This window comes from Salvelinus namaycush, chromosome 34, assembly GCF_016432855.1.
Source record: "Salvelinus namaycush isolate Seneca chromosome 34, SaNama_1.0, whole genome shotgun sequence".
In the NCBI taxonomy this organism is placed as follows: Eukaryota; Metazoa; Chordata; class Actinopteri; order Salmoniformes; family Salmonidae; genus Salvelinus; species Salvelinus namaycush.
The window spans coordinates 274,106-335,053 of record NC_052340.1 but is presented as its reverse complement, the minus strand read 5'-3'; the positions used below and the strand labels follow the sequence as shown (position 1 = coordinate 335,053).

The following is a 60,948-nucleotide window of genomic DNA, read 5'->3' as shown; positions in this document are numbered from 1 at the left end:
TATTTATATAGCCCTTCTTACATCAGCTGATATCTCAAAGCGCTGTACAGAAACCCAGCCTAAAACCCCAAACAGCAAGCAATGCAGGTGTAGAAGCACGGTGGCTAGGAAAAACTCCCTAGAAAGGCCAAAACCTAGGAAGGAACCTAGAGAGGAACCAGGCTATGAGGGGTGGCCAGTCCTCTTCTGGCTGTGCCGGGTGGAGATTATAATAGAACATTGCCAAGATGTTCAAATGGGGGGGGGGCGCGCCAACCCAGACAGGAAGATCACGTCAGTGACTCAACCCACTCAAGTGACGCACCCCTCCTAGGGACGGCATTAAAGAGCACCAGTAAGCCAGTGACTCAGCCCCTGTAATAGGGTTAGAGGCAGAGAATCCCAGTAGAGAGAGGGGAACCGGCCAGGCAGAGACAGCAAGGGCGGTTCGTTGCTCCAGAGCCTTTCCGTTCACCTTCACACTCCTGGGCCAGACTACACTCAATCATATGACCCACTGAGGAGATGAGTCTTCAGTAAAGACTTAAAGGTTGAGACCGAGTCTGGGTCTCTCACATGGGTAGGCAGACCATTCCATAAAAATGGAGCTCTATAGGAGAAAGCCCTGCCTCCAGCTGTTTGCTTAGAAATTCTAGGGACAATTAGGAGGCCTGTGTCTTGTGACCGTAGCGTACGTGTAGGTATGTACGGCAGGACCAAATCGGAAAGATAGGTAGGAGCAAGCCCATGTAATGCTTTGTAGGTTAGCAGTAAAACCTTGAAATCAGCCCTTGCCTTAACAGGAAGCCAGTGTAGGGAGGCTAGCACTGGAGTAATATGATGAAATATTTTGGTTCTAGTCAGGATTCTAGCAGCCGTATTTAGCACTAACTGACGTTTATTTAGTGCTTTATCCGGGTAGCCGGAAAGTAGAGCATTGCAGTAGTCTAACCTAGAAGTAACAAAAGCATGGATACATTTTTCTGCATCATTTTTGGACAGAAAGTTTCTGATTTTTGCAATGTTACGTAGATGGAAAAAAGCTGTCCTTGAAACAGTCTTGATATGTTCATCAAAAGAGAGATCAGGGTCCAGAGTAACGCCGAGGTCCTTCATAGTTGTACAGTCGTCTCAAATAAAACTATCAAGATTAATTGTCAGATTCAACAGAAGATCTCTTTGTTTCTTGGGACCTAGAACAAGCATCTCTGTTTTGTCCGAGTTTAAAAGTAGAAAGTCTGCAGCCATCCACTTCCTTATGTCTGAAACACAGGCTTCTAGCGAGGGCAATTTTGTGGCTTCACCATGTTTCATTGAAATGTACAGCTGTGTGTCATCCGCATAGCAGTGAAAGTTAACATTACAGTGGGGCAAAAAAGTATTTAGTCAGCCACCAATTGTGCAAGTTCTCCCACTTAAAAAGATGAGAGGCCTGTCATTTTCATCATAGGTACACTTCAACTGACAGACAAAATGTGGGAAAAAAATCCAGAAAATCACATTGTAGGATTTTTAATGAATTTATTTGCAAATTATGGTGGAAAATAAGTATTTGGTCACCTACAAACAAGCAAGATTTCTGGCTCTCACAGACCTGTAACTTCTTCTTTAAGAGGCTCCTCTGTCCTCCACTCGTTACCTGTATTAATGGCACCTGTTTGAACTTGTTATCAGTATAAAAGACACCTGTCCACAACCTCAAACAGTCACACTCCAAACTCCACTATGGCCAAGACCAAAGAGCTGTCAAAGGACACCAGAAACAAAATTGTAGACCTGCACCAGGCTGGGAAGACTGAATCTGCAATAGGTAAGCAGCTTGGTTTGAAGAAATCAACTGTGGGAGCAATTATTAGGAAATGGAAGACATACAAGACCACTGATAATCTCCCTCGATCTGGGGCTCCACGCAAGATCTCACCCCGTGGGGTCAAAATGATCACAAGAACGGTGAGCAAAAATCCCAGAACCACACGGGGGGACCTAGTGAATGACCTGCAGAGAGCTGGGACCAAAGTAACAAAGCCTACCATCAGTAACACACTACGCCGCCAGGGACTCAAATCCTGCAGTGCCAGACGTTTCCCCCTGCTTAAGCCAGTACATGTCCAGGCCCGTCTGAAGTTTGCTAGAGAGCATTTGGATGATCCAGATGAAGATTGGGAGAATGTCATATGGTCAGATGAAACCAAAATATAACTTTTTGGTAAAAACTCAACTCATCATGTTTGGAGGACAAAGAATGCTGAGTTGCATCCAAAGAACACCATACCTACTGTGAAGCATGGGGGTGGAAACATCATGCTTTGCGGCTGTTTTTCTGCAAAGGGACCAGGACGACTGATCCGTGTAAAGGAAAGAATGAATGGGGCCATGTATCGTGAGATTTTGAGTGAAAACCTCCTTCCATCAGCAAGGGCATTGAAGATGAAATGTGGCTGGGTCTTTCAGCATGACAATGATCCCAAACACACCGCCCGGGCAACGAAGGAGTGGCTTCGTAAGAAGCATTTCAAGGTCCTGGAGTGGCCTAGCCAGTCTCCAGATCTCAACCCCATAGAAAATCTTTGGAGGGAGTTGAAAGTCCGTGTTGCCCAGCAACAGCCCCAAAACATCACTGCTCTAGAGGAGATCTGCATGGAGGAATGGGCCAAAATACCAGCAACAGTGTGTGAACACCTTGTGAAGACTTACTGAAAACGTTTGACCTCTGTCATTGCCAACAAAGGGTATATAACGAAGTATTGAGGTAAACTTTTGTTATTGACCAAATACTTATTTTCCACCATAATATGCAAATAAATTCATTAACTTCTAGTTGCACACAATCCCGGATCCGGGAGCACCCTCATCAGTAAAAAAGCTGACTAGCATAGCCTAGCATAGCGCCACAAGTAAATACTAGCATCTAAATATCATGAAATCACAAGTCCAAGACACCAGATGAAAGATACACATCTTGTGAATCCAGCCATCATTTCTGATTTTTTAAATGTTTTACAGGGAAGACACAATATGTATTTCTATTAGCTAACCACGATAGCAAAAGACACAACTTTTTTTTCCCACCATTTTTTTACTGCATAGGTAGCTATCACAAATTCGACCAAATAAAGATATAAATAGTCACTAACCAAGAAACAACTTCATCAGATGACAGTCTGATAACATATTTATTGTATAGCATATGTTTTGTTCGAAAAATGTGCATATTTCAGGTATAAATCATAGTTTTACATTGCAGCCACCATCACAACTCTCACCAAAGCAACTAGAATAACTACAGAGAGCAACGTGAATTACCTAAATACTCATCATAAAACATTTATGAAAAATACACAGTGTACAGCAAATGAAAGACAAAGTTCTTGTGAATCCAGACAATATTTCAGATTTTTTAAGTGTTTTACAGCGAAAACACAATATAGCATTATATTAGCTTACTACAATAGCCAACCACACAACAGCATTGATTCAAGCCAACAGTAGCGATAACAAATAAACCAGCAAAAGATATAAATTTTTTCACTAACCTTCTCAAACTTCTTCAGATGACAGTCCTATAACATCAAATTACACAATACATATATGGTTTGTTCGAAAATGTGCATATTTAGCGGCACAAATCGTGGTTATACAATATGAATAGTAGCCAAAATGCAAACAAAATGTCGGGAGAAATCTTGGGAGAGGCACCTAATCTAATCAATAACTAATCATAAACTTGACTAAAAAATACAGGTTGGACAGCAAATGAAAGATACATTAGTTCTTAATGCAACCGCTGTGTTAGATTTTAAAAATTAACGTTACTACGACATACAGGTGCGTTAAAGCGAGACCGCACCGAAATTCATGGCGGAATAATAGTTTGACATTTTTCAACAGAACAACGAATTAACATCATAAATAGTTCTTACTATTTGATGAGCTTCCATCAGAATCTTGTGCAAGTTGTCCTTTGTCCAAAATAATCGTTGCTCGGTTGTAGATTGTCGTCTTCAACTTTGGAATTAGCAGCAAACATTAGCCATGTGGCGAAAACGTGTCCAACTCACCATAACGCAGCACAAACAAAATACCGAAAATCGCAATATACTGATATAAACTGATATAACTCGGTTTAAATTAACTACATTATGATGTTTTTAACACCTATATCGAATAAAATCAGAGCCGGATAAATCTAACTCCTATAACGAGAGCTTTTCAGAATGCATTCCTGAGGTCTGTCTTGCGTCATGACGAACGTTGAAAAGAGTGCACCCCCGGTTCCAAGAGCCTTTATACGGCCTCAGATCTACCTAGCAACCCCATTCCAATTCTCACTGCTTACTGATATCTAGGGGAAATCGTATGCAGTGCATGTCGACTCATAGATTACATGCAAATTAATAAACTGACCCTGGAACAGAGTGCCCGATTTCAGATTTCTCACTTCCTCACAGGAAGTTTGCTGCAACTTGAGTTCTGTTTTACTCACAGATATAATTCAAACGGTTTTAGAAACTAGAGAGTGTTTTCTATCCAATAGTAATAATAATATGCATATTGTACGAGCAAGAATTGAGTACGAGGCAGTTTAATTTGGGAACAAATTTTTACAAAGTGAAAACAGCGCCCCCCTATTGAGAAAAGGTTAAAAATCCTACAATGTGATTTTCTGGATTTTTTTTTCTAATTTTGTCTGTCATAGTTGAAGTGTACCTATGATGAAAATTATAGGCCTCTCTCATCTTTTTAAGTGGGAGAACTTGCACAATTGGTGGCTGACTAAATACTTTTTTGCCCCACTGTATGTATTCGAATGACATCCCCAAGAGGTAAAATGTATAGTGAAAACAATAGTGGTCCTAAAACGGAACCTTGAGGAACACCGAAGTTTACAGTTGATTTGTCAGAGGACAAACCCTTCACAGAGACAAAGTGATATCTTTCCGACAGATAAGATTTAAACCAGGCCAGAACTTGTTCGTGTAGACCAATATGGGTTTCCAATCTCTCCAAAAGAATGTGGTGATCGATGGTATCAAAAGCAGCACTAAGGTCTAGGAGCACGAGGACAGATGCAGAGCCTTGGTCTGACGCCATTAAAAGGTAATTTACCACCTTCACAAGTGCAGTCTCAGTGCTATGATGGGGTCTAAAACCAGACTGAAGCATTTCGTATACATTGTTTGTCTTCAGGAAGGCAGTGAGTTGCTGCGCAACTGCTTTTTCTAACATTTTTGAGAGGAATGGAAGATTCGAAATAGGCAGATAGTTTTTTATATTTTCTGGATCAAGGTTTGGCTTTTTCAAGAGAGGCTTTATTACTGCCACTTTTAGTGAGTTTGGTACACATCCGGTGGATAGAGAGCCGTTTATTATGTTCAACATAGGAGGGCCAAGCACAGGAAGCAGCTCTTTCGGTAGTTTAGTTGGAATAGGGTCCAGTATGCAGCTTGAAGGTTTAGAGGCCATGATTATTTTCATCATTGTGCCAAGAGATATAGTACTAAAACACTTACGTGTCTCTCTTGATCCTAGGTCCTGGCAGAGTTGTGCAGACTCAGGACAACTGAGCTTTGGAGGAATACACAGATTTAAAGAGGAGTCCGTAATTTGCTTTCTAATGATCATGATCTTTTCCTCAAAGAAGTTCATGAATGTATTACTGCTGAAGTGAAAGCCATCCTCACTTGCGGGAATGCTGCTTTTTAGTGAGCTTTGCGACAGTATCAAAAATACATTTCGGATTGTTCTTATTTTCCTCAATTAAGTTGGAAAAATAGGATGATCGAGCAAGCAGTGAGTGTTGCATTTATATTTTTGTTCAGTATAAAACAAAACACTTCAATGTTTCAAGTGGAAGTATAACACTGTACAGGTCCTGGTCAGCTTTCAAAGATTTCACACGGACTCTTTTCAAAGCAAGTTTAATTGTCTAATTTAGCACAATTGTTTTATTGGGTTACAAAATGATCCATGTGCTGTAAGGGATGAGGCACATATTTTCCTTGTTGCATTCACAAGTCCTTTGATAACAATGACTCGTCATACAGGGGTACTCCTATAGATCATGTTTAACAATAATATTTCATTATGTTCTGCAGCTGCAGAACTCCAGTGACTGGTTAGGTCATTCACTTAGAGGGGGGTGGTGACAGAAGTCTAACGTTTCCTTTTATACCCTTGGCGATCCTGTTGTGCTGAATGAATTTGAAAGATATAAGGGCATTATTATCACTTCTGGCTCTGTGAAAGATTTCACCGTATATAGTGTCCCACTGTGGTGCTGCCTACAACATTCCACTCCACTTGTGACATGTACACCCCCTTCCTCCCTGTTCATCATCCTGGCTCTCCCCTGATGAACACAGCAGGACTGTCTCTTCACGTTGAACCCTTAGACTGGGACTGGTCAGAACGTCACACGGGGGCATCGAGTCGTCCATGGAGACGCATACGGCCATGAAATGGCCGTGGAAACAGAGCGGGTCACCTGCAAGAAAGAGGCTAAAGAGATTCATAGAAAGACTGACACGTGATCATAGGTTCTGTTTTGTAGAGAATGATGGGCTTCCCAAGATCGGACAAAAAAAAGCCACTGGCAAACTACTAGAATCATGCACTGAGCTGAGCTCAATCATATTTGAACAATTAATCATAAATCAATGTGATTGAAGTATGGAGCTCACCTGGGTACACCAGGGTAGTCTCCCCCAAACTTCCCAGCCGAGGTGGAAGCCCTGGCGAGCTCCAGTACCCTCTAAGAGAAAATATAGTGCTGTCAGTGCCAGTGTTACGCACGCCTCTATGAAGAGGGAACGCAACACCCTGCTACAACTCCATGTGAAGTGAAAGAGGTATGGGACTGTAGGTGTGAGAAAGGACGACAAAAGGCTGAATTGACCGTTTACTAGGACTTTATTCCTTTACACGGTAATATGGGGAAAAGGGGCTGGACGGAACCAAAGCAAAGAAAGTAAATATCAAAGCTCCCTCTCCTACCTTACCTGCCTACCCACTACTTATCTAACTTAGCACCACCTGGTGCCCTAACCAAAATACAGGGGGTGGTCCACCCAGGTCTTACCTAGTGTGCCTAGACAGTGAATATACTACGGGTATATGTATGCCCGCGGGCCTCTTGCCTAAGCACTCCCAAAGTGCCTTCCCCTTCCCCCCTGGCAACAAATGAAACAGAATATCAAACAATACTCAAACAAACTAATAAACAAAGGACATCAAATAAACTCTAGCTGAGCAACAATCTCACACGGAACATACCAACTGCTCCCAGCAACAACTAACACAGTACATACCAACGCTTTCTGATAAACAACCAACACTATATCACAATCAAATTCTCCAGCAATGATCTCAGCCTGCCTATGATCTCTCTCTCCAATCATCTCTGCCTGCCTATGATCTCTCTCTCCAATCATGTCTCTCCTGAACAACAGAAGACTGGCTTTTATAGCTTCAGAAGGCATTGTTAATTGGAGACAGCTGCGTCTTGACGAGGGGGCGGGGTCAGCTCTCCAATTATCAATTGGGGCCGACCAATCAGCTGCTTGGGGAGAATTTCAGGAAGCCATCTCCTGAAACACACACACTCAAATACAAACTACAACACAGAAACTGGGGAACGTAACACGCCCACCACAAAAATTGCAAACATACAGTTTGTAATAACAAAAACCAACGCATCCCCAGTTAGTAAACCTGTGATAGAGCGTCAGCAACCACATTCGCCGAGCCCTTCACATAAGCTATCTGTACATTATATCCTTGTACAATCAGAGCCCACCGCATAAGGCGGCGGTTCTGATTGTACATTTGTTTCAAGAACACCAATGGATTATGGTCCGTGAAGACCATTACAGGCAAGGCACTGGATCCCACATATACTTCAAAGAACTGTAAGGCTAGCAATAAAGCCAGCGTCTCTTGTTCAATTTGTGGAGTACCTTGACTGACACGAGTTGAACTTACGGGAGAAGAAACTGACGGGCCGATCCACTCCGTCTTCATCTTCCTGTAAGAGAACCGCACCCACCCCCACTATACTAGCGTCAACCTCCAACTTAAAAGGTTTGTCAAAGTTGGGGGCGGCAAGCACTGGGGCACTACAAAGTAGCGCTTTAGCGGACTCAAAAGCATAGTTACAGTCCTTGGACCACCTAAATGGTACCTTTGGACTAAGCAGAGATGAAAGGGGAGCTACTACCGTCGAGAAATTCTTACAGAATGTACGATAGTACCCTACCATCCCTAGGAATCTGCACAACTGGCGTCGAGTCGTGGGAACAGGAAAAGCAACAATTGCCTCCACCTTGGGCGCACTTGACCTCGTCCCACTTGTTTCCCTAAGTAAGTCACCGTAGCCTTCCCAAATTCACACTTGGCCAAATTGAGGGTTAAAGCAGCATTCTCCAACCGCTGAAACACATTTTTCAAAGTGGAGAGATGATCAGACCAAGTAGACGAATGTATCACCACATCGTCAAGGTATGCAGTACAATTTGACACTTGATTAAGTCATGTGAATGGCCATGTCCCGTACAAATGCCTGTATTCGGCCTACTACTAGTCATCTGATGTGAGTAAGGGGCCCCCACACCATTATGTTTCTCAGTCATAACTCTCAGCAATGTCGTCTTCCTGTCCTCCAAAGCACTCTGCTCCTTAAATCTATTCTCCAGTCCCGCATGGTACTGCTCCACTTGCTCTGGATTCACCTCGGGATTCTGTAAGGATCAATTAAACCAAACTGAGCGTGTAGGGCTTGAGGGGGAAGAAACTGGGTGTTCTGCCTAGGTTGTCGGGCCAGAGACCCCCGCCAGGGTCCCTATGATGCCCAATTCACGGGCTGCATTCAAGTCGTCCACACGCAACATCAGAGGCGTGGACCCACAGAAGTTTATTCCGATCACCTGGCGGCGTTTCGCCATGCTTTCTTCACTCGCATCCTCTTTGGACAGTTTTCCTTTTCTTTGGCGAATCCATCGGACTGTGACATACCCGACCATGGGATACTTTTGAGGTCGATATTGAATTAAATGTTCATGCACTGAACTGTCGCATACACCGGGTGGTGTCCACATGAGTTCTGATCTGGATGCGTATTGGCACATGCTGAAAAGCACAATAATCTAATGATTCCTTGGGTTGAAACAGCTATTTGGAACAGTAAAATCAAGAGAAATGACGACAGTCAAACACACAAACATCCCTAAAATATTGAGCATGCGTGATGTGCAGTGAAAGTGTGGGAGAGCTCTGGCATTTCCTTGTGGGTGGGAACAATATCACCGGTGTGTCGTGTGGTAGCCAATGGCAAGGAAGAACTGTGATTGAATTGGGTCAAGAGTATTTCCAATCAAGTGATATCACACAAACTATTTTAAAAACATTTGGGTGACGATTAATGAAATTAGCAACCTTTTATTGGAACCATGAAGAAGAATAACTGTTTTTCTTATTACATCTCAATGAACTGAAACGAGTTCATTCAACTTAAAGTAAATACCAACAATTTCTAGCTGTTGAAACCTTTAAGTGTTTATTAGGTATCATCAATGGATTTAATAACCTGTACATACAACAGTGCATTCGGAAAGTATTCAGACCCCTTCAGTTTACACATTGTTACGTTACAGCCTTATTCTAAAATTCTAAATCCCCCCCCTCAATGTACATACAATACCCCATAATGACAGAAAACAAATTTTTAGCAAATTTATCAAAATAAAACATAGCTTATTTGCATAAGTATTCAGACCCTTTGCTATGACTCGAAATTGAGGTCCGGTGCATCCTGTTTCCATTGATCATCCTTGATGTTTCAAGAACTTTATTGGAGTCCACCTGTGGTAAAGTCGATTGGACATGATTTAGAAAGGCACACACCTGTCTATATAAAGGTCACACAGTTGACAGTGCATATCAGAGCAAAAACCAAGCCATGAGGTCGAAGGAATTGTCTGTAGAGCTCCGAGACAGGATTGTGTCGAGACACAGATCTGGGAAAGTGTACCAAAAAATGTCTGCAGCATTGAATGTCCCCAAGAACACAGTGGCCTCCATCATTCTTAAATGGAAGAAGTTTGGACAATTCCTAGAGATGGCCGCCCGGCCAAACTGAGCAATCGGGGAGAAGGACCTTGGTCAGGGAGGTGACCAAGTACCCGATGATCACTTTGACAGAGCTCCAGAGTTCCTCTGTGGGGAAGGTAGAACCTTCCAGAAGGACAACCATCTTTGCAGCACTCTACCAATCAGGCCTTTATTGTAGGGTGGCCAGGCGGAAGCCACTCCTCAGTAAAAGGCACATGACAGTTTGCCAAAAGGCACCTAAAGGACTCTCAGACCATGAGAAACTAGATTCTCTGGTCTGATGAAACCAAGACTCTTTGGCCTGAATGCCAAGCATCACATCTGGAGGAAACCAGGCACTGCTCATCACCTGGCCAATACCATCCCTACGGTGAAGCATGGTGGTGGCAGCATCATGCTGTGGGGATGTTTTTCAGCATCAGGGATTGGGAGATTAGTCAGGATCGAGGGAAAGATGAACTGAGCAAAGAAAGATCCCGGATGAAAACCTGCTCCAGAGCGCTCAGGACTTCAGACTGGGGGCGAAGGTTCACCTTCCAACAGGACAACAACCCTAAGCAAGACAATGCAGGAGTTGAGTGGCCCAGCCAGAGCCCAGACTTGAACCCAATCGAACATCTCTGGAGAGACCTGAAAATAGCTGTGCAGACGCTCCCCATCTAACCTGACAGAGCTTGAGAGTGTTTGCAGAGAAGAACGGAAGAAACTCCCAAAATACAGGTGTGCCAAGCTGGTAGCGTCATACCCAAGAAGACTCAAGGCTGTAATCGATGCCAAAAGTGTTTCAACAAAGAACTGAGTAAAGGGTCTGAATACTTATGTAAATGTGGTTTATTTTTTTTTATACATTTACAAAAATGTCAAACCTGTTTTTGCTTTGTCATTATGGGGTATTGTGTGTAGATTGAGGGGGTGTCCATTATAGATAGCTTTGGGTATGCTCTTGATCATATGGTAAGGATGTTGTGTTTCATTAACAAATTGAATATTTTCTTTTATACTACTAGTTGAAGATCCTCAAGCTCTTTCATGAGTTGAGCCTCCTTTTCCATCTTTTCAAGCTAAAAGAGAAACGACAAGGGACAAAAATAAAACACATTTTTAGCAACAATTCTTTATTTTCAAGTTGAATACACAGATGTATAAACTGGATATTTATTGAATGTGTGCGTGACAGTAGTTTGCCAGAATAATACCTGGTTCTTTTGAATGGGTTTCCCAGTTGCTTGCAGCGCTTTCAGCTCGTCTATAGCTTTCAGTTTCTAGGGGTCAGTTTGAAATGAACAGAATTAACGTACAAGCCAAGCCACTCAACACCAAGGGCAACACTTGACGTGAAACTTACTCAAGGCTCATTTGTCTACGGTATGCTTGTCATAAATCCTTTTCATAGCAGTGAAAATTAAAAGGTCAATTACATTATGAAGTAAAACCTGCTTCCCCAAAGACGTATATTGAATCTGTAAAAATACTGTAAGGTAAATTAGGAAGAAACACAAACCGCTTACTACAGGTACTTCAGCGACCAATTGATACAGTTACTACTGACTATTAAACAGTGACCATATTGTTTCACCTTCTTTACGTTCTTGATCTTCTTGTCCGTCTCTGGGTCGCCACAGGAGAGTTCAGGCTGAGCACTGCTGGCTGGAGAGGGATCTGACTGGGGCTCAAGGGCATCTGAGTTTATCTCCTACACAAGCAGAAAACACAACTTGTTCAACCCTAGAAGGCTTTAAAACGTCACAAAAATCACACACAGCTTGATCGCTTACCTAACCACCTCCCACTCCCCCCCATCTGATAACTTAGACAAGAGCAATTCTCCACTTCAGTCATACATTCCAGCACATTAGGAGAAGATCGTGCAAAGCATCTGTACCTGTTTGGCTGCTTTCTTTGCCTCTCGTTTTTTCTGGTTCTTCAGAGCCGTCTTGGACAGCTGCTTGTCCCCGGTGGCGCCAGGCCTCATGTTCTGTGGAGGCTCCTCTTCATGCTGACAGAGAAAAGAGTGGATATTTACGGACCTTTTTCATCACTATTAGGTCTTCCTCCTCAGGGGTGGATTTAATACAATACAACTTTATTTGGCCCTTTAAAAAGGATAGTTCACCCAAATTCTATATTGGTTTGCTTACTCTGTAAGCAGTCTATTGATAAGGTAAGACAGCAATCTATGCTTTGGTTTGTTTACCTGGTCACTGTCTCCAAATGCTAACTTTTCAGCATTTACAGCACACAACCAAAGCTTGGTATCACTAATATTAACATTTTATGTCCAAATACTCCCAAAGTGTCTAAAATCGATTGTGGACTTCAATAAAATTACTTAAAATATGATTTGGACATGAAACAAGAAATATGCTAATTGGTATTTGAGGAACTCTCTCTTTAAATGCTCATTTGAATGCCTACTGAAAACAACCAAAACCTGAACCCCCTCTACTCACTAGTTTGGAGCTGGCTGTGACTGGTTTATTCCGTAGGGCAGGAGGGCGGTAGGCCTGAGCTGGCTTGGCCTCTGTGCTGCCCAGCTCGCTGGGTGCTGCCTGGTACTTCACCGGCCTCTCAGGGAACGTCCCATCTGGGAAGGGCTGCCACACAGTCTCCCAGAGCTCTGTGCCCGTCGGCGTGTCCTGCTTGTACAGAACCGTGCCGGTGTAGTGCCAGATCTTGTAGCCGTTGCTGACACGTAGCCGGGGGGCACAGGTCGACGTGACGACGTGTTCACCGTCCGGGCACCAGGCGAAGTGGGTGGAGTCGGGCGCCTGGGGCTTGGACACCTGCTTCCACTTCTTGACATCCCACACCTCCATCTGGCCCCGCAGGTTCCCGAAGCCAGCCAAGACAAGGATGTGGCCCTGGGGGCTGTAGTAGACAGCATTGCGGGGACCCGTGCCGAAGTCGAAGACAGGGTCGCACTTGAGGTTGTAGACAGTAGCCTTGGCGGGCATGAAGCCATAGACCACGCAGAACTCTGTGGAGCTTGGGCTCCATGCCACATCGTAGATGGGCCCGTTCTTCTCTGTTCACAACACAGATAGATACCATACGTTTATGAACCACAGAGCATCAGCTAAATTCATTTAAAATTAATCCTGGGTGTAAGCAGCGAGGCTCGAACTGCTCAGTGTACAATTGCGCTCTGGTTCTATTTTTTAAAGAATGACACGCTTCTCACGCCCGAGAACACTTGATAATGTGGCTCGCGCACACGCCGGCAAAAGCTACAAGTCCAGTGTAACAGGCTGACTACACCGCTCGCGTCACGTGCGTTGCAAAATACATTTTGAAATATATATTATTAAATTATTGCATCTACATTGCTCGCGCGCGCCAACGAGCATCTGTGTTGTCAAGGGCTAAAATAGAAGTCAGTTTTATTTGTGACGCAGATCACGCTGCAAGTCCTGCCTCTACCATCTCCTCATTGGTTTATAGAAGCAGATAACCAATGAGGAGATGGCACGTGGGTATACCCACATGGGTGACTGAAAGACAAACAAGGTCAGTGGCGGTAATGCACCTAATTTATGAAAGTTGCCAATTGCAATATAAAGTCAAGAGGACCTTGTGTATTTCAGGTCAAATAACAACTCAATGTTTATATCCCAGGACAAATTAGCTAGCAACAGCAAGGTAGCTAAACAGTACAAATTAGCTAGCAAGTGCAAGCTAGCTAGCTAAATTGCCATAAATGTTTAATGCTTTTCGACCTGCCCCCAAATTAATGTAATTGGTTCAGTTTGTTCTGATATTTTAACATGCGTGTCGTGATCGCGTTTAGTGTGGGGGGACAAAATACATTTATGCATGATGGCGCACGCACGCAGCTGGTTTGGGTTCCGTGTTACAGATAAAAACATACCGAATGACCATCGCACCAGTGTAGCTCCACTGGTATTTTATATATCTTTGCCTTCAGACGTACAAATAAGTAAAGTGGAGTAAAAACACACTATATAAAAAATTATGCAGACTCACGTAGCTGCACCGCAGAAGTCTCCCCGTTGGTGGCCAAGTAGTGTAAAGTCTGTTCTCCGTAGTATGAGGCCCCCGTTTTATCCACCTCTACGCTGGCCTGCACCAGAACCGCAGTGGCTGATTGAAAAAAAGAATAATAAAGCCGTCATGGCATTTATCTTCTACAACAACAAATTATTAGGATAACGCAAACCACACATTCTCCATAACATTTACATAACATAGTTCTATTATAAACTTTGACCAACCTTTTTTGTTCCACAGCATGGTCACCCTGTCGGCCTTGAAGAAGCTCTTGTTGGCCAGAGCACAGGTCGGGCCACCAAAGTTAGGGTACTGGTATAGCCGGACAAACGAGGGGGCACCTTTGCTCCCAGGGACATAAACAGCCACCTTCAGCAGAAACAGTGGCAAATGTCAATACCCTCCTCTACAGTCAGCTAACCAAACAGATATATGAATTGTTAAGTTTATCGGCAGGAAACAAGATGAAACAGAGGCATACCTTACTAGGCTGACTTCCCGGGGATAGCACAAACTCGGACACCTTCTGCAAGTGAAGCTTATTGGCAATGGTGTCTGGAAAAAGAGACAATTAACTAATACAAATATTGTTACTTTTATAATAGAAAGTGCACAAGCGCTACCTAGTGCTCTCAATAAATGCTCGGTTCTGTGTGTCACATCAGTATGGAGCTGCCATCATGGCTAGTTATCCATTGTTAAGGAGATCTCTTGACCTCAATGGGAATTCCTGGTTGAATAAACGTTCAATAAATAAAATCTATGTGGACAAGAACGGGGAAAATAAAGATACTTACTAAAATCGTTGTTCTCAAAAAAGTGAAGTTCATTGTTAACACTCCTGACCGCAATCTTCTCGTCATCTGACCAGCTTGGACACCTGTACACATTGACAAGACAAAAACAATCTGTTCAGAAAGGTCATGATGCAAACGTATAACTAAAAACGATCATCATTTTCAGTTTCTATTCAAAGCAGTGAGGGGTGATAATGATAAAGTGGTGGCAGACATTATCTAGCCTTCCCAAGTGCATCATCTGTGTAACAGAGATGGTTCATTGAATCACACTCACATGATTGGTAATCTAGGGAACAACTCTTGGACACACATAGGGAACAACTCCTGGACACACACACAGGGAACAACTTTGTCATCATGGCGCAGACAGAGATGGTCGCCTCGCTTCAGGTCTTTAGGAAACTATGCAGTAATATATATATTTTTTTTATGTATTATTTCTTACATTGATAGCCCAGAAAATCTCAAGTGTTATTACATACAGCCGTGAAGAACTACTGGATATAAAAGCGACGTCAACTTACCAACATTACGACCAGGAATACGACTTTCCCGAAGCAGATCCTTTGTTCAGACCTCCACCCTGGACGTGGGATCTTATCCCAGAGGCCAACCCAAAACAACGCGGTCACCGCAGGAGAGGCAGACGGAGCGGCCTACTCGTCAGACTTAGAAGGCGAGCACACCATCCACTGCTTCCGAGCATATTACTCGCCAATGTCCAATCTCTAGATAACAAGGTGGACGAAATTAGGGCACGAGTTGCCTTCCAGAGAGACATCAGAGATTGTAACATTCTCTGTTTCATGGAAACATGGCTCACTTGGGATATGTTGTCAGTCGGTACAGCCACCTGGTTTCTTCACGCATCGCGCCGACAAACAAACATCTCTCTGGTAAGAAGAAGGGCGGGGGTGTATGCCTTATGATTAACGACTCATGGTGTAATCATAACAAAAAACAGGAACTCAAGTCCTTTTGTTCACCTGATCTAGAATTCCTTACAATCAAATGCCGACCGCATTATCTACCAAGAGAATTCTCTTCGATTATAGTTACAGCCGTATATCCCCCCCAAGCAGATACCTCGACAGCCCTGAAAGAACTTCACTGGACTCTATGTAAACTGGAAACCATATATCCTGAGGTTGCATTTATTGTAGCTGGGGATTATAACAAAGCTAATCTGAGAATAAGGCTTTCTAAATTCTGTCAGCATATGGAATGCGCGACACGAGCTGGTAACATTCTGGATCATTGCTACTCTAACTTCCGCGATGCATACAAAGCCCTCCCCCGCCCTCCCTTCGACAAACCAGACCATGACTCCATTTTGTTGCTCCCAGCCTATAGACAGAAAATAAAACAGGAAATGCCCGTGCTCAGGTCTATCCAATGCTGATCTGACCAATCGGATTCCACGCTTCAAGATTGCTTCGATCACGGGGACTGGGATATTTTTCTGGGTAGCTTCAGACAACAACATTGACGTATATGCTGACTCGGTGAGCGAGTTTATTAGCAAGTGCATTGGTGATGTTGTACCCACTGTGACTATTGAAACCTTCCCTAACCAGAAACCGTGGATTGAAATGAAAGCGGAACTGAAAGCGCGAACCACCGCTTTTAATCATGGAAAGGCAACTGGAAACATGACCGAATACAAACAGTGTAGCTATTCCCTCTGCAAGACAATCAAACAAGTGAAGCGTCAGTATAGAGACAAAGTAGAGTCGCAATTCAACAGCTCAAACACGAGATGTTTGTGGCAGGGTCTACAGTCAATCACGGATTACAAAAAGAAAACTAGCCCCGTCGCGGACATCAACGTCTTGCTCCCAGACAAATTAAACAACTTCTATGCTCGCTTTGAGGACAATTCAGTGCCACTGACACAGGCCGCTACCAAAGCCTGTGAGCTCTCCTTCACCGTGGCCAACGTGAGTGAAACATTTGAACGCGTTAACCCTCGCAAGGCTGCCGGCCCAGACGACATCCCTAGCCGCGTCCTCAGGGCATGCGCAGACCAGCTGGCTGGTGTGTTTACGTACATATTCAATCAATCCCTATCCCAGTCTGCTGTGCCCACATACTTCAAGATGGCCACCATTGTTCCTGTTCCCAAGAAAGCTAAGGTAACTGAACTAAATTACTATCGCCCCGTAGCACTCACTTCTGTCATCATGAAGTGCTTTGAGAGACTAGACAAGAATCATATCACCTCCACCCTACCTGATACCCTAGACCCACTCCAATTTGCTTACCGCCCCAATAGGTCCACAGACGACGCAATCACACTGCCCTGTCCTATCTGGACAAGAGGAATAACAACGTAAGAATGCTGTTTATTGACTACACCTCAACATTTAACACCATAGTACCCTCCAAACTTGTCATTAAGCTCGATACCCTGTGTCTCGACCCCGCCCTGTACAATTGGGTCCTGGACTTTCTGACGGGCCGCCCCGAGGTGGTGAGGGTAGGAAACAACATCTCCACCCCGTTGGGTCCGTTCTCAGCCCTCTCCTTTACTCCCTGTTCACCCATGACTGCGTGGCCATGCACACCTCCAACTCAATCATAAAGTTTGCAGACGACACTACAGTGGTCGGCTTGATTACCAACAACGACGAGACGGCCTACAGGGAAGAGGTTAGGGCCCTCGGAATGTAATGTCCGGAAAATAACCTCTCACTCAATTTCAACAAAACAAAGGATGAGGTCGTGGACTTCAGGAAACAGCAGTGGAAGCATCCCCCCATCCACATCAACGGGACAGTAGTGGAGGAGGTGGAAAGTTAAGTTCCTCGGCGTACACATCATGGACAAACTGAAATGGTCCAGCCACACAGACAGCGTGGTGAAGAAGGCGCAACAGCACCTGAAGGCTGAAGAAATTTGGCTTATCTTCTAAAACACTCACAAACTTTTACAGATGCACAATCGAGAGCATCCTGTCAGAATGTATCGCCGCCTGGTACGGTAACTGCTCCGCCCATAACTGTAAGGCTCTCCAGAGGGTAATGCGGTCAGCACGACGCATCACCAGGGGCAAACTACCTGCCCACCAGAACACCTACAGCACCCGATGTCACAGGAAGGCCAAAAAGATCATCAAGGACAACAACCACCCGAGCAACTGCCTGTTCACCCCGCTATCGTCCAGAAGGCGAGGTCAGTACAGGTGCATCAAAGCCGGGACAGCTGTTTTTCAGTCTCTCTATCTCAAGGCCATCACTAACAGAGTGGCTGCTGCCAACATACAGACTCAAATCTCTGGTCACTTTAATAACTGGATTTAATAAAAGGTATCACTAGTCACTTTAAATAACGACACTTTAATAATGTCTACATATCCTACAATTCTCATCTCATATGTACATACTGTATTCTATACCATCTACTGCATCGTGTCTATGCCGCACGGCCATCGCTCATCCATATGTACATATTGCTATTCATACCTTTACATTTGTGTGTATTAAGGCAGTTCTGGGGATTTTGTTAGATGACTTGTTAGATATTACTGCATTGTTGGAACTAGAAGCACAAGCATTTCGCTACACTTGCATTCACATCTGCTAACCCTGTGTATGTGACCAATACAATTTGATTTGATAACCCTGTCCAAGACTCGGGCCTAGGCATTAACTTAGCGGGCACACAGGAGACCCAGGTTCTAATTCAGTCATATTGTGATGGGCAACACATACTCATTTAGTTATTTACCCTTATTTTACCAGGTAAGTTGACTGAGAACATATTCTCTTTTACAGCAATGACCTGGGGAAGAGTTGCAGGGGGAAGGAAAGGAGATGAATGAGCCAATTGGAAGCTGGGGATGATTGAAAGGGGCCAGGTTGGGATTTTAACCAAGACACCACGGTTAACACCCCTACTTTTATGATATAGGTGCCATGGAATCTTTAGTGACCACATAGTCAAGACATCTGTTTGAATGTTCCACCTGGAAGACGGCACCTTACGCAGGGCAATGTCCCCTTCACTGTCCCGGGGTATTGGAATCTCCTTAGACCAGAGGGAAGAGTGCCCCCTACTGGACCTTCAACACCACTTCCAGCAGCATCTGATTTCCCATCCAGGGACCGAACAGGACCAACCCTACTTAGCTTCAGAGGCCAGCAGGGTGTTATGTTGCTGGCTAATCCTCTGTATTTCCTCAGATGGACAAACACACAATAATAGACAACAGTGCAAACTCACCATCCCTGTACCTTCTTATGGTAGAGAGCCTTGAGGCAGGTCCCAGTTTGCAAATCCCACAGCTGCAAGTTGGCATCTCCCTGTGGGTTTTCTTGTGTCTCTGACAATAGAAAGGGAAAATACCATTACATGACCTATTGTAAAGATAAGTGCTAGTGCAGCACAACCAACCACAAACGGACATGACATTTAAATGATATCTAGTTTAAAACATAATACATTTAGACTCCCGGCCTGTGTGCCTGCTTAAGTGTTCTACACACTATGCAAACAGTGACATACAGTCTGCTAAAGAAAATTCAGCTGGACAAAAATTCAAAGAAACGAAAGTACATAGAACTACTGTATGTAGAAAGTGATGCTCCGTCGCTCCATTTGCGTAGTGTGTAGAGCCCTTTAGTCATTAATAGATTCCAGAAAAAGGCTAAGGAGCACAATATCAAGAGTCAGTGCTTTCCCATTTTCATCATCTAATCAAACCTCGTGTTAGAATTTGTATTGCATTTCAATGTAGTTATGGAAACTTACTGCTATAAACCTGCCATGTAGCCAGTACAGTGTTCAGCGGAGAGAACCCCAACATTGAAGTCTTTGGAAGGTCAAATGACCTGACTTGTGAGCCATCTGCAACCTTCACAACAGTGACCCTGACAAACAAAACATGGGCATGACAACGACTGTGATCAGACCAGAGTCTCAATGCATGCAAAAGTTTCCAATGACTGAAGAGGTAGTCTACATGACTAATGTCTCTCATACTACAGCATGCAAGGGTTTTATACTACTTCTGCTTACTGATACATAGGGCACGGGGCAAGAGTGGTGTAATATATAGGGAATAGGGTGCCATTTGGGATGCAGATGTAGCTTTTCTTACTTCTCTCCATTGCACCATGCAAACAATGTCCCATCCTTGCTGAAAGCAACATATCTACTTTGCCGAGGGTCCCTGAAAATGAAAAGTTTAATCAATAAAATTGCATTTGCAACACATGCACAGTGATTGATTTGGCTAACAATGTAACATTATGTTAAGTCTGATAGAACGGGAATGACCTTTGAAAATCTGCATGCTTCTCGCAGTTTGGTGGTCCACGGAGCAGCACTGTCCCGTCAGATCCCCGGACTGTGAACACAATAACAGCAGCACTTAGTCTAAAATCACTGATGTAATAGCTATGTAAGATTAAAGAATTAGCTACATTATCATCAGCAGGAGGTACATCTGATTCGAACGGAACTGTGCTTGCAAGATATAATACTAGTGATGGGCTTGCATGCTACAGCATCTGGCGAAAATGTTTAGAAAGCATTTGGCAAGCGTGTAACATTACTCGGACAAGAGCAGGTCACAATCGACTTGAAAGTAAGGAAATGATTCAACATTCCAAATCGCATGACAGTTAAGAGTGGCCGTGGCGTATATTCTACAACCCACGTTAACATCTAAAACAATACGTAAAAAACAAATAAAGAATTTACTCTTCAATGAAATAACCCACCTGCTAAGAGAGGTGTGGGGGGCGCCATGATGTACCGGAAAGAGAATAATCCGCAAAAGGAAATGCCAAAGTCTCAAGAAAAAAGGGGCGTGTCATTGGAACGTTGGCCACATCATCAGAAAATGTGTGACTAATCACTTTTTTTCCCATAATAAATTCACTCCTACATTGAATGTTGTTTACTAACAAATACATGTTGATCTATAAAAATAAAATAAAAAATTAATCGCTTTTAGCCATGTTGTATTCTTTCTATGAACCGAAACAACATTGTGGAATGACACGACCAAGGAATTGCCCTTCCTGTGTGGGAGTGGTCTACTTTGTGTGTACGTAGCCAAACTCTAGACACGCTGCCCGGTGGATGCAGATTTCACTGAAGGACCAATGAAATGGTCGAAATTGAGTCAAATCCATTACGCCCGAACTCCAGCATTCACTCATCACTAAACGGCGACCGAGCTCTGGAAATTAGCCTATTGTCTATATTTGACAGCTACAACTTCATAAGTAATCGATAGCTAAAAGGCTACAATAAGCTTAAACAATGGTGGCAAAACAGAGAATACGCACGGCCAACGAGAAACACAGCAAAAACATCACGCTGAGAGGAAATGTGGCCAAATCCACGGCAAGTTTTGAGATACACTCAATCAATAGTCAGTGAAGTCTTCTAGATGCATTTCTATTTTGCTTGAAAATAATAGCCTAGCTACTTGTTTGAATGGTTTCAAAATATCTAAAAGTTTACTTTAACATTTTGATGTATCTTGATGTTGGTTTCTGATCTATTTCTGCAGAGAAATCCAGGTGATGACAAGGTGGCAGTGGGACCATGGCTTCTGGCGTTATTCATCTTTGTCGTCTGCGGATCAGGTAAATGCATATGTACAGTGTACACGAATTTTTCTTTTCCAATGATGTATACAAACACATGTTATACATTATTGGTTTATTCCCCCATGTTTTAGAACATTTTAAATGTCTCGAGGCCAAAGTCTCATAATAAACCAATTTGTGTTAGAGCGGCTAATATTACGTGATTCAGGTTAAGAGTACGCTGTTCATAGATGCTATAACTACCTTTAGCGCCTATTGATGAAGTTATCTTCTTCTGCTTGGTCTGAACTAGCCCAATATGTACACTCAATGAGCTTACCGTTACTCCTTCAGGTCCAAGTACCTTGTGCTATTTTCAGAGGTAGACTGGCTATAGCAGTCAAAAAAGACATACTCTAAACTTGAATCGATTCTCAATTGCGATTATGGTTATAGAAACATAAAGCCTTTACTTTCATACCGCATCAAAATAATTTCACAAATGCTAAATTACATAACACTGTTTTAAACCACCTTTATCACAGTTGCAGCTGACAGTATTTTTCAGTGACAACATGTTTCTGGCGTCCTTCATCCTTTACACACAGGTATTCAGAGCATGCTATAGATCACTCATTAGCACAGGTGGTCCCTTTGTCTTCTGTAAACACCTGCTGTAACATGGAGATATGCCTTTGTGAGAATACTAACCCTACAAAACATGTATATCAAGTTTTGTTTATTGGAGAGAGAAAAAATTGCTGATATGAAAGATAAGGTCCTCATGCTTCCAAAACCTTAACACAAGCGTTTCGTGTTAATGTTCAGACTGAGCGTCTGGGCTCCTAACAAAACTCATAACATACAGAAGACTCCTTCATCATTCCAGAACTGAGAGTCGTGATCAAGGGCTAGGTCTAAACATGAACATGCATGGCTTGTGGTACAGTTTTGGAAACATATCAGTGAGAAATAACTTTAAAAAATATATATATAATAATTTACTACACATCTTTTTATAGGGTTTTGGTTAGTGTTCCCACACGGCCTTGCCAGAAGATACCGACCCTACCATTACGCTTATTTACACTGAGCTGAACTGATTATTTGAACTGAGGTCAGATTGCAGTCATGGTTAATAGTAATAATTGACCGTGCCGGAGGAGATGGCTGCCGTTTTACAGGCTCCTAACCAATTGTGCTATTTAGTGTTTTTTGACATTTGTAACTTATTTTGTACATAATGTTTCTGTCACTGTCTCGTATGACCGAAAATAGCTTCTGGATATCAGAACAGGGATTATTCTCCTCGTACTGGACAAAGATTTTTTTATTTAACGAGTCGGAGGTAAAGTTCCAAATCCCCGTCATTCGCATTAAGAAGAGACAGAGATATAGGGGTTGTACGTCGGGGTGCCTTGTAAGAATCTGAAACCGAGTGGGTAATCTGCTTCTACCATCAGTCCTATTAGCCAACTTGCAATCATTGGTTAATAAACTGGATGAGCTCCGATCAAGACTATCCTACCAACGGGACATGGTACTCCCTGTACACTCATAACTGCATGGCTAAGCATGACTCCAACACCATCATTAAGTTTGCAGACGACACAAAAGTGGTAGTCCTGTTCACCGACAACGATGAGATAGCCTATAGGGAGCAGGTCAGAGACCTGGCCGTGTGGTGCCAGGATAACAACCTCTCCCTCAATGTGATCAAGGCAAAGGAGATGATCGTGGACTACAGGAAAAGGAGGGCTGAGCACACCCCCATTCTCATCGACAGGGCTGTAGTGTAGCATGTTGTGGACCAAGGAACTTGAAGCTCTCATCACCAACAAACTATCAACACACCAAGACAGTCGTGAAGAGGGCACGATGACGCCTATCCCCCCTCAGGAGACTGATCAAATTTGGCATGGGTCCTCGGATCCTCAAAGTTCTACAGCTGCACCATCGAGAGCATTCTGACTGGTTGCACCACTCGTTGGTATGGCAACTGCTCGGCCTCCAACCACAAGGCACTACAGAGGGTAGTGCGTATGCCCCAGTACATCACCGAGGCCAAGCTTTCTGCCATCCATGACCTCTATACCAGGCGGTGTCAGAGGAAGGCCCTAAAAATTGTAAAGACTTCAGCCACCCTAGTCATAGACTGTTCTCCCTGCTACCGCACGGCAAGCGGTACTGGAGCGCCAAGTCTTGGTCCAAAAGGTTTCTTAACAGCTTCTACCCCCAAGCCATAAGACTCCTGAACAGCTAATCAAATGGCTACCCAGACTATTTGCATTGACCCCCCTCCCTTTTTTTTTTTTTTTTTTTTTTTACACTGCTGCTACTCTCTGTTTATTATCTATGCATAGTCATTTTACCTCTACCTACATGTATATATTACCTCGACTAACCTGTTCCCCCACACATTGGCTCGAGACCGGTACCCCCTGTATATAGCCTTGTTACTGTAATTTTATTGTTGCTATTGAATTATTTTTCTTTCTTTTTTTTTTCATTTTAATTTTGTATTTATTGTTTACTTCAGTTTATTTAGTAAATATTTTCTTAAGACTTTATTTTTTCGGAACTGCATTGTTGGTTAAGGGCTTGTAAAGTAACCATTTCACTGTAAGGTTTATTATACCTGTTGTATTCGGCGCATGTGACAAATACAATTTTTTTTATGGCAATTGCGTTCCGACCTCAGTGCAGCTCAGTGTAACGGTAGGGTCGGTATCTCCTAGCAACCACACCTCCATTATCTCCATGTTACAGTGCGTGTTTGCGGAAGACAACGGCGACCACCTGTGCTAATTAGCTCAAAAGCATGCTTCAAATACCTGTGTGTAATGGAAGAAGGCCACCAGAAACATGTTGTCACTGAAAAATACTGTTGGCTGTAACTACGATAAATCTGGATAACATAATGTACATTAAGTGTATAATTTGCATTTGTGAAATTATTTTGATGTGATATGAAAGTAAAGGGCTTCATGTTTCTAGAACCGTATTGCAATTGAGAATTGATAAACGTTTAGATGGAGTATGTGGCTGTTTTGGCTGCCAGAGCCAGTCTACATCTGAAAATACAATAAGATCCTTGGATATGAAAAGGCGCTGCGTGGTCAATCTGACGTCTGCATTGGCCGTGCAGCATTTATGGTGATACGGCCTCTGCAGAAGTCTGGGCATTCATACTTCTTGCTCTTCGCGGAGCATCGCAGGCAGAGCTGTTGTCAAGGAAGTGAGTTTGTGTTTATACAGGACCTATCGTCAACGAATCATCTGAATGTGGAGCTATACGGAGCCTTCCGCATTGTTACACAATTTGGGAGGCGCATGGCGATGCGTACAGAGCTCAATTTGTACAGTAACACAATAGCTAGTAGGCTACTGCGAATAGGAGCACAATTAATTTTTCAGATTCATCACAATCTAATCAGTAACCCTGTGCTATTTGATAGAAGAAGTAATAGCCTCTGTATTAAAATGCTCAATGTAAAGATAAGATGGGCTTGTGTTTGCGGCGTAATACTATCACAAATGTTTATTTCCCTTCCACAAGTGGGATAAATGAATCAGTAAATCAAGAGTACATAAACCTCAGTTTCTGTAATGTGATTGAGGGCCCTATTTAACCCCCCCCCCCCCCCCCCCCCAAACTTATCGAATGCTTAATAATGTCCTCTGATATTTTGTTTCAGCAATCTTCCAGATCATTCAAAGCATTCGAATGGGAATGTAATATCAGAAGCCCTACCGTCATCACCTGTTTCCAGCATTCCTCTACACATCAAGTGGTTTCATGGTCCCTCACAAGATCAAAGATGATCGACTACCATCTGTCCATTCCTTTTTTTCCTATTTCTCTTTTCCCCTTTTTGGCATTGCCAAACGGGGAAAGCACACCCTTGTCATCTTTGCCTTACATAACTGAAGAAAAAAGATTGGAAAATGATTGAAGGATTTTGTTTCAGGGAACTACATGGGTATTTGTACAGTGATGACTGCTGTATGTGTTGATTGATGTGCCAAAACCAAATGGTATGAATGTCTGATATTCTCCTGTGGTATAAATTCCAGAACACAAGACCAGCGTGACTTAATTCTAGAACTAAACTCTTAACTCTTCTTGGTTGTACATGGACAGTATCTTATACCCTTCATATTATAATGAATATTATGTGACGCCTTTTTCGTATTTCCAGTCATTTCTTCAGTCAACGAAACTAAATGGTCTTTTGAATCGGAAGATTTTCGCTACGACAATGACATTCACTATTTCTGCCTAAACAAACCTCTAAAACAAATTTTAAAAAGGTGTATCCTTGTTTGACATGTTATTTTCTTGAGGGACTGCATGTCGAATAACATTTTAGTGGTTCATGCACTTCAAATGTTGTATGAAAAGGAACATAAACATACAACTATAAGAGAGATGGGAAAACCACTTTGCATTGGTTATATTGTACTGTATTAGAACTAGGCAACTAGCTAGTTAATTAGCTAACTAAGCTTGATGAATTATGATAGAAAATGAAACGTCTTTAGAATTGTTTTGTTGCACATAGTATCCACCAGATGGCAACACGTGCATGGTTAACTGATGAGTTGAGTTATGTCATTTCCTACTGTAGGGTTGTAGTTCCGACTAGCTGTCAATCAAACTTTGTGGCAATCGATTGTTTTCTGGTACTCTGTCTTTGAAAGCAACTTAATCAGAACCACACGTCTGACTTTTGATGGAAACTTTGCGGGCTTGGACATCAAACCCGGAAGAGAACTAATAAGTGAGACTAGCTGCGTTTACACAGACAGGTTAGTAGCTAACGCTTAGGCTACCTAGCTAAGTTAGCTAACAGTTGTTTGAGCCAGCCAGCAGTAGGCATTTTTCCCTTGCCGAAATAAGGAAATAGCCCAATTTCACAACCTTTTGAGAAAGTGTGGAGCTGAAATCGTAGCTAAAACTAATCATTGACTCTTAGGCAGCTAACGTTAGCTAGCTAGATATTGATATATCTGTCATCATTCCTGCCTGTCTGTCACTCGTCAGAGAATCACCAGTGTCAATCTCACCCGCGTGATTGCATTTTTGGGAGTTGTCCCCCAGATAGATTCGTTCATTGACTCTTTATGCTATGCTTTTAATTGACATTCTGACTAAATACAATGGGCAATTGTTGTGACTGCCTAGTATAAAATAACATTTCCACGTAGTTGAGTGGCCTAGAAATCTCGACCCCCTTCTTGATCCTTTGTATACAGTAAATGCGTATCTGGTGAAATCACCAATTGACATCAAGAAGTTGTAGCTAATTGTGAAAGTTGCAAAGAAAAAGTATTGTAAACGTGCATAACAGCCCCATCCAGTGGTTAAGATTAAAAGCCAGAGCACAGCTTTTTCAGATTAAAAAAAAAAAAATCTATCCATATCGAAGTGCAACCATGGAAGCACACAGTTGTCACCGACTGCCTGGGAAAACATCAAGAAAGAGGAGAAGGGATGAAATCAATGGAGAGATGGAGGGAGAGCAGGCCGTCAAGGTCCGACGATCCACAGTGGTGAGTGACGCCCGTTTACAGCACAACCTATTTAAGCAATAAGGCACATTGGGGGTTGTGGTATATGGCCAATATATCGCGGCTATGGGCTGTTCTTAATCAAGACACAACGCGGAGTGCCTGGATACACCCCTTGGCCGTGGTATATTGGCCATATACCACAAACCCCAGAGGTTCCTTATTGCTATTATAAACTGGTTACCAACGTAATTAGAGCAGTACAAATAAATGTTTTGTCATACCCGTGGTATACGGTCTCATATACCAATCAGCATTCAGGGCTCCAACCACCCAGTTTATAAATTCATTTTATACAACGGGTGGGTATAATCCTGAATGCTGATTGGTTAAAACCGCATTCCAGCCGGTGTCTATTCCGCAAGTTACCACCATCTAAATCTATTACCTTAAAATACCTATTTTCTCTGTTCAATCTGACTGCGCAATCCACTGTCTCATCAGCCCAGCCAAGCAATTTATAAACTTGATCTCCACTATAAAAACTATCGAGATGTTAGCTCACATTTCTTTTAGACTAACATTTAGTTTTCAACAGCGGAGATTTGTATAAATCTTGCTGTCTGTCTCTCCGACATTTGCAACATTGTTTCAATATTCAAATTTCGATCTCCAGCTGTCCCATAGTAATGAACGTGTCGGGAGTCGGGATGAGACAGACAGGAAGGCAGTGTTTCTCAGCCAGTCGAATTCATGAATCAGCTGACCTAATTTTTATGGATATATACAAAGAAATGTAAATTGAAAAGGTAAAACGAAATGAAATGCAGCTAGATTGCAGTCTTTCCTGCTTCAGTTTGAAGTGATTGTGTTAGCTGTGTTTTTGGCTAACTCCTCTGAACAACAGTGTCCACACGAGTGAGCAAATTTTCTATGCCAGGTGAAATCACGCCTCATTAGTTCATTATTTTGGATGTATCCCGATAAATGTCTCTTAAAACAGCTTAAACAAATGCAAATGTGGCTACTTTGCCGTTCAGGTTGCACTTTTTGACGTGACTGTAAGTTAGCTGTAGTTGGCTAGCTAGCAAGCAAGGGATAAGAACGTTGCCAGCCAGTATTGCAATGGAACATTTAGAACGAACGACTGGGTCGCGTCCATAGATGCAGAACAAAAAGACTGAATGACTTGGTTGCGTCTCTAGCAAATAAAACCGATAGAATGAACGACCAGCCGGCTTGGGTAGCAACCCTGGATTTGTGTCAGGACTATATCTTGTGGAAGGATGAAACAGTAGGAATTAGAGGTCGACTGATTAATCGGCATGGCCGATTAATTAGGGCCGATTTCAAGTGTTCATAACAATCGGTAATCTGCACTTTTGGACGCCGATTATGGCCGATTACATTGCAATCCACAAAGAGACTGTGTGGCAGGTTGACCACCTTTTACGCGAGTGCAGCAAGGGGCCAAGGTAAGTTGCTAGCTAGCATTAAACTTATCTTATAAAATTAATCACTTTTAACATAATCACTAGTTAACTACACATGGTTGATGATATTACTAGTTTAACTAGCTTGTCCTGCGTTGCGTATAATCAATGCGGTGCCTGTTAATTTATTATCGAATCACAGCCTACTTTGCCAAACGGGTGATGATTTAACAAAAGCGCATTCGTGTCAGGGTATATGCAGCAGTTTGGCTCGTTGTGAACTGTGTGAAGACCATTTCTTCCTAACAAAGACCGTAAATAATTTTGCAGAATTTTACATAATTATGACATAACATTGAATGTTGTGCAATGTAACAGCAATATTTAGACGTTCAATAAAATACGGAACGATTCCGTGTTTCACTGAAATAATAAACATTTTGTTTTCGAAATGGTAGTTTCCGGATTTGACCATATTAATGACCTACGGCTCGTATTTCTGTGTGTTTATTATATTATAATTAAGTCTATCATTTGATAGAGCAGTCTGACTGGCAGCAGGCTCATAAGCATTCGTTCAAACAGCACTTTCATGCGTTTGCCAGCAGCTCTTTGCAATGCTTGAAGCACAGCGCTGTTTATGACTTCAAGCCTATCAACTCCCGAGATTAGGCTGGCAATACTATAGTGCCTATAAGAACATCCAATAGTCAAAGGTATATGAAATACAAATGGTATAGAGAGAGAGTCTATTAATTCCTATAATAACTACAACCTAAAACTTCTTAACTGGGAAAATTGAAGACTCATGTTAAAAGGAACCACCAGCTTTCAAATGTTCTCTTGTTCTGAGCAAGGAACTTAAATGTTAGCTTTTTTACATGGCACATATTGCACTTTTACTTTCTTTTCCAACACTGTTTTTGCATTATTTAAACCAAATTGAACATCTTTCATTATTTATTTGAGACTAAATTGATTTTATTTATGTATTATATTAAGTTAAAATAAGTGTTCATTCAGTATTGTTGTAATTGTCATTATTGCAAATATATATATGTGTGTGTGTGTGTAATAATGACAATTATGACTATATATATATACACACACAGTTGAAGTCGGAAGTTTACATACACTTAGGTTGAGTCATTAAAACTCGTTTTTCAACCACTCCACAAATTTCTTGTTAACAAACTATAGTTTTGGCAAGTCGGTTAGGACATCTACTTTGTGCGTGACACAACTAATTTTTCCAACAATTGTTTACAGTCAGATTATTTCACTTATAACTCGCTGCATCACAATTCCAGTGGGTCAGAAGTTTATATACATTAAGTTGACTGTGCCTTAAAATAGCTTGGAAAATTCCAGAAAATGATGTCATGGCTTTAGAAGCTTCTGATAGGCTAATTGACATAATTTGAGTCAATTGGAGGTGTACCTGTGGATGTATTTCAAGGCCTACCTTCAAATTCAGTGCCTCTTTGCTTGACATCATGGGAAAATCAAAAGAAATCAGCCAAGACCTCAGAAAAAATTGTAGACCTCCACAAGTCTGGTTCATCCTTGGGAGCAATTTCCAAACGCCTGAAGGTACCACGTTTATCTGTACAAACAATAGTACGAAAGTATAAACACCATGGGACCACGTAGCCGTCAATCCGCTCAGGAAGGAGACTCGTTCTGTCCTCTAGAGATGAATGTACTTTGGTGCGAAAAGTGCAAATCAATCCCAGAACAACAGCAAAGGACCTTGTGAAGATGCTGGAGGAAACAGGTACAAAAGTATCTATATCCACAGTGAATCGAGTCCTATATCGACATCGTACTTTTTGGAGAATCGTCCTCTGGTCTGTTGAAAGAGAAATGGAACTGTTTGGCCATAATGACCATCGTTATGTTTGGAGGAAAAAGGGGGAGGCTTGCAAGCCGAAGAACACCATCCCAACCGTGAAGCACGGGGGTGGCAGCATCATGTTGTGGGGGTGCTTTGGTGCAGGAGGGACTGGTGCACTTCACAAAATAGATGGCATCTTGAGGAAGGAAAACTATGTGGATATATTGAAGCAACATCTCAAGACATCAGTCAGGAAGTTAAAGCTTAGTCGCAAATGGGTCTTCCAAATGGACAATGACCCCAAGCATACTTCCAAAGTTGTGGCAAAGTAGCTTAAGGACAACAAAGTCAAGATATTGGAGTGGCCATCACAAAGCCCTGACCTCAATCCTATAGAAAATGTGTGGGCAGAACTGAAAAAGCGTGTGCGAGCAAGGAGGCCTACAAACCTGACTCGATTACACCAGCTCTGTCAGGAGGAATGGGCCAAAATCCACCCAACTTATTGTGGGAAGCTTGTGGAAGGCTACTCGAAATGTTTGACCCAAGTTAAACAATTTAAAGGCAATGCTACCAAATACGAATTGAGTGTATGTAAACTGCTGACCCACTGGGAATGTGATGAAAGAAATAATAACTGAAATAAATCCTTCTCTCTACTATTTTTTCTGACATTTCACATTCTTAAAATAAAGTGGTGATCCTAACTGACTTAAGACAGGGAATTTCTACAAGGATTAAATGTCAGGATATGTGAAAAACTGAGTTTAAATATATGTAAACTTCCAACTTCAACTGTGTGTGTGTGTGTGTGTATATGTATATACACTGCTCAAAAAAATAAAGGGAACACTTAAACAACACAATATAACTCCAAGTCAATCACACTTCTGTGAAATCAAACTGTCCACTTAGGAAGCAACACTGATTGACAATAAATTTCACATGCTGTTGTGCAAATGGAATAGACAAAAGGTGGAAATTATAGGCAATTAGCAAGACACCCCCAATAAAGGAATGGTTCTGCAGGTGGTGACCACAGACCAATTCTCAGTTCCTATGCTTCCTGGCTGATGTTTTGGTCACTTTTGAATGCTGGCGGTGCTTTCACTCTAGTGGTAGCATGAGACGGAGTCTACAACCCACACAAGTGGCTCAGGTAGTGCAGTTCATCCAGGATGGCACATCAATGCGAGCTGTGGCAAAAAGGTTTGCTGTGTCTGTCAGCGTAGTGTCCAGAGCATGGAGGCGCTACCAGGAGACAGGCCAGTACATCAGGAGACGTGGAGGAGGCCGTAGGAGGGCAACAACCCAGCAGCAGGACCGCTACCTCCGCCTTTGTGCAAGAAGGAGCACTGCCAGAGCCCTGCAAAATGACCTCCAGCAGGCCACAAATGTGCATAGTTGAAGTGTACCTATGATGAAAATTACAGGCCTCTCTCATCTTTTTAAGTGGGAGAACTTGCACAATTGGTGGCTGACTAAATACTTTTTTGCCCCACTGTGTATATATATATATATATATACACACACCTGTTCTGAAAGGCCCCAGAGTCTGCAACACCACCAAGCAAGCGATACTATGAAGACCCAGGAGCTCTCCAAATAGGACAGGGACAAAGTTGTGGAGATGTACAGATCAGGGTTCGGTTATAAAAAAATATCAGAAACTTTGAACATCCCACAGAGCACCATTTAAATCCATTATTAAAAAAATAGAGAGGGCCGCCCACCAAAACTCACGGACCAGGCAAGGAGGGGATTAATCAGAGAGGCAACAAAGAGACCAAAGATAACCCTGGAGGAGCTGCAAAGCTCCACAGAGGAGATGGGAGTATCTGTCCATAGGACCACTTTAAGCCGTACACTTCACAGAGCTGGGCTTTACGGAAGAGTGGCCACAAAAAAAGCCATTGCTTGAAGAAAAAAATAAGTAAACACGTTTGGTGTTTGCCAAAAGGAAGGTGGGAGACTCCCCAAGCATATGGAAGAATGTACTGGAAGAAATGATGGCTGGTGCTAAATACAGGGAAATTCTTGAGGGAAACCTGTTTCAGTCTTCCAGAGATTTAAGACTGGGACGGAGGTTCACCCTAAGCACACTGCTAAAGCAACACTCGATTGGTTTAAGGGGAAACATTTACATTTCTTGGAATGGCCTAGTCAAAGCCCAGACCTCAATCCAATTGAGAATCTGTGGTATGGCTTAAAGATTGCTGTACACCAGCGGAACCCATCCAACTTGAAGGAGCTGGAGCAGTTTTGCCTTGAAGAATGGGCAAAAATCCCAGTGGCTAGATGTGCCAAGCTTGTAAAGATATACCCCAAGAGACTTGCAGCTGTAATTGCTGCAAAAGGTTGCTCTACAAAGTATTGACTTTGGGGGTGTGAATCGTTATGCACGCTCAAGTTTTCAGTTTTTTTTAGTCTTATTTCTTGTTTGTTTCACAATAAAAAAATATTTAGCATCTTCAAAGTGGTAGGCATGTTGTGTAAATCAAATGATACAACCCCCCCCCCCCCCAAATCAATTTTAATTCCAGGTTGTAAGGCAACAAAATAGGAAAAATGCCAAGGGGGTTGGATACTTTTGCAAGCCACTGTATCCTCCAAACACCGGCTTTAAGGGTATTATTTAGAAATAAGGCCCGAGAGGTGTGTTATATGGCCAATATACCATGGCTAAGGACTGTTCATAAGCACGACGCAACGCAGAGTGCCTGGACACAGCCCTTAGCCGTGGTATATTGGCAATATACAAACCCTCGAGGTGCCTTAATGCTATTATAAACTGGCTTCGTACGTAATTAGAGCAGGAAAAATAAATGTTTTGTCATACCTGGGGTATACGGTCTCATATTTTTTTTAACCTTTTATTTAACTAGGCAAGTCATTTAAGAACAAATTCTTATTTTCAATGACGCCTAGGAACAGTGGGTTAACTGCCTTGGCTTGGCTGTCAGCCAATCAGCATTCAGGGCTCAAACCACCCAGTTTATAATTACCTTTATACAACGGGTTACCAACATACTAAAGTAATGATTGACATAACTTTATTTTGATTAATGTGTTAATACAATTTCATCCTTCCACGAGATATCGTCCCGACACACATCTAAGGTTGCTATCCAAGCCGTTCTATCCGTTCGGTTGCCAGAGACGTGACCCTGTCGTTAAGTATTTTTGTTCTGTATCTATGGACGTGACCCAGTCGTTTGTTCTGATCCCTTGCTTGCTAGCTAGCCAACAGCTGCGGCTAACTTACAGTCACGTCAAACAGTCCAGCCAGAAAAACAGCAAAGTAGGTGTATTTGCGTTTCTTTAAGCTGTTTTCTAGTGAGATGTATTTGGATACGTCCACAACAATGAGCTAATGATGCGAGATTTCGCCTGGCAGAGAAAATGCGCTCTCAGGACACCGTTGTTCAGAAGAGCTAGCCAACAACACAGCTAGCACAATCACTTCAAACTGGAAAGCTGGAAAGCTGGAAAGACCGCAGACTAGCTGAATTTCGTTTCATTCTACCTGTTTTCTATTGACATTTATTTATATACAGTACCAGTCAAAAGTTTGGACACACCTACTGATTTAAAGGGTTTTTCTTTATTTTTTACTATTTTCTACATTGTAGAATAATAGTGAAGACATCAACACTATGAAATAATACATATGGAATCATGTAGTAAGCAAAAAAGTGTTAAACAAATCAAAAGTAGCCACCCTTTCGCTTGATGACAGCTTTGCACACTCTTGGCATTCTCTCAACCAGCTTCACCTGGAATGCTTTTCCAACAGTCTTGAAGGAGTTCCCACATATACTGAGCACTTGTTGGCTGCTTTTCCTTCACTCTGCGGTCCAACTCATCCCAAACCATCTCAATTGGGTTCAGGTCGGGTGATTGTGGAGGCCAGGTCATCTGATGCAGCACTCCATCACTCTCCTTCTTGGTCAAATAGCCATTACACAGCCTGGAGGTGTGTTTTGGGTCATTGTCCTGTTGAAAAACAAATGACAGTCACACTTAGCGCAATGTGATGGCGTATCGCTGCAGAGTGCTGTGGTAGCCATGCTGGTTGTGTGCCTTGAGTTCTAAATAAATCTCTGACAGTGTCACCAGCAAAGCACCCCACACCATCAAACCTCTTCCTTCATGCTTCACGTTGGGAACCACACATGCAGAGATCATAATTTCACCTACTCTGCGTCTCAAAGACGATGGTTGGAACCAAAAACCTCAAATTTGGACTCATCAGACCAAAGGACAGATTTCCACCTGTCTATCCATTGCTCATGTTTCTTGGCCCAAGCAAGTCTCTTCTTATTATTGGTGTCCTTTAGTAGTGGGTTCTTCTCAGCAATTTGACCATAAATGCCTGATTCACGCAGTCTCTTCTGAAAAGTTGATGTTGAGATGTGTATTTTACTTGAACTCTGTGAAGCATTTATTTGGATTTATTTTGCCGATTTTCTGAAGCTGGTAACTAATGAACTTGTCCTCAGCAGAGGTAACTCTGGGTTTTCCTGTCCTGTGGTGGTCCTCATGAGAGCCAGTTTCATCATAGCGCTTGATGGTTTTTGTGACTGCACTTGAAGAAACTTTCAAAGTTCTTGAAATTTGACAGACCTTCATGGCTTGAAGTAATGATGGACTGTCATTTCTCTTTGCTTATTTGAGCTGTTGTTGCCATAATATGGGCATGGTTTCTTACCAAACAGGGCTATATTCTGAATACCACCCCTACCTTGTCACAACACAACTGATTGGCTCAAACGCATTGAGCAGAAAATAAATTCCACAAATTTAACAAGGCACACCTGTTAATTGAATTGCATTCTGACTACCTCATGAAGCTGGTTGAGAGAATGCCAAGAGTGTGCCAAGCTGTCATCAAGGCAAAGGGCGGCTAATTTGAAGAATCTCAAATATATACTATACTTTGATTTGTTTAACACTTTTGGGGCGGGGTCCTACATGATTCCATGTGTTATTTCATAGCTTTGATGTCTTCACTATTATTCTACAATGTAGAAAATAGTAAAAATAATAATAATAATAACCTGGAATGAGTAGGTGTGGTACTGTTTTGTTTGGTACTGTATATATATCCATAAATATCGATGCCAGCTGATTCATGATTTTGACTGGCTGAGAAAAGGTGTCTGTCTCGTCCTAACTAATGACACGTTCATTACTATGGAACAGCTGGAGATCAAATTTCCAAAATTGCTTTTTTTTTGCAGGTGTCGGAGAGACACAACCAAGGTTTATACAAATCTCCACTGTTAAATCAAATGCTAGTCTAAACGAAATGGGAGATCATGTCTAGATGCTTTTTATAGTGGATCAAGTTTATAAATTGCCTGGCTGGGTTGATGAGACAGTGGATTGCGCAGTCAGATGGAACAGAACATTTTAACATCATCGATTTAGCTAGTGGTAACTTGTGGAATAGACACCGTCTGGAATTTAGTTTTAACCAATCAGCATTCAGGATTAGACCCCCCCGTTGTATAAACTGTAGCTAACGACCTCTGCACCTAATAATTAGAATAAAAAACAAATCACAATAAACTAAAACTTGAGGTAACAGTCAAAGTAGAATTGGCATAACAGAAAATGCATATTTTTTGGACATTCCCCGTTCAAATGAATGACATCCGGCATAACATAAGAGTGCTTATGGTTAATGTGAATTGGACTTAAGGAAGTGATGGATTGAAGACTCACCCAAACACATTGTCATACTGTGTGTGTGTTATAGGGTCTGACAGATCCAGCCCCATTTGCTGACCAGCTAGAACCAGTTACCGCTCCGTACGTGCGTGTCAGTATGGAGGAGGCATGCCAGGGCACCCCACGTAAGTTTCTCTCACTCATCCCTCCATTTTTCTAGCTCACCACAGCTAAACTAGGTTCATAAAGCCCCTTTGTGAAGGTGTCATAATACCCATAAAGCCTAGCGGTCAAACAGGGAAATGGTTCCAATCTTTTTTCCACCATTTTTCCCATTCGAAATTTTAGAAACACTTCAAATAAGGACTGTGTTTTGTATAGGCTTACCCTGGCGTGACATTTTGAACACTATGTAAATCTCTCTTGGACAAAGTTACTTTTTATCCATATATTTGACGATATTGCCACTCCTTTTTGCCATAGCAGATAGGAGTGGCAATACTAGAAAGTGTGTGACCTCAGGCCTGGAGGGAAGCAAGTCATTCCGCTACCTAAGAATAGTAAAGCCCCCTTAACTGGCTCAAATAGTCGACTAATCAGCCTGTTACCATCCCTTAATAAACTTTTGGAAAAAATGGTGTTTGACCAGATACAATGCTATTTTACAGTAAACAAATTGACAACAGACTTTCAGCACGCTTATAGGGAAGGACATTTAACAAGCACAGCACTTACACAAATGACTGATGATTGGCTGAGTGAAATTGATGATAAAAAGATTGGTGGCTGTTACACTTCAGTGCTGCTTTTGACAGTATCTATCATAGTCTGCTGCTGGAATAACATATGTGTTATGGCTTTACACCCCCTGCTACATTATTATAAAAAGTTACCTGTCTATCAGATCAGAGGGTGTTCTTTAATGAAAGCCTCCAACATAATCCAGGTAGAATCAGGAATTCCCCAGGGCAAATCATTCACTAAACTCTCAACTTCAACTAAATCTTGAAATTAATCATGTGGAAATTGAGCAAGTTGAGGTGACTAACCCTGGATTGTAAACTTTCATGGTCAAAACATATTGACACAACAGTAGCTAAGATGGGAAGAAGTCTGTCCATAATAAAGCGCTGCTCTGCATTCTTAACAGGCATATCAACAAGGCAGTTCCTACAGGCCCTAGTTTTGTTGCACCTGGACTACTGTTCAGTCGTGTGGCCAGGTGCCACAAAGAGGGACTGCAATTGGCTCATAACAGGGCAGCACGGCTGGCCCTTTGATGTACACAGAGAGCTAACATTAATAATATGTATGTCAATTCTCTCCTGGCTCAAAGTGGAAGAGAGATTGACTTCATCACTACTTGTATTTTTGAGAGGTATTGACATGTTGAATGCGCCGAGCTGTCTGTTTTAACTATTGGAACACAGCTTGAACTAAGGCTGTTGCGGTGAATGTATTACCGCCACACCGGCGGTCACGAGTCATGAAGGCAGTCAAATTCCACATTACCTTTTAGTCACGGTAACTAGGCTACTCCGAGCTCTGCTGCTGGTCATTAGTAGTCTACCAAACTTGCTAACTGCCTGGTACTCAGCACCCTATTGTCCCTCTAATCACTCTGACATCAATGCAAATGTTTTTAAAATCTAATCAAACACTTCATGAGAGCCCATGTGCTCATGTTGCGCAACATTTCTATAGGCTATGTAATTGCGGGAGAAAACAGAGTGATGGCCTCTAATAAAAAGAAAAGGATCCCATCAGCTTTCTATAGGCTAGGCCTACTATATTTATTTCTCAACTTTCCTAATATTAAGCACATTGCTTATAATTACAACAGGAGTATAGCCTACCTGGCTAGCATGAAAATAAACCACGGGGGAAAGTGTCCTCCATTCGCTATTTAAGTGTCAGGCGGTGGTTAACTGGTGCAGTGAATCAGGCTCAGGAGAGCAGAAATGAGTGTACATGGTATTTAATTCCACGACAGAACCAGTATACAGACAATACTCAAAGTGCGGAGAAATACCGGTCACTCGAAAATAACGGGTGTAAATACATAACCCGGCAAACATAACTAGCTGACAAGTACCGACATGAACGATCAATAAACACGCACACTAACATGTGGGAAACAGAGGGTTAAATAATGAACATGTAATTGGGGAATAGAAACCAGGTATGTAGAAAACAAAGACGAAACAAATGAAAAGTGGATCGGCGATGGCTAAAAGACCGGTGACGTCGACCACCGAATGCTTCCCGAACAAGGAGAGGGACCGACTTCGGCGGAAGTCGTGACATTAAGTGCATAGATGTGCATGTATTTTTTTCCTGCTGCCCCTGTTTTCGATACCATTCTAAATCAAAACAAATGTCACACATTATTTAGTATATGTAAAGACAAGATTAAATCAAGAATAGTCTGATGGGTGACAATATTAGCTTATCACTTGTGAGTCATATATTATCACTTGTGAATAATGCCCAGCATAAAAACAATGCCTTTTTTTGTGACTTTTTCTAATCATAGTCACACACCTCATGTAGCCTAGCCTCTATGCCTATATATTTTGTATCTAAAGTGGCCAAATAACTTCTTAAAATTAAGCACATTAATCCACTTTACAAGGGGTGTAGAGCCTAACTGGCATATATAAGCAGCGTGTAATTTTCACCATAAAAATGCACCTTTATAATAAAAGCATTACATGCATAATTGCATTTGCGGTCACTTTTGAGAATGGTGTTTTCCCGCTAATGGAACATTCACGCTTATAGCTTACTACTATGTGCGCATTGCTGCGCTTATAATGTGAAGAAATAGTTTATCAACATTTTAAGCTAAACGTTCTGATCTGTTGCGTCAGACACATTGCGTAAAAAAGTTTTTTGATGCTAGTGGTTGTAATTAATTTGGGATCTATCGCACAACTGTCCCAGACTATGTTTGGAATATTTATTTATTGCACAGAATAGAATAGGTTGACATTTGTACTATGTGGGATATTAGATTGACATAGGCTAGTGCTTTTGCTGTTCGTTAGGCCTACTCATCTTGTTGGCTGGCGAAGTAAATGTGGACAGTTCTTCCAATATCTTCAATATGCACCTCGGAATTGGACCAGGACGCGCGCAGTTGCGTCCCCAATGTGTCTGTCTTCACTTGTAGCCTGTGAGAAAGACCCGATCACATGACGGAGAGCCATGTGAGTGAGAGGCGCTTCGGATTGTGCAGCACACTCTGGGAGAAGGGCACAACGCAGCATTCTTCATACATGCAAAAGGCATGTTTTTTTTTAGGGTGCATTATGGCCACCAGGGGATATCGCCGTAAAATTTAAGGCATTATCAAGTGCTTGTCAAATTGTGAGTGAGAGAGAGACTATTGGAGTATGTACAGCCTGCGCAAAAAAACAAAGCAGAGCTCATGCCTTTCAAGCAACTTTTTTCAAATCATCATTAGTCTCGTCATGCAGCCTTACAATGTATTCAAAATCAAAACATATAGACCAACATTTGTAGAACTATTAAAGTTACATTAATAACTCTAAATTAAGCATATAGGAGTACCTGTTTATTTGTTTACTGCTCAACACAGAATATTCCCTCATCGTTTTGGAGAAATATCTATTTTATTCAGCTTTGTTCAATTGTATTCTACATGCTATAAAATAATGCCATGGAATAATAAGCAAATATTTTCTGCTAAATGAAATAGTGTAGCCCACAGCCATTTGGCATGTATGCTATTCTGTTCATCTGAAATAGACGACATTTTCTTCATATCATGCTTCTTTAGACCTGTCTAAAATAATGGATTTATTCTGAAGGTGTAGGCTATATTACATGGATTTATTAGACTTTTCTAAATGGTTTGAAGGCTGTGTGTGGAGGCCAGGAGTTGCTAAATGTGTTCATATTAATTAACGGTCAATTACCGTGAGACCAACAGTTATTTGCTTGACGATCACCGGCTGACGAAATTTCGTAACCGCCACAGCCCTGGCTCGGACGCAAATGCATAACCCCACAAGACGTGCCACCAGAGGTCTCTTCACAGTACCCAAGTCCAAAACAGACTATGAGAGGCGCACAGTACTACATAGAGCCATGACTACATGGAACTTTATTCCACATCAAGTAACTCATGCAAGCAGTAAAACTTTATTTTAAAAAACTATATAAAATACACCTTATGGGACAGTGAAGCAACACAAACAGGCATAGACACATGCATACACATACGATAACATGCGCACTATACACACACGTAATCATGGATTTTTTGTTGTAGATATGTGGTATTAGAGTAGTGGCCTGAGGGAATACACTTAATGTGTTGTGAAATCTGTTGTGAATGTATTGTATTGTTTAAAATTGTTTTATATAACTGCCTTAATTTTGCTGGACCCCAGGAAGAGTAGCAGCTAATGAGGATCCATAATAAATACACATTTACTCTGATTTGAAAATGGTAATTAGCATCAAGGTAGACATCATGCAAGACTACAAATCCCTGCAAACTCTTGAACGTCATCTCTAGCTGACACCTTTGCTAACAGGTATTGTCTCAATAAAAAATTAGCACAGACAGTTTACAGAATTGTCAATTTAAAGAAATGTATCCAATTTATTCTTTACAAAATGTAGCTAACATTAGATCCAGAGATTCTTACCTTTGCCCCGATTCGTCAGTCTAGTCCAGATCATCTTGACATTTGTAGTTATTTATGATAGCCACATTAGCAGCTAATTATCATTTCATTTTTGGGGGGTAAATACAGGCAAATATATTGATAAAAGTCACCTTGTTCTAGGGAGATTTACACGGTTATCAAAACGTCACGCCAGGGTAAGCCTACATGAAACACAGCCATTATTTTAAGTGTTTCTAAAATTCCCTATGGGAAAAATGAATGGTGGAAAAATTATTGGAACCATTTCCTTGTTTGACCGCTAGGTTTTATGGGTATTATGACTCATACTCATATTTAGAGAAATATCAGAGCTCCCCCTGGCCCCAGCTAAAGTTTTGCACTTCTGAGTTGTGTTCATTTGGGCACACTGTAGCAGAATGTTTCAAAACTTTCCGCAATGAAAAGTTCTGTAATGGAAGTACGTGTTATGGAAGTTTTGGACCGTCCTATAGAAGGACCGTTTACTACTGCCTTGTGCCTAGTGAACACGACCCTGGTGTTAACATTCCATCTCTGTTTTTTCTCCTTTTTTTCACTCACACCCTCACTCTCCCCATTTCGCTCTTTCAGAAGAGCGTCCAGTGCGGGTATATGCAGATGGGATCTTTGACATGTTCCATTCCGGCCACGCCCGAGCACTGATGCAAGCCAAGGGGCTCTTCCCAAACACCCATCTAATTGTTGGAGGTCAGGGTTGATAAGTACTGTATATTTTCTCTCTTGACCTCGTCATGACCAGAAGGGGCAAGGCATCTCTGAATGTCACTTTTGCCAAGTTATCCTCACTCCTATACATTCTGGTCAGTCACACTAAATTGATGAATGCCATAGTTAAACTACGGTACCTAGAGTTTTTCCTGGTTAGGTCACATGGCCAGGGCAACTCCTTGCCCTATTAATCCATGAGTCACGGGGGTCAGTCAGGCTCTCTTGGGTCAACGATGTCTCATAGTGATTTTTTTGAAGGTCTATGTCCCTAGAGTTGGAAAATTTGTGATAACAGTGCAGCATTTGTTAACTTATAACTATTTCATTCATCCCTCCATCCCATTAATTTTTCCCACGGGGATTTTACCCTTTGACAAACAATGTCAGTATACAAGTTATTGCTCACTTATACCCTTAAATCATATATAATTGGAAAGCTTCGATTCACAGCAATCCATCAGACTAATTCTAGGAATGTTGATTTCAACCGAGTTTTGACCTTTGTCCTCTAGGGAACATATCAGAATTACATGTATAAATGGCTTTATAAAGGACACCCTGATACATTTTAAGCTATGTTTGACAAGTGCTTCTAAAAAGTCATGAAATTATATTTCAAATGATATATAATATAACCAACTTTGAAAGCAAAGCTACAACTATTGTTTAAAAATACCATATCACCCATATTGTGCCATTGGTATTAGAATGTTGGAAGCTTAGCCATAGAAATACATGTATTGGGACAGCTATGTTTTTGAATTGTAACTTTGGTTATAGAGGCACCAAATTGCACACACAAAGCTAGAACAGGGTTTTAAAAATATTTGTAGGTGTGACATCACAGAATTCACGCATTAACCCCACAGAAGCCAATATGGCCGCCAAGCAACTCAATGGAGTCTTATTGGACAATTTTGCATGACTGTATGAAATGTAATTGTAGTATGCCCAACATTTTTCATAGTGATGTAGAATACACAGACACATAAGCCAGGTGTGCCAGATATACACTGAGTGTACAAAACTTTACTAAACATCCATGACATACAATGCATTCGGGAAGTATTCAGATCCATTGACTTGTTGGTGGAGTGCTGCAGAGATGGTTGTCCTTCTGGAAAGTTCTCCCATCTCCACAGAATAACTATTTTATATTTTAGTTTCTTCAAAGTAGCCACCCTTTGCCTTGATGACAGCTTTGCACACTCTTGGCATTCACACTCAGACACTCTTAATGAATTCCGAGGTGCATATTGAAGATGTTAGAACTGTCCACAATTAGTCTACTTTTCATCAGCCAACAGGATGAGTAGGACTAACGAACAGCAAAAGCACTAGCCTATGTCAATCTAACATCCCCATAGTACAAAAGTTGACCTATTCTATTGGTCAACTTGTCCTTCTGTGCAATAAACAAATATTCCAAACATACTCTAGGACAGTTGTGGGATGCGATAGATCCCAAATGAATACAACCACTCACATAAAAAAATAAACTTTTAAAAGCAATGAGGCTGATAGCCTAATCATTTAGCTTTAAATGTTGGTAAACTATTTTCTTCACATTATAAGTGCAGCAATCCGCACACTGCATTAGGCTATAAGCGCAAATGTTCCAAAATGCAATCAATTAGCGGGAAAACACTGTTCTCTAAAGTGATGGCAAATTAGATTATGCGTCTAATGCTTTATTATAAAGGTGCATTTTTATGGTGAAAATGATCTTCCCCAAACTTGAAACTCACACGCAGCCTAGGCTCTACACTGGTTATAAAGCGGATTAATGTGCTTAATTTTAAGAACTAATTTGGTTATTTAGTTGTGATACAAACCTTATCAAAACATATGGGCTAGGATACATGAGGTGTGCGACTATGATTTGAAAAAGTCGGAGGGAAAATGGTATGCTCCGTTTCGTGCCTTAATGCACTAGCTGGGCATCATTCACAAGTGATAATACATCCTTCAGAAGTGATAGGCCAATATGGTGACCCATCAGACTATTCTTAATTTGATCTTGTCTTTACATATACTAATTAATATATGTGTGAAATTAGTTTTGATTTTGAATGGGACCATTATCATGCACCTGTCTCAACAGGGGCAGGGGGAAAAAATACCTGCACTTAAGTAGAGAATAGAGGACGCTTTTCCCATGGTTGACTTTCATACCAGCCAGGTTGGCTATGTTCCTGTCAATGTTCTTAATATTAGGAAAGTTGATAGATAACATTTTATAGGCCTGGCCTGTAGAAAGCTGATGGGATCCTCTTTTTAATAGAGGCCATCAAAACTCTGTTTTCTCACACAATTGCTTAGCCTATAGAAATGTTACGCAACATGAGCTCATGGGCACTCATGAGTACTGAGTACCAGGCAGTTAGCAAGTTTGGTAGGCTACTAATGACCATCAGCAGCATCAGAGCTTGGAGAAGCCTAATTACTGTGACTAAAACGGTCACGTGGTATTTGACTGCCTTCATGTGGCGGTAATACGGTCACCGCAGAACCCCTTCCTTCAACAAAATCACAATGGCCCAAATTTGGGGATCTGGCTCATGGATTGTATAATCCTTCTCTTACTGGCGGATCAGATCTAGTGACCGTAGTCCCTGTGACCTCCCTTTCCTCAGTATGCAGTGACGACCTGACACACAACTTAAAAGGCTTCACCGTAATGAACGAGGACGAACGCTACGACACCGTCAGCCATTGCCGCTACGTTGACGAGATCGTACGGAACGCACCATGGACGCTCACGCCGGAGTTCCTGGCTGACCACAGGGTAAGTGAAAAAAGTCGGAGGACAGGACTCGCTTACACTCAGTCTGCACCGAAGAGTATAACTTTTCACAAGATTTTTGCACTCTGTATTAGGGATGGCTAAAACTACTAGAGCTATTGGGTATGAAGGCTTTTGATACAGCCCTACTCGAAAACAGCTGATTCAGCTAAAAAAGGAGGTCCTAATGAGTATAATCCTGTGTCTTAGAGAAGGACTGGAGTTAAAGCCTGCACACCAGTACAGTGCCTTCAGGAAGAATTTGCAAAAATGTCCCAAAATCCTGTTTTCACTTTGTCATCATGGGGTATTGTGTTGAAATGGATGATATTATTGATTTTTTTTTAATCCATTTGGAATTTTATCCATTCATACCCCTTTACTTATTCAAAATGTATTAAAAATAAAAAATTGCACCCATTTCATACAATGCCCCATGATGACAAAGTTAAAACACAATTTTTGGGACATTTTTGCTAATATATAGAATTTTAAACACATATCTCATTTACATAAGTATTCACTCCCTTAAGTCAATACCTTCGGCAGCGATTACAGCTTTACACACCTGGATTGTACAGTATTTGCACATTATTCTTTTAAAATTCTTCAAGTACTGTCAAGTTGGTTGTTGATAATTGCTAGACAGGCATTTTCAAGTTTTGCCATATATTTTCAAGTCAATTTTAAGTCCACATTGTAACTAGGCCACTCAGGAACATTCAATGTCATATTGTTAAGCAACTCCAGTGTATATTTGTGTTTTTGTCCTGCTGAAAGTAGAATTTGTCTCCCAGTGGCTGTTGGAAGTGAACCAGGTTTTCCTCTAGCATGTCCCTGGCTCTATTCAGTTTCTTTTTAGCATAAAAAAACTCCCTAGTCCTTGCCATACTTGAAAATATGAAGAGTGGTACTCAGTGATTTGCCCTCAGGACATAAAGTTAATGTTAGTGCCTTATTGCAAACAAGTTTTTATTCTGTTCAGGCGTCCGTCTTTTTTCACTCTTGTCATTTAGGTTAGTATTGTGGAGTAATAACTACAGTACCATGTTGATCCATCCTCAGTTTTCTCCTATCACAGCCATTAAACTCTAACTGTGTTAAAGTCACCATTGGCCTCATGGTGAAATCCCTGTAACTTATGTGACTTGTTAAGCTTATTTAGGCTTATTGACTCAAGATATTTCAGCTTTTCATTTTAAATTCATTTGTAAGAAATATATTTGAAATCCAGGCTGTAACACAACAAAATGTGAAAAAAGTCAAAGGGTGGGAATACTTTCTGAGGTGTGTTGGCCATCTGTCACTGTCATCAGTTCTGCTAACATTTTGTTTGTCTTACATTTGACAGATTGACTTTGTCGCCCATGACGATTACCCATATTCTTCGGCAGGAAGTGACGATGTTTATAAGCACATCAAAGCGGCAGGTGGGTATGGTCGCAACATTTAGTAAAGGCTGCACCGGCAAGACTTAGGCACAGTCCAGAAACAGCCCCTAGGAACTTGCAGTTGAAAGCATCAGATAGGTGTAAGCAGTATGGTGAATGTTCTACTAAGCCTATCAGAAGGCTAGGTGGAGCAACTGCCATATTTCTTATACCTATCAATTCCTTGTATGTTTAGAGGAAGTGCCAAGGGTGTGCAGGGGCTAGGTTAGGGGCTGCTTCTGGGCAGCGGCTGACATTGATGCCAGTGTGGCTTTGCTGCATTGGGTTTAGCCGACTTCTCCCTTCACCTTCAGGCATGTTCGCACCCACACAGCGGACAGAAGGCATCTCCACTTCTGACATCATCACCCGTATTGTCCGTGACTACGACGTGTACGCACGCAGAAACCTGCAGAGAGGCTACACTGCCAAAGAGCTTAATGTCAGCTTCATCAATGTGAGTTATTCACCTTTTCTAGCAATGTAGTCAACTTCAAGGATGTATACATTTTAGACCATAGAAATGGATATCCCAATGGTTCGTTCGTGTGTCAATGTCTTTCCAACTTTTCTTTTGAAAGACAAAAATGTCCCACTGAAGCTTGCATTCTAAAACAAGTGTAGAAAAACACACTGACTTTGACTTTAGTTCTATTTATTTTTCATTTGCAGTACATCAAACTTGCATTACTTCAACTGTATTCATAATTGGAGGAACTTGCTGTTAGAGAGGTGAGCCAGAAACCAGAGGGTTGCCAGTTCCAAATCCCTGGTCTGGAAGTGAGCGGAGAGTTGCTGAAATCAAATATTAGATGCCATTGCCTGGCGTTGTGCCCTTGAGCAAGGCACTTAACTCTCCACAACAACTGCTCCACGGCCGCCATAGTGTAGCAACCCCCAGCTCCAACCTTGTTTGTCTTTTGGAGGGGTTGGGATAAAGCAGAAGTCAAATCCGTTGGACCTTGTGTACAATATGATTAATAAAGTGATCGTAATCACCATGACCCTTCTTCCTTGTCAGTCAAAGTCTCTAAGTTTGATATTTCAGGCCAAAAATGACATAGTTTCACTAAACAGTACATTTTGGGGCCAGAAATGTACAGTTGAAGTCAGAAGTTTACATACACCTTAGCCAAATACATTTAAACTCAGTTTTTCACAATTCCTGACATTTAATCATAGTAAAAATGCCCCGTCTTAGGTCAGTTAGGATCACCACTTTATTCTAAGAATGTGAAAGGTCAGAATAATAGTAGAGAGAAGGATTTATTTCAGCTTTTATTTATTTTATCATATTCACAGTGGGTCAGAAGTTTACATACACTCAAATAGTATTTGGTAGCATTGCCTTTAAATTGTTTAACTTGGGTCAAACATTTTGGGTAGCCTTCCACAAGCTTCCCACAATAAGTTGGGTCAATTTTGGCCCATTCCTCCTGACAGAGCTGGTGTAACTGAGTCAGGTTTGTTGGCCACCTTGCTCGCACACGCTTTTTCAGTTCTGCCCACAAATGTTCTATAGGATTGAGGTCAGGGCTTTGTGATGGCCACTCCAATACCTTGACTTTGTTGTCCTTAAGCCATTTTGCCACAACTTTGGAAGTATGCTTGGGGTCATTGTCCATTTGGAAGACCAATTTGCGACCAAGCTTTAACTTGACTGATGTCTTGAGATGTTGCTTCAATATATCTACATAATTATCCTGCCTCATGATGCCATCTATTTTGTGAAGTGCACCAGTCCCTCCTGCAGCAAAGCACCCCCACAACATGATGCTGCCACCCCCGTGCTTCACGGTTGGGATGGTGTTCTTCGGCTTGCAAGCTTCCCCCTTTTTCCTCCAAACATAATGATGGTCATTATGGCAAAACAGTTCTATTTTGGTTTCATCAGACCAGAGGACATTTCTCCAAAAAGTATGATCTTTGTCCCCATGTGCAGTTGCAAACCATGGTCTGGCTTTTTATGGCGGTTTTGTAGCAGTGGCTTCTTCCTTGCTGAGCAGCCTTTCAGGTTATGTCGAGGACTCGTTTTACTGTGGATATAGATACTTTTGTACCCGTTTCCTCCAGCATCTTCAAGGTCCTTTGCTGTTGTTCTGGGATTGATTTGCACTTTTCGCACTAAAGTACGTTCATCTCTAGGAGACAGAACGCGTCTCCTTCCTGAGCGGTATGACGGCTGCGTGGTCCCATGGTGTTTATACTTGCGTACTATTGTTTGTACAGATAAACGTGGTACCTTCAGGCGTTTGGAAATTGCTCCCAAGGATGAACCAGACTTGTGGAGGTCTACAATGTTTTCTGAGGTCTTGGCTGATTTCTTTTGATTTTCCCATTTGAAGCAAAGAAGCACTGAGTTTGAAGGTAGGCCTTGAAATACATCCACAGGTACACCTCCAATTGACTCAAATTATGTCAATTAGCCTATCAGAAGCTTCTAAAGCCATGACCTAATTTTCTGGAATTTTTCAAGCTGTTTAAAGGCACAGTCAACTTAGTGTATATAAACTTCTGACCCACTGGAATTGTGATACAGTGAATTATAAGTGATATAGTCTGTCTGTAAACAATTGTTGAAAAAATGACTTGTGTCATGCACAAAGTATGCCAAAAGTATAGTTTGTTAACAAGTTTGTGGAGTGGTTGAAAAACGAGTTTTAATGTCTCCAACCTAAGTGTATGTAAAATTCCGATTTCAACTGTATCTACAGGACTATAACAATAAAAATTCATCAGAAAAGCCTAATTTTACCTCTGGCATTCCTTTTGAATAAAGTTAAACTATAGCCTTGTTCGAATACTCTGAAAATACATCCGCCTTTCATTCCTTTCTTTGTGATTTGTCATTGATCTGTAGTGTACCTCACTCACCTTATATCATTTGTTACCTCACAGAAAGGGAGGAACGAATGAAGGAGGCATTTATTAAGTATTCAAATAGGGCCTCAGAATAAGCACGATAAGTTTAGCCTTTTAGATCATAATGAATAAGATCATATGGACAGTCGGGGACCTGATCCTAGATCAGCTTTGTGGTTACGGACCTTGGTGTGCGTCTCAACATTGCCCCCTATCTGTCCAGGAGAAGAAGTACCACCTGCAGGAGCGTGTGGACAAAGTGAAGAAGAGGGTGAAGGATGTGGAGGAGCGATCCAAGGAGTTTGTGCAGAAGGTGGAGACAAAGAGCATCGACCTGATCCAGAAGTGGGAAGAGAAGTCCCGAGAGTTCATCGCCAACTTCCTTCAAATGTTTGGCCCAGAGGGAGCACTGGTGAGTGTCACTACATGCGTCCGTGGACTCTTAAGGGACAGTTATGTTGTGTGTGTTTCATTTGGTGATCTCATGAAGGACAGCAAACACACAATGGTATCTCTTAAAGTGTACATTTCCCAGCTGTCAGGTTTACATCTAAATCTTGTGAAACGTATGTGATTAAACATGAAACTATTTGTGAAAAGATGTAATGTGATGTTAACCTTCTAAATGAGAGCATGTATTTTCATATAAAGATTAACTAGTCGGTGGCCACACCCCCGTGAGCCCAGACATTACATTAGGTGTCATGGAACCACCCTTTTCAACTGAAACGTATAAAAACCACTCCTGATTAAATTCACACCAGACCACGCAAATCCCGGTGTAAGCGAAGGTTGCAAATGGTTGAATTTATGAGACCCAAAACATGCCGGGTGACGCTGGTGTGTGAAGTGGTTTGAACTACAACTCTACCAAAAGGACAAGACTATACCACGTGGATCATTGGCTACATGGCTGGAAATGGTTCAACTCTGAGACTATCGATCCCTACAGAATAACAGCAAATCTTAGATGTATAATTACTATTCTGCAGCTAGAAATTACGTAAACCTAGGACGAGAATACAGACAACCGCCGATGGATCTATTCTATGAGAATATTTCTGAATGGTACTCTGAAGTATCCATTCCAACCACCTACAACCACGAAAGACTGTAACTTCAATGAAAGTTAACCAGAGACTCTGACGAACCCTACAGGACGATCGAGGATTTCAACAGAGAAAACAACAACGACATACGGGCGTAAATATATATACATTGCAATTATTCTCGAATGAGTGGTCGTTCATGTGCAAAGGATTAGCATTTCGATTAATACAATTATAGACTGTGTAATGAATCCATTTGTCTTTCCCGCTCTTTCTCAGTCTACCAAGCTGTCATATCGGCTTAGCCCACTAGGGACTTTTCTATCATTGTTAGTAACCAATATCTACTGTTTGTTATTTATTTCTGTGATTATATTGGGACGCAGGATCAGTCTTTCGATATCTTTCTCTCTCTTTCATTTCTTCTCTTCTCCCTCTATAGAAGCACATGCTAAAGGAGGGGAAGGGGCGGATGCTGCAAGCCATAAGCCCCAGGCAGAGCCCCAACGGCAGCCCGACCAGAGAGCGCTCGCCCTCTCCGCTGCCCTCCTTCCGTCTGCCCTTCTTCACCAAGACCTCCCCTCCCTCCTCGCCCCACCACCTCAGCGGAGCAGACAGCATATGCGAGGATGACGATTAGGAGCCTCCCTCTATTCCTTTCTCTCCCTGTGGCTGAGATGGTGCAGGTCAGGGTTTAGGGTAAATACCATTTCAGTTCAGTCAATTGATTGAATTGAAATGGAATTGACCCCAGCCCAAGTGGCTCACGAGGAATTGATTATTCACATGCGCTTGAATTAGGATGCCATGTTGTGTTTTTTTCCTATCCCGCTCACATTACTGGTTCTCTTTACCAGGCCTCCAGTGTCAGTCAGGCCTTTGTCATGTTTAGGTGTTGGAAGGAAACCACGACACAATAGCGTAGGAAGTTTCATCATAACTCTCTGTAAAACGGCTGTTCTTTGGGGCCATAGTGTTGTTGTTATACACAAAATAGATTTTCAAATGTTTCATTTATGATGTATAAAAATGAATGAATGAACATGGGAAGGTGTCAGCCAATACGGGCGTGAGTGATGGGACACTCATTCGCTCAAATGTTCTTCCGACACACACTGAATTGTATTTGCCATGCTAAATCCATAGTAGCTCCAGAGAAAATTGAACAAGTGATAACCGGTACTTTCTGTAAATAATAACTTTCTACTTTCCCCATTTGATTTCATTCTGAATTTTCTTTATGGGAGTTACATGAAGTAATCGCTTAAGTCGTCTGGATTTTTAAACTATTGAATCTAGTAGGGGTTAACCATCGTACTGGAGTGTATTTTCCCAGTCTAAAACTAGCCGGCACCTCATACCAGCTGTCTGCCTCTTTATCCCATAACAAAAGCTGGTTTCAAACATGGGGGGGGGGAGGACATGGGAGGGGCGGAGGGTTTCCTCCAATATGAAGCAGTAGAATGCCATCCCTCCTCCCCTTCCCTCTAGTGATCACGCTACAGGAGCAACACAGCAGCCTGTTGTTATCAATGAAAGACATAGTGAGCCTCCCTCGCCTCGTAGATGCATTCTCTTCAACTGCCTCCACAGAAAAAGACAACTTGGGTAGAATGAAAGCCTTGTGCAGAATTCCGAATAACCCCATAGCCCCCTAGCACCCATTAGCCCCCTAGCACCCATTAGCCCCCTAGCACCCCTTAGGCCCTAGGCACTCCTGTAGATCTGAAAGGATGAGATAGCTTTTGCGTTCTGGCTGGGTGGCATTTTCACCGTGTTGGATACACCTATTCAGTCCTTTTAGGCCTAGGATACACTGAGGTTGTACAACTGATGTACAATGCATTGGACTCAACAGTTGTGATGCAATGGATTTTTTAAAAACTGAAACGTTTTAAATATTGTTGTTTCGGCGTCTCCAGAGCGGTTGGGTAAATATTTTTGTGCAGACAAATGCATAACAAATACCTGTTGTATCAAATGCGTTGTACAACCTGAGTGTGAACTAGGCCAGTAGACCTAAAGGTGTGCCTAAGGCTGTACCACTTGCTCAGGAGTGAAGTTCCACTAGGGACAGATCTAGGATCAGCTTCCTCCCCCAATACACCTCCCATTAGTGGAGAAAATGCTAAACTGACCCAAGATCAGGGGAAACTTGACCATACTCCATTCCGCTTAATAACCTCCCTACTCTGTAACTGTAATTGGATTGATCGAGGACTTTTGACTACATTGGTCACCTGATTAGTCACCAAGTTGAGTTGTTTTATCCTCGTATTTTGTCATTTACTTTTATTTAATATGTACTAAGTGTGTTGGTTTGTGTTAAAGGAGATCTACTGTACGTACTTTCATCTTGTATAGATGTCATTTTTGTATACCTCCTGGAAAAACCTGCTGATTTTTCTTCTTTTGTTGTTGTAGAAAATAGTCATTCCACTAATCAGTAATTCCAAATGCATTGTGCATCCCCACAACTTTATGCCAATAGATTCCAATTTTGGGGGGGGGGTGACTTATTTAAAAATTTTCCAGAGTGCTGATGCTATGTGTAATCAGAGCTGCGTTGTGGCATTCCTCCCAGACATGATTTTTTTCAACAGAATTCATGTTTAAGCTTAGCCAGAGGGTGTGGTTATTCAAATCTATATATTGTGAATAGTATTCTCTGAAGCAAGCAACTTTCAGCACTTATACAATAGTATGTGAAATATTATTCTGCGTTTACACAGGCAGCCCAATTCTGATAATTTTTTCACTAATTGTTCTTTTGACCAATCAGATCATCTCTGAAAAAGATCTGATGTGGAAGAAAGATCAGAATTGGTCTGCCTGTGTTGTGTTCAATTGAAATACTGTAGAATTCCATTCATTCCTATGGAGGACTGCTCCTACTGGGCAGTGCCAATATTGCCGACCGGTGTCTTCAAAGCTTCTCAATGGCCAATACATGGCATCCGCAATCCAGGCTTTGTGCAGTGCATTTGGAAAGTATTCAGACTACTTGACTCTTTCCACATTTTGTTACGTTACAGCCTTATTCTAAAATGAATCAAATAGTTTTTTCCCCTCATCAATCTCCACACAATACCCCATAATGACATTTTTGCATGTTTATAAAAAAAATAAAAATGAAATATCACATTTACATAAGTATTCAGACCCTTTACTCAGTGCTTTGTTGAAGCACCTTTGGCAGCGATTACAGCCTTGAGACTTCTTGGGTATGACGCTACAAGCTTGGCACGCCTGTATTTGGGGAGTTTCTCCCATTTTTTTCTCTGCAGATCCTCTTAAGCTCTGCCAGGTTGGATGGGGAGCGTTGCTGCACAGCTATTGTCAGGTCTCTCCAGAGATGTTTGATGGGGTTCAAGTCTGGGCTCTGGCTGGGCCACTCAAGGACATTCAGAGACTTGTCCCAAAGCCACTCCTGCGTTGTCTTAGCTGTGTGCTTTGGGTCGTTGTCCTGTTGGGAGGGTGAACCTTCGCCCCAGTCTGAGGTCCTGAGAGCTCTGGAGCAGGTTTTCTTCAAGGATCTCTCTGTACTTTGCTCCGTTCATCTTTCCCTCGATCCTGACTACTGTAGTTTCCTTGTCCCTGCCGCTGAAAAACATCCCCACAGCATGATGCTGCCACCACCATGCTTCACCGTAGGGAAGGTGCCAGGTTTCCTCCAGACATGACGCTTGGCATTCAGGCCAAAGAGTTCAATCTTGGTTTCATCAGACCAGAGTCCTTTAGGCTGTCGTGCCTTTTACTGAGGAGTGGCTTCTGTCTGGCTGCAGAGATGGTTGTCCTTCTTGAAGGTTCTCCCATCTTCACAGAGGAACTCTGGAGCTCTGTCAGGGTGACCATCGGGTTCTTGTTCACCTCCCAGACAAAGGCCCTTCTCCCCCGATTTCTCAGTTTGGCTGGGCGTCCAGCTCTAGGAACAGTGGTTTCAAACTTCTTCCATTTAAGAATGATGGAGGCCACTGTTCTTGGGGACTTTTAATGCTGCAGACATTTTTGGGGTACCCGTCCCCAGATCTGTGCCTCGACACAATCTTGTCTCGGAGCTCTACGGACAATTCTTTTGACCTCATGGCTTGGTTTTTGCTCTGACAACTGTGGGACCTTTATATAGACAGGTGTGTGTCTTTCCAAATCATATCCAATCAATTGATAATTATTTGCTTCGTCCTTATGGGATATTATGAGTTAAAACAATTTAATCCATTTTAGAATAAGGCTGTAACGTAACAAAGTGGGAAAAAGTCAAGGGGTCTGAATATTTTCAGAATGCGTTTGTGTGTGTGTGTGTGTGGAAAAGCAGCTCGTGACTGCTTACAGTGTGTTTTTGCTGGTCACCTTTGCTGGTCACCAACATGTATGCATTCCAGTGGCAGGCTTATGAGAATGAGGGCCAACACAGCATCCTCCTGTTTTTAAATGTCCTCATTGTTTAATCGGCAAAGGGAATGTCTGTCTTGTCATATATGAACTGTCAACCTGTTGACTACTATCAGTTATAACAGGACTAAAATAAATATGTACAAAGAAAAATACTCAATTTTGAAGTAAAATCACTTACATATACAGTGGTCTATGTTTGGCAATGTGTTGTTGCATATACAGTTCTGGCAACCATTCCTTGTTACACAGGAGGGAAAATATATACCAAACAATTTAACATGGTAGAAAAACAGGCAATAGTATTCACTTCAATTGCACAGTTTTTACATGTTGCCTTAAATATTAAAATGAATAACATTGGCATTTTTCACTGATCTGCACATCCTACACCACATTTTAAGTGAGACAAAATCTAGAAAGTTCTAAAATGAACTTCTGCTTGAATGCATACGTATCTACCCCCTTTGCTGTGGCATCTCTGTCTGCTACAATATTTGTTTACAATATTTCAGAATAAATACCCATCTCTGTAAGGTCCTTCAGTTAATGGATTTCAAGCAAAGAGTTAAAGCTACCCTGGAGCTTTCAGAACATCTCATTAATACATTTGGAGGCAGGTACAGATTAGGGGAGGGTCCTTTAAGCATGGTCAAGTTAATAATTAAGCTGTGAATGATTTATCACATCACCCAGACGAAGGTGATGCAATGTCACGGTGAGACCATGGTGATTGTAAAATAGTTTATCGGTTCAGATGGGGGGGGGGGAGATCAACATTGCAGTCACTCCAATACTTGCAGGGTCAAAAGGAAAATGGTGCAAAGGCCACGTAAAACATATTCAGTCTGTTGAACGCCTGACACTGGATAAGACGTTGACATTTCACCAGGACAATAACCCAAAATAAGACCAATGCTGCACTGGAGTGAATTGCCAAGATGTTCAATGTCTCTGAAACCCTGTTTTTACCCAGTTCTAGTACTTGTCCTTATCTAGTGCTGAAGATCCACGTTACAGCACTATTTACATTTAAAGGTAACTTCCGATTGAGCCAACATGTGAACGCGGTCTCTGCAAACGCGGGAACATGTCTTTAAATTTAAAATAGCATTGTTAGTGCGGATCTTCAGCTCTACGGATCGAATCGAGCCCCTTGTCCACATTCTGATTGTGTCCACATTTGGCGGTGTAACCGGCGTCTAAAATCATTGAAAGGTGACACCATTGACTTATGTCATCAGTATGTGTCTTAATATAAATATATATTATTTTGAAAGATTAGTCATTAAATAATTTGCATACGGGGGGGGGGGGCAAGAAAACTGGTCACAATGCAGACAAGGTGGACGGATAAGACCGTATAAACACGTCTGAAAATGAGGGCACAATCAGAAAGTGGACAAGATCAGGATGCATGTTAGAACCAGGTATAAAACGGGGCTCGAGTGCCCTAGCCTAGTATCAGTTCTGACTTAAATCTGCATCAAAATCTGACTACTGTGACAGCAAAGTTGGCGGAGACTTTTTCAAAAAGTGGGTAAAACTGCTGCTAAAAGGTGCTTCCACCAAGTATTGACTCTGGGGTGTGAATAAATCCCAATGTATTGTTTTTTTCCCCCTCTAAATGCAAGGCAAGTAATAGAAAACAGGGGAGAGAATACTTTCCATAAGCACTGTGCACAGTGATAGCTGCATCATATTTACACCCTTTCTCAAAACAAATTACTATACTGTTAATTGACACAGGACATAGAAATATCAACTCTGCCCTAGACATTTTAACAAAGTGAGATGTATCAACACAACTGCATAAAAATAACAGTCGTGTTTAAAGGGTGAGCAAAGCTAGTCTTTTCTGACTGGATCTTTAAAGTCTGAAACTTCATTCATCATTAAGGACAAGGTTGAGTTCTGGGATCTATTCCACTTATGACCTGGATTCAAGAGAGTACTGTCAGAGTACAGCCTGCTTAAAGTTAGACTCAGCCATATGACGATATCCTTCAAACCGGGGCAACTTCCTGTTTACAGACATCAACAACATCATTTTGATGTGCTAAGACTGACACTATTGGCTCTAGAATAGAGGGTTGTTTCCATTGGTCAATTATCTGTTGATTCCAAGGTTAACCTTAAGTTTTTCCGGGTTTTTTTATCACACAAAGCTGTATTTTGAAAGCTCACAATCCCTGCGTGAATAAGGTCCAATATGTGGCAGTCTTGGCATATTTAATATTAGTAAGCAGGAAGTCGTCATGCTGTGTATGAGGATGTTGTATTGCTGAGTTCACCTATAATATTGTCATTGTTGCGGTGGGTTCGTCCTCTTTTCCGCCATGCCTCATTCTTTCCTTCCCAGCTCTCATTCTTCCCTCACTCTCTTCATTCAGCTCAGCTGTTGGAGGGCTGTTCAGGCTTCAGGCGGATGACCCAGGAGTTTGCAGAGACCACGTTGCCGCCACGATTGACGCGACAGGTATAAGTGCCCTCGTTAAACTCGTTGGCGACGACGCGGAGGTCGCGGTCCTTCATGGTGATGTAGCCGGGGATAGAGATCACGAGCTGCTCTCCATCCTTGTACCAACTAGAGCAAGGTCAAAGGTCATACCAGGGAAGAGCACGGGTAGAGAGGAATCAACAATTAAAATGTCATGTATGTCCAACACCCTTTGCCAGAAACATAGTCATAGTAAATAAGAAAAAACGACCTGCATGCTGTTTAAATGCTCCTATAAAAAGACCTGATAAAACGATGGGAGAATCCGACCAGTAATTATGGTATATAGTGGTCCAAGGATGTCAAGCAGTCTAAGCACCTGCCTTTGGAGCACATGTATTGTGTACTGCCATTGTGTGTATTGTTTCGAATCCAACCCACTGCTCTAGCACCCTCTCTCCTCCTATCTACCTCTATCCTGTCCAATAAACACCAAAAATATGATTTGTACATTACTGTATTTAGACTATTCTCTCACCTGACTTTGGGAGGCGATCTAGGATTCTTCGTCCCACAGCGGAAGCCCACAACCTTTCCACGAGGAACTATCTTGATCTTGACGTTGGCAGGCGGTGGACTTAGCGTGGTAACGGCCTCAAGAGGCTCTACAGGAAGTGAGTGAAATACCAGGACAGTCATAAGACTTCCCCCACACGAGATTCCTCTATGGCTTTTTCTCAATGAATCTCTCCTCAATTCCTCACATCCTCTTTCCTCGCCTCCTTCTCAAGACAAATCGGAGAAGGTCTGAGGGAAGAGACATTCGACGTTCTCCTCCAATATGGTTGAGAAAGAGGAGAAGAGAGGATGCGAGGAATCGTGTAAAGATTTGAAATAGAGTTTATTGGGGATAAAACATATGCCACAGAGGTGTTATCAGTACAGTAGGACAAGGGATGAAACAGCACAGAGTTGGGCAAGCTACAGCCTGAATGTTGGCAACATAGCACGCGGTTAAACATTTTAGTTATCCATTCTGTCATTCAAAGTGCCTTACAAATCCAGGCAGGTCCATAATTACACATCTGATTTGGAGAGATAATCAATGGTAATTCATAGGGAAGACACCTACCAGGGCAGCCAGTTTGTGTTAAAATGTCTAAAATCAGGCTAGATCCACATTTAACTATCAAGTCCTGATCCATTTGCTGGCTTAAGACAGTCCTAAAAGCATGCCATTAATAGGATCTCATGGAGTATGCAACTTCAAATTCCAACTGGTGAACTGCGGTGTAGTTAAATTCATGTCCAATCAAGAGTGGACAATATGCCTGTCTGACCATAGCAGAGATCACATCGTCGGGCACAGTGTTTCTTCATGAAGCTCTTCCTCCTTTCGCAGAAGTCAAGGCGAGCCCATGGATCACACACGCGCTTCTTGTCCGTGCATCCTGGAATACAACACACATATAGACATTTGTGGTATTAATGTTTTCTTAGTGTTATGTCTTGTACCTGTGTAATAAAACTGTAATTACTTGTGTAGCAATAACATTGTATTAACATGTTACATAGTATTGTAGTAATTGTATTGCTATCGTGTTGTAATTGCACAATGAGTTGAGAGGGAATTGGTGGAATAGAGAATATGTTAATACAAAATGTTTAGACAATATAAAAAGAATGTTAGAAATTACATCATTACAATACATGTATAAAAAAATATAGAAAGTCTTGATTTATCATCATAAACAAACAAAAAAACATGTTTGATCTGTGTGTTCCTTTACCATAGAGGCGCTGGATTCCCCAGATGTCGTCCTGGGCAATGTTCCTCTGGCCCGTGTAGGTGGCATTGGGGTGCATCAGGGCCTGGGGGTCACGGGAGTGCCACAGCCCCAGGGCGTGCCCAATCTCATGAGCCGCCACCTGTACCAGGTCATTTAACCACACGCCTGGGGAAGGGAACAGACACAATTAGGCACGTACACAAGGGGGATTGGGATCCCTGGATAGAATACATAGTCATGTGATCAGTCTTGTGTATATGGTGTGTGATTTGAGATAACATCTAGATTCTAGAATGGTGTGTGGGTATATACAGGTAACTGCCAAAATAAAGGAAACATTTGAGTAAATGAGGGATCAAAATATATTGAAAGCAGGTGCTTCTACACAGGTGTAGTTTTCAGAGTTAATTAAGAAAGTAATGCTTAGGGTTATGTATATAAATGCCCAGTTAACCATTATTTTGGCTACCATGGCTAGAACAAGATATCTCAGTGACTTTAAAAGAGGGGTCTCAAAGGAGCTTAGGGGATTTAAAGTGTGTGTGCACGCGCATCTCACAGTCACCAGATTTCAACCCATTTGAAAACTTATGGGAGATTCTGTAGTGGCGGCTGAGGCAGCGTTTTCCAACATCAACAAAACACAAAATTATGGAATTTATCGTGGAACAATGTTGCTACATCCCTCCAATAGAGTTCCAGACACTTGTAGAATCTATGCCAGAGGCGTTATGCCCCCTCATATTTGTCCTGTTTAAAAAAATATATATATATATACACACTACCGTTCAAATGTTTGCGGTCACTTAGAAATTCCCTTGTTTTCCATGAAAACATACATGAAATGAGTTGCGAAATGAATAGGAAATTTAGTCAAGACGTTGACAAGGTTATAAATAATGATTTTTAATTTAAATAATAATTGTGTCCTTCAATTTGCTTTCGTCAAAGAATCCTCCATTTGCAGCAATTACAGCCTTGCAGACTTTTGGCATTCTAGTGGTCAGTTTTTTGAGGTAATCTGAAGAGATTTCACCCCATGCTTCCTGAAGCACCTCCCATAAATTGGATTGGCTTGATGGGCGCTCCCACAACAGCTCAATAGGGTTGAGATCCGGTGACTGTACTGGCCACTCCATTATAGACAGAATAGTTCTTGCATAGATTGGCGCTGTACTTTGGGTCATTGTCCTGTTGTAGGAGGAAATTGGCTCCAATTAAGCGCCGTCCACAGGGTGCAAAATGGAGTGATAGCCTTCCTTCTTCAAGATCTATTTTACCCTGTACAAATCTCCAACTTTTACCACCCCCAAAGCACCCCCAGACCATCACATTGCCTCCACCATGCTTGACAGATAGCGTCAAGCATTCCTCCAGCATCTTTGAATTTCTTCTGCGACTCACGAATGCTCTTCTTTGTGATCCGAACACCTCAAACTCAGATTTGTCTGTCCATGACACTTATTTCCAATCTTACAGTGTTTTGCCCATCCTAATCTTTTCTTTTTATTGGCCAGTCTGAGATATGGCTTTTTCCTTGCAACTCTGCCTAGAAGGCCAGCATCCCGGAGTCGCCTCTTCACTGTTGACGTTGAGACTGGTGTTTTGCCGGTACTATTTAATGAAGCTGGCAGTTGAGGACTTTAGGCGTCTGTTTCTCAAACTAGACACTCTAATGTACATGTCCTCTTGCTCAGTTGTGCACCGGAGCCTCCCACTCCTCTTTCTATTCTGGTTAGAGACAGTTTGTGCTGTTGTGTGAAGGGAGTAGTACACAGCGTTGTACGAGATCTTCAGTTTCTTGGCAATTTCTCGCATGGAATAGCCTTCATTTCTCAGAACAAGAATAGCCTGGCGAGTTTCAGAAAGAAGGTATTTGTTTCTGGCCATTTTGAGCCTGTAATCGAACCCACAAATGCTGATGCTCCAGATACTCAACTAGTCTAGTCTAAAGAAGGCCAGTTGTATTGCTTCTTTAAATCAGAAAAGTTTTCAGCTGTGCTAACATAATTGCAAAAAGGTTTTCTAATGATCAATTAGCCTTTTAAAATGATCAACTTGGATTAGCTAACACAACATGCCATTGGAATACAGGAGTGATGTTTGCTGATAATGGGCCTCTGTCATTTACAACATTAACAATGTCTACACTTTATTTCTGATCAATTTCATGTTATTTTAATGGACAGAAATTGCTTTTCTTTCAAAAACATAGACATTTCTAAGTGACCCCAAACTTTTGAACGGCAGTATATATATATATATATATACAGTATATACAGTGGGGAGAACAAGTATTTGATACACTGCCGATTTTGCAGGTTTTCCTACTTACAAAGCATGTAGAGGTCTGTAATTTTTATCATAGTTACACTTCAACTGTGAGAGACGGAATCTAAAACAAAAATCCAGAAATTCACATTGTATGATTTTTAAGTAATTAATTTGCATTTTATTGCATGACATGAGTATTTGATACATCAAAAAAGCAGAACTTAATATTTGGTACAGAAACCTTTGTTTGCAATTACAGAGATCATACGTTTCCTGTAGTTCTTGACCAGGTTTGCACACACTGCAGCAGGGATTTTGGCCCACTCCTCCATACAGACCTTCTCCAGATCCTTCAGGTTTAGGGGCTGTCGCTGGGCAATACGGACTTTCAGCTCCCTCCAAAAATGTTCTATTGGGTTCAGGTCTGGAGACTGGTTAGGCCACTCCAGGACCTTGAGATGCTTCTTACGGAGCCACTCCTTAGTTGCCCTGGCTGTGTGTTTCAGGTCGTTGTCATGCTGGAAGACCCAGCTACGACCCATCTTCAATGCTCTTACTGAGGGAAGGAGGTTGTTGGCCAAGATCTCGCGATACATGGCCCCATCCATCCTCCCCTCAA

At 41.9% G+C, this 60,948-nt stretch overlaps 4 protein-coding genes across 5 annotated transcripts in view; 2 read left to right on the top strand and 2 right to left on the bottom strand.

The window, feature by feature from the left end:
- Positions 1-10,896: 10,896 nt before the first annotated feature.
- On the bottom strand, positions 10,897-20,702 carry LOC120028915 (eukaryotic translation initiation factor 2A-like). The gene is made up of 14 exons (XM_038974183.1): positions 20,618-20,702; positions 20,172-20,241; positions 19,993-20,064; positions 19,644-19,762; positions 19,116-19,215; positions 14,889-14,971; positions 14,573-14,646; positions 14,316-14,460; positions 14,068-14,184; positions 12,534-13,108; positions 11,966-12,079; positions 11,660-11,776; positions 11,280-11,345; positions 10,897-11,144 (listed from the first exon to the last, which is right to left on the bottom strand). Exons 1-14 carry the CDS (start codon positions 20,643-20,645, stop codon positions 11,079-11,081), a joined length of 1,746 nt encoding a protein of 581 aa, XP_038830111.1. The 5' UTR covers positions 20,646-20,702; the 3' UTR covers positions 10,897-11,078.
- Positions 20,703-20,965: 263 nt separating this feature from the next.
- On the top strand, positions 20,966-25,751 carry LOC120028917 (stress-associated endoplasmic reticulum protein 1-like). Its single transcript, XM_038974186.1, has 3 exons — positions 20,966-21,248; positions 21,418-21,493; positions 25,135-25,751. Exons 1-3 carry the CDS (start codon positions 21,165-21,167, stop codon positions 25,173-25,175), a joined length of 201 nt encoding a protein of 66 aa, XP_038830114.1. The 5' UTR covers positions 20,966-21,164; the 3' UTR covers positions 25,176-25,751.
- A 213-nt stretch (positions 25,752-25,964) lies between these two features.
- Positions 25,965-52,509, top strand: LOC120028916 (choline-phosphate cytidylyltransferase A-like). Of its 2 annotated transcripts, XM_038974184.1 has the most exons (9): positions 25,965-26,248; positions 26,869-26,992; positions 35,985-36,081; positions 41,170-41,286; positions 43,944-44,095; positions 45,444-45,522; positions 45,837-45,979; positions 48,608-48,796; positions 49,876-52,509. In XM_038974184.1, the coding sequence occupies exons 2-9, from the start codon at positions 26,876-26,878 to the stop codon at positions 50,071-50,073; spliced, it is 1,092 nt and encodes a 363-aa protein (XP_038830112.1). In that variant the 5' UTR covers positions 25,965-26,248; positions 26,869-26,875; the 3' UTR covers positions 50,074-52,509. The 2 variants fall into 2 exon arrangements, with proteins under 2 accessions (XP_038830112.1, XP_038830113.1); XM_038974185.1 differs by lacking the exon at positions 41,170-41,286 and having other exon boundaries at positions 25,965-26,992.
- Positions 52,510-55,845: 3,336 nt separating this feature from the next.
- The window catches only part of LOC120029115 (matrix metalloproteinase-23-like), a 17,183-nt gene continuing 12,080 nt past the window's right edge, over positions 55,846-60,948 (bottom strand). Inside the window, exons 5-8 of the mRNA XM_038974429.1 lie at positions 58,056-58,220; positions 57,606-57,716; positions 56,804-56,930; positions 55,846-56,412 (exon numbers count right to left, since the gene is read on the bottom strand). Coding sequence (XP_038830357.1) covers positions 56,220-56,412; positions 56,804-56,930; positions 57,606-57,716; positions 58,056-58,220 — 596 coding nt within the window. The 3' untranslated portion in view covers positions 55,846-56,219. The remainder of the gene's footprint in view (positions 56,413-56,803; positions 56,931-57,605; positions 57,717-58,055; positions 58,221-60,948) is intronic.

Bases quoted from the DNA above. Each gene is read 5' to 3' on its own strand.
- LOC120028915 (XM_038974183.1), bottom strand. From the start codon at position 20,645: ATGGCGCCCCCCACACCTCTCTTAGCAG. The intron at 14,647-14,888 runs GTAAGTATCTTT...CTCTTTTTCCAG, and splicing joins TTTTGAGAACAACGATTTTA to ACACCATTGCCAATAAGCTT. The intron at 14,461-14,572 runs GTATGCCTCTGT...TTTCTGCTGAAG, and splicing joins CGGGAAGTCAGCCTAGTAAG to GTGGCTGTTTATGTCCCTGG.
- LOC120028917 (XM_038974186.1), top strand. From the start codon at position 21,165: ATGGTGGCAAAACAGAGAATACGCACGGCCAACGAGAAACACAGCAAA. The intron at 21,249-21,417 runs GCAAGTTTTGAG...CTATTTCTGCAG, and splicing joins GAAATGTGGCCAAATCCACG to AGAAATCCAGGTGATGACAA. The intron at 21,494-25,134 runs GTAAATGCATAT...ATTTTGTTTCAG, and splicing joins CTTTGTCGTCTGCGGATCAG to CAATCTTCCAGATCATTCAA.
- LOC120028916 (XM_038974184.1), top strand. From the start codon at position 26,876: ATGGAAGCACACAGTTGTCACCGACTGCCTGGGAAAACATCAAGAAAG. The intron at 45,523-45,836 runs GTGGGTATGGTC...CTTCACCTTCAG, and splicing joins TAAGCACATCAAAGCGGCAG to GCATGTTCGCACCCACACAG. The intron at 45,980-48,607 runs GTGAGTTATTCA...CTATCTGTCCAG, and splicing joins TTAATGTCAGCTTCATCAAT to GAGAAGAAGTACCACCTGCA.